The 64,569-nt window shown below is 37.9% G+C and overlaps 1 protein-coding gene and 1 pseudogene across 1 annotated transcript; one reads left to right on the top strand and one right to left on the bottom strand.

Moving 5' to 3' along the window:
* The first annotated feature begins 23,214 nt into the window (after positions 1-23,214).
* Positions 23,215-45,278, top strand: LOC107792841 (30-kDa cleavage and polyadenylation specificity factor 30). The gene is made up of 8 exons (XM_075234172.1): positions 23,215-23,900; positions 31,656-32,048; positions 40,218-40,380; positions 40,610-40,720; positions 41,463-41,531; positions 42,010-42,096; positions 43,969-44,826; positions 44,949-45,278. The coding sequence occupies exons 1-7, from the start codon at positions 23,506-23,508 to the stop codon at positions 44,824-44,826; spliced, it is 2,076 nt and encodes a 691-aa protein (XP_075090273.1). The 5' UTR covers positions 23,215-23,505; the 3' UTR covers positions 44,949-45,278.
* Positions 45,279-55,940: 10,662 nt separating this feature from the next.
* LOC142171765 (peroxidase 27-like) lies at positions 55,941-57,427 on the bottom strand (annotated as a pseudogene).
* Between the last annotated feature and the right edge of the window lie 7,142 nt (positions 57,428-64,569).

The raw sequence follows: 64,569 nt of genomic DNA, 5'->3' as shown, positions 1-64,569 counted from the left end.
ACATCAAATTCATGAGAATCTAAAGGAAAATTGTAAAATCTTTCAAAAATGAAAAATGATGATTTGAAAGACGAATTAGTATCGGAACTTGATAATTTTGGTATGGTTGAACTCGTATCGGAATGGGTGTTAGGGTTTTGTAAATATTATCGGGTTCCGAGGTGCGGGCTCGGGGAGTTGACTTTTGTTGACTTTTTACAAATTGTATAAGGATCATAGTTTTGTTAATTGAAATTGTTTTCTCTTGCATTGTTTGATGTATTTAGGTCGTCTTTGGCTAGATTGAGCCGAGCGGTGGTGAATTGGTAAAGGAAAAGATAAATTGAGTATTGAGTTGGCCGAATTGAGGTAAGTTTCTTGTTTAACTTTGTGGGGGGTCTTAGGAATTGAGTCGATTGTGCTATCTTGTTATGTGGAAGTCGTGTACGCAAGGTGACGAGTGGGTACACAGTCTATATGTGGCATTGACTGGTTTAGATTGTCTAGTCTCTTCCCATTCATTTGATTAATTTGTCATAACATGTGGTATCTCGTTGTTAGGCTACTCTGACATGCTCTATTTAACGTTGTTAGCACTTATTGTACCTCTTACTTGTTGTTTGGCCCTTATATGCCTTAGCTGAATTTATTGCCTTCCTTATTGCCTTGTTACCTCTTAATTGTTGAGTTCTTCTATGACTATGTGCATATCTGCTACATGTCTAAATAATGTTGTGATTTCCTGCTAGTTTTCATATGCCTTACTTGTCTTGTCATTTTGTAAAGGTTGTTGTATTCCTTTGATTTTATGTGGTTCCCTTGTTGTCGTGTACTCATACCCTTGATTGTAGAAATTCTGGTAAATTTAGTTATTGAATTGCTGTTGTTGATTTAAATTAGTGTACGGGGGATCGGATTGCACGCCGCAACAGGTGAAATAAGGGAGGTGATGGAAAAATAGAGGATATTTATATTATGATATTGTTATTGTACGGTGGGATCGGGCTGCACACCGCAACAGGTGAAATAAGGGTGTATTATTATGATGTAATAAGGGTGAATTATGATATTGATATTATATGGTGGGATCGGGTTACGCGCCGCAACATATTTTGTTTATTGTTATGATATTGATATTGATATTGTTCGGTGGGATCGAGTTGCACACCGCAACAGGTGAAACAAGGGTGAATTGATATGGTGGAATAAGGGTGAATTATGATATTGATATTATATGGTGGGATCGGGTTGCAGGCCACAACATATTTGTGTATGTTGTATCCCATGTTTTATTGTATTGGCTTCAGTTCCTTCGTACGAGATTCTGAGATTGTAAAACTTCTCCTAGAAAGGCTTATGACTTGTACTATCGGTTTTGGGATTGTAAATTTGTATAAAGATTTCTATTTCGAAATTGTTCGATGTTGTTTAAATATAATTGTTATTTCAATTAACGTTAGGCTTACCTAGTTATAGAGACTAGGTATCATCATGACTCCTTCGGAGGGATTTTAGGTCGTGACAAGTTGGTATCAGAGTTCTAGGTTCATAGGTGCTACGAGTCATAAGCAGGTTTAGTAGAGTCTTGCAGATCGGTACGGAGACGTCTGTACTTATTTTAGAGAGGCTACGGGAACTATTAGGAAATTCCACTTCTTTCATTCCTTATCGTGCGATATTGATTCAGCTCGAAACATATACCTTACGTTCCTTTGCATTCCCTCGTGTATGGTATTGCGCTCTTGGTATCAGTTATGCGCCAGCGGTTCGTGATGCTGCAGATGGACTACGAGGGAGCCAGGGATGCTCAAACATTGTCTCAATTATTCAGCTCGAAGCATATACCTTACGTTCCTTTGCATTCCATCGGTTCGGTTCGCTTGGCTAGATTGAGCCGAGCGATGGTGAATTGGTAAAGGAAAAGCTAAATTGAGTATTGAGTTGGCCGAATTGAGGTAAGTGTCTTGTCTAACTTTGTGGGGGGGAACCTACCCCTTAGGAATTGAGTCGATTGTGCTATCTTGTTATGTGAAAGTCGTGTACGCAAGGTGACGAGTGGGTACACAGTCTATATGTGGCATTGACCGGTTTAGATTGCCTAGTCTCTTCCCATACCTTTGATTAATTTGTCATAACATGTGGTATCTTGTTGTTAGTGTCACGACCCAAACCGATGGTCCACGACAACCCGGTACCTTACTTAACCGAGTACCAACGTAACGTATCTTTCTTATTACATCATCATATACACGTGACATACGGGCCTAATAGGCTAACATCTTCATTTATAAACTAAAAACATAGGCCGACAAGGCCGTACAATCTTTCACGTACACGACATATGTCTACAAGCCTCTAAGAGTACATAAATGTCATAAAGGTTGGGACAGAGCCCCGCCATACTAATCAGTACATGTTCTAATCATATTGACCACATAAGCAACTCCGGAACAAATGGAGAGCACCAACATCTTCCGCTGAGCTGATCGCCTACTTCAAGGACTCTCGACCTGTCTATCGAAACTTGCGGGCATGAAATGCAGTGTTCCCATGCAAAAGGGACGTCAGTACAAATAATGTACCGAGTATGTAAGGAATGACATTCAGTAAATAATAGACATGAGAGAAACATGGAGTAAAAGACTCGACATGTACATCTGCATACCTCTGTGAATCATTTTATTTTTATAATGTCATGCATATGCGTATAAATGTCATATTATGCATTGGTATATGCGTTCATAACATCATCAAGCCTCTGGGGGCATCCCATCATATCATTTCGGCCACTGTGGGCAAATCATCAACGTATACCAGCTGATCAGGTGGTGGTGCGTATATAACGCCGTAACCTTTTTCCATATCCCATATACATATATATATATATATATATACATATATACGCGTATATAACGCCATCTGGTCATGGGTCAATGTACATGTATAAATGCATGAAATGCATAAGAAATACGTTAATAAGATTTTCCCGGAATGTCATAAAAATAATATGCATGTCGGATAAATTTTATCAAATACGTATTTTTCTGAAACCCATGAACAGAAGATATAAAAAAAATTCACGTGGGGAATTAAGAATATAGACACCCCTAATATTTCTATGAATAGAGTCATTTATGGAAGTTGTGCATTTGCTCATTTCGTTCGTGTCGTATAGATCATGCCAAAAGAAAGAAGGGATAGACTTAATATACCTGGAGTAGGGAAAAATTCGTATAATATTCTTGAGAAGGATTGCACCGTACTCCGTTGGAATTGCAAAACCCTGTTGCTATAACATTACGTAGTATAACTTCGTTGCAAATCTCTTAGAATTGCAATCCGTATTGAAGCTTCCATCTGTTGCCTTCTAATACATATATGAATTACTCACGTTACTATTACATAAGTTCTTATATGAACTTGCTGAAGCATCCTTCATCACCTTGTAGAGATACAAAGTGAGTTTAAAAAAGTTTTTAAGCCTTTAGGTGTGGGCCCCACATGGCATGATGATTTGGCCGCTAAATTCTCTTAAAAAGTTCCACCTTGCTATGTGATTCAAGAGTCATTTAAGAGACCAAATCTTGCTGCCACATTTTTGGCTTAGTCTTTGTCCAAAGACTTTAATTAATCCTCCACTAATTATTAATTAACTTGTTAATTTCCCCATTATTCAATAATTATCCAATTATCCAAATAATTAGGAATTATCTCAAATTACTTAAAATACTACTCACTTTTAACACACTTTGCACACCTTACTATCATAGTCATGTGGTACCTTGTATGACACTAGTTCATAAATACTGACTATTTTAGCTCAAACTGTAATTTTATCCAAAAATGCCAAACTTTGACGAAAATTCATTTTCTTCGATTCGCTTAGCCTCTCACCTTCACGAATTTACTTATCATTTGTTTGAAGTAGCATAATGCTTATAATCTCCAAATAATCTCATTCCCGAACTTACGTCGATTAGCTTATGACGAAACTTTAACGTACAAAAATGTGAGATGCGACATCTCATTTCTTAGCTTATATCAATTTACTTATGGCGTACTTCCACGTATGAAAACATGGGATGTAACATCATTCCCCCCTTTTGGAACATTCGTCCTCAAATGTCAACTGATGCACTTATCATTTCCATAACCTATGTCTTCTGAATACTTTAGTACTCTCCTTGCAATCTAAGCAACTGTTCTGTGAATAATCCCAAAGGCCAGGGCATTCCCCTCTTTAGACCTCTTTCTCATACCACGACTTGTGGTCGGATTGTTGCTACCTTCTATCATGCAGCTTGTACGATTCTGACCTTGTAAGTGCGCCTATGTGACTCTTCTCTCCTTTTCCCTCTGGCTTTTAGCCAATCTCTAGGCCTCACTTTGTAAACATATACAGAATTATGACAAGTTTTCCCTCTGGGAGTCTATGGGTATACTGAAGTTCTTTACTCGGTACTTTGTTGAACTTACGAATATTGCTATATCTTATTTCATAGACCCGGTTATCCATTCGTATGACTTTACTGCATCTAGGTAGGTCATACTATACCATAACTCTTACTTCGATTTATCATTACTGAGGTTTGTTACTGAACTTCAGGTTACTTTTTCGCTGCTTATCTTATATGCATAAATCTAAGTCCTTTAATGCTTCTTCACTATTGTTCATCTTAATATAGACGGCCTAATCTCATCTCATACTTCATAACTTTTATCCATCCATTGTTGATTCACCTCAATATTGATCTATAATCTACCACTGATAACTTGACCTTCTATGTAATACTGCCGCTAGGGCTCACATCTCATCGGGGAATATTTGAAATGATTAGACTGATCCACCTGGGGCGATACCATGCTTTCATAACCGTATTTCATAGCATCCCGATGTGATTCACCTTATGTGGGTATTTTAATCCTGTACAATTCATGAAATCAGATCATTACTCAATCGAAGGCTCAAACGGCATCGTTTATCTATCACAATTATACCCTCATTCTACTACCAGGGCAGTATTCCATCTCTTCTAGATGCTATTATTCTTGACTCCTTTGAGTTCATTCAGGCTATACTGAGCTTTCCATAACTTAGAGAAATCATCAGCTCTCTTGTTTTCATGGGCTTAATCCTGAGGACTTATCCATTCTCGTCACCTTCTCCCTCTTCCTTTCTTATCCTTACTCATGTCTTCCTGAAACCTTGTCTCTTTACCATACTTTAGCTTGCAACCTACACATATCTATTTATACTACTCGCAACCTTCCTTCAACTTGCTTGCATCATAAGTTTCCTTATGTCATCCTGGAATATCAAGCGAGACATCACATCGTCTCTAACTCTTCTTTACTCTCTTAATTAGACTTCTCGATACTTAGAAACCATAGGTTGGAAGATATGCCACTAACGACGCCGCTACCATTCCTGGATACTAAATCCCAGCACTTCTAACCTTCTATCTGTAGTATGGATTATTCACAACCTTCTGCATTTGAGTATCTCGTACATTGTTTACCTTTACCTTACTTACCTTAAAAACTCGTATCACGTCTTCTATCTCTTTCATAACCTCGCTTTAACACATGTATAATTCAGGTACAGTACCCCGCCATACTAATGAGTACATGTTCTAATCATACTGACCACATAAGCAACTATATAACAAATGGAGTGCACCAACATCTTGCGTTGATCTAATCGCCTACTTGAAGAACTCTCGACCTGTCTATCGAGACTTGCGGGCATGAAACGCAGGGTCCCCAGGCAAAAGGGACGTCAGTACAAAAAATGTACTGAGCATGTAAGGAATGACATTCAGTAAATAATAGACATGAGAGAAACATGGAGTAAAAGACTCGACATGTACGTCTGCATAGCTCTGTGAATTATTTCATTTTTATAATGTCATGCATATGCATATAAATGTCATACCATGCATTGGTATATGCATTCACAACATCATCAAGCCTCTGAGGGCATACCATCATATCATTTCGGCCACTGTGGGTAAATCATCAACGTATACCAGCTGATCAGGTGGTAGTGCGTATATAACGCTGTAACCTTTTCCCATATCCCATATACATATATACGCGTATATAACGCCATCTGGTCATGGGTCAATATACATGTATAAATGCATGAAATTCATAAGAAATACGTTAATAATATTTTCTCGGAATGTCATAAAAATAATATACATGTCGGATAAATTTTATCAAATACATATTTTTCTGAGACCCATGAACAGAAGATATAATAATAATTCACGTGGGGAATCAAGAATATAGACACCCTTAATATTTTTATGAATAGAGTTATTTATGGAAGTTGTGCATTTGCTCATTTCGTTCGTGTCATATAGATCATGCCAAAAGAAAGAAGGGATAGCCTTAACATACACGGAGTAGAGAAAAATCTGTATAATATTCTTGAGAAGGATTGCACCGTACTCCCTTGGAATTGCAAAATCTCGTTGCTATAACATTACGTAGTATAACTTCGTTGAAAAATCCCGTTGCTATAACATTACGTAGTATAACTTCGTTGCAAATCTCTTAGAATTGCAATCCGTATTGAAGCTTCCATTCGTTGCCTTCTAATACATATATGAATTACTCACGTTACTATTACATAAGTTCTTATATGAACTTGCTGAAGCATCCTTCATCACCTTGTAGAGATACAAAGTGAGTTTAAAAAGGTTTTTAAGCCTTTAGGTGTGGGCCCCACATGGCATGATGATTTGGCCACTAAATTCTCTTAAAAAGTGCCACCTTGCTATGTGATTCAAGAGTCATTTAAGAGACCAAATCTTGCTGCCACGTTTTTGGCTTAGTCTTTGTCCAAAGACTTTAATTAATCCTTCACTAATTATTAATTAACTTGTCAATTTTCCCATTATCCAATAATTACCCAATTATCCACATAATTAGGAATTATCTCAAATTACTTAAAATACTACTCACTTTTAACACACTTTGCACACCTTACCATCATGGTCATGTGGTACCTTGTATACTTGGTTATTTTGCATTGCCATTCGTGTTCCCCTTAGCATTATTATTGTTTGTAATTTGATTTCCTTCTGCTATTGGTATTACTCAGATGTTCCTTCCTTGTTAGCTTTATGTCATATCCTGCATATGTTTATATTTTCGGTAGGTGTCTTGATTTGGCCTCGTCACTACTCTACCGAGGTTAGGCTTGATACTTACTGGGTGCCACCATGGTGTACTCATGCTACACTTCTGCACATTTTTTTTTTGTGCAGAACCAGGTACTTCGGATCGAGTTGGTGTGGAGACTCATTCTTGGTGTGGCTGGAGACTTCAAGGTACACCTGTCGGGCGTTCGCAGGCTCTGAAGTCACCCTCTAATGTATTTATTTCCATTGTTTCTCCTATTCCGAAACAGTGATGTATTCATTATGTAAAACTTCTCCTAGAAAGGCTTATGACTTGTACTACCGATTTTGAAATTGAAAATTTGTATAAAGATTTCTATTTCGAAATTGTTCGATGTTGTTTAAATATTGTTATTATTTCAGTTAACGTTAGGCTTACCTAGTTTTAGAGACTAAGTGCTATCACGACTCCTTCAGAGGGATTTTGGGTCATGACAGTCTGACTTCGAAGTGATCAAGAAAATCCAAGTATATCTAGTATAGTCATCTATAAGTGTAACAAAAAAAACTTTTACCGTCATAGATTGGTACACTATAGGGTCCATCACAATGTACCAACTCAAGGGCAAACTGTGAAATACTGGTGCTCAATTGAAATGGTTACTTTGTTTGCTTAGCCAAAGGGCAAACTGTACAATGAGAGTGATCACTAACTTTCAGCTTACTAAGTGATTCATGTGTCCTAGTTACATGAATAAGAGCATGACCTAACTTCATATGCCAGAGTTAACTGGAATTAGAACAACTACTAGTTATATAACAATACTTATTTACTAGTTGAACTACATTATCATTGAGTGAGCTTAATTATGTAGTAATGAACCCTTATGTACTGAGCTTCCTTGCAGTATATAGAGTCTCAGCTCCTCCTTAACAACCCCCTTTACATGACTGTCACGACCCCAAATTCCCATCTTAGGATGTCATGATGGAACCTAGTCTCTAATACAAGGTAAGCCTAACAACAAGATAATAAAGAAGAAATGTAACAACTAAACAACAAGATATAAACTGATAAGTCTCATAAGGATCTCAATATTGAATCACAATATAATATTTTCCAAAACCCGATGAGACTGAGTCATAAGCTCGACAGAAAATTACTAAAATCTCAATATACATCACTATCTAAGTAAAGGATAAATAGTAATAGGAGATAGCAGAAGGTAACTCTGAGACCTGTGGACATCGAGCATGTATACCTTCAAGTCTCCAAAAATAGTTGAATGATCACTAGCGTCTGGCACAGGCGGATGTACCTGGATCTGCACAAAAATACGCAGAAGCATAGTATGAGTACACCACAAGGATACCCAGTAAGTATCAAGTCTAACCTCGGTAGAGTAGTGACGAGACCAGGTCAAGACACCTACTAGGACAAGATAAATGGAACAAGATATAATAAAGACTAAGTAACTGAAAGCAGAGAAATGAATAATAACAAAGCAGTTTAATAACGTGAGTTAATGACAGAATATAAGGCAAAAAGGCAACAAGAAGGGAACACATAATGAGAACCACAAGTAATCAAATACGGATAAGGACAGGTAAGACAAGAAAGAAAACAACAAGAATTGTTCAACCAATAAACATTTTCCACATGGAATGTACAATAAGAATCACAACTGAGGTACCGCCCCGTATTCACATTTCACAATTTTAATCATAATCATTCCTTATATTACCGCGTGAGCCTTACATTTAGTTTTGAAAATTATTTTTTCCGAAATAGCTACACGTGTATTAGCCCACTTTATCTTACCACGTGGTTTCAAGTAATTCCCTTACTAGCAACATGCGTATCAAGCCCACCTTATCTCATCGCATGTGTATCAACCCCATCCGTATACTACCGCATGCGTATCAATATCACAACACAATAAAAACTCGCACCACAAGTGCCCACATGCAACAACTTGCCAAAATCAACAATACCAATGTTTCCATAATAATTAGCCCACAGCTCAATTACAATGTGTACAAGAATCTCAATAATGACAAAATTTATGAGAAATGCTCAACAAGAAAAGATATCTCAAAAATCAATAACTTCAACCTCAATGTGATAATAGCTTTCACAACTTCAACGTCAATAATCCAACAAGAAGATAATTCCCACGAAATAACAACTTTAAGTAAGAGTAGTGCAACAATAAAGAGGTAACAAGACAATAAGGGAGGTACCAACTTCAACTAAAGCATATGAGAGCAAATATAACAAGTAAGAGATGGAACAAGTGCTAACAACGTCAAAGAAAACATGTAAAAGTAGGTTAACACTTGTAAGAGTAGATTAACAATGAAGGATATAACATGTTATGACAATTCAATTAGAGTCATGGGAAGATTCTAAATAACCTAAACCGGTCAAATACCACATATAGTCCGTATACACACTCGTCACCTCACATACACATCTTTCACATAGTACAAATAGCACAATCAAATCAAATCCTAAGGGGTAGTTTTCCCATACAAAGTTAAGCAAGATACTTATCTCAACTAGGCCAAATCAACCCTTGAAAATAGCTTTTCCCCCAAAGTTCGCCTCCATACGAGTCAAATCTAACCAAATATGACTTAATATTATCAAATAATGCAAGAAAAACAATTACAATAGATAAAGCTATGATCTTTACACTTTTTCCAAAAAGTCAACAAAAGTCAACCCCGAGCTCGTCCGGTCAAAACCCGGGTCCAAGGGTAGATTCTGACTATCCATAACCCCACGAGTCCATATATATGATTAGTTTTCAAATTCGAGTCCATATCGATTCTCAAAACTCAGATCTTCACCTCTTTGATTCTCATACATTTGATGTTAAATCTAAGATATAGTCATAAAATATGGTTGGAAATTGATTGGAATCACTTACCCAAAGTTTGTAGATGAAATCCCCTCTCCAAATTGCCTCCTACCGAGTCAAGGGTTCTAAAATATGAGAAATGAGACTAAGTCCCGACTTTTCAGCCTTTATGTTCAGTTGCAGTGTCGCAATTGAGACATTGGGTTCACAATTGCGAAGAATGCCTCGCAAATGTGGCACTGCCAGTCTACATGGGAAGTCGCAAATGCAACATGGGCTTCGCAATTGCGAAGCCTGCTTCCCTCACAAAAACGACAAAAATGTCACAAATGTGAAACTACCCCAACCCAGGTCAACTTCGCAATTGCGGCCCAGGCATCGCAATTGCGATACCTGAGACCCCCTGCTAAGGTCGCAATTGCGATGCTGGTGTTTTCAACTGGGACACCAGAGGCATCAATATACCAGCAGTTTAGATTCAGTTCAAAACCATTCTGCGACACGCCTGATACTCATCCGAGCCCTCGGGGCACCAAACCAAACATCCACACACATCTAAAAATATCATACAAACTCGCTCGCGTGATCAAAACACAAAAATAATACCTAGAACTACGAATCAGACATCGAAACACAATAATGTCAAAGAAAAATTCAAGAACTCCTAGAATTGCAACCATGCATCTGAATCCTATCAAATCAACTCCAAATGACACCAAATTTTGCAGACAAGTTCTAAATAGCATAACGGACCTATTCCAAGTCCCAAAATCAAATTACGAGCCCAACAGACAAAAGTCAACATGCAGTCAAACTTCTAAACCTTAAATTGCTAGTTTTTGGCAAAATAACACAAATCAACCTACGAACCTCCGAATTAGATTTCGGGCATACGCCCAAGGCCAAAATCACGATACGAACCTATCAAAGTCATCAAAACACCATTATGGGATTGTTTTTACAAAAGTCAAACATTGGTTAACATTTCTAACTTAGCTTCTAAGTCAAGAACCTAAGGGTCCAAATCAACCCAAAATCTTTCCACAATGAAACTAACCAACCCTGCAAGTCATAAAATCACAAATGCACATGCGTGAAGCATAGAAAGGTAAAATGGTATGCAAATACATAAAACAACAGATCAGGTCGTTACAATGACCATTATAGAGATCCTGAAAGATACAAAAATCAGGAAAAATGCCACTAAGCAGTGCAACTCCTTAGTAAGTTTAGCTACTGACAATAAATTGTGTTTAAAAATCAGGTATGTATAGTACATCTTTGATACACTGATTGTTACGTTCAGATAATTTTGTGTGATTAATACTACATTCCCTGTAGGTAAGTAAACCTTGCTTCTTTCTTAATCTGGATATAACTGACAAATATTTAACAATTGTAGGGTACATGTTATGTGATTAAAAGCTCCAGTGTCTATTATCTAATTATAATTAAAATATTTGGATAACAATGCTATCAAAATACATGCCATTACAGCTCTTCTAGATGATCCTTCATCATTGCCTTTGTTGAGCAGTTGAATAATATACTGGTATTGTACTTGAGTAAAGAAAGGATCATGTTGCTGAGCAGATTGCTACGGCATATGTTGAGGCACAACTGGTGGCATCTACTGAGGTCCCACTGGTGGTCCTCCTCTTTTATGCTATTGAAATCCATAGTACGTCTCATGCCCATTACCAGTGAATTTGCAACCATCAACTAAAGTAGAGCCTAATGTTGTACTGACATAGTTTGTATACAAGCCAAGATTGCCTCCCTTTTTCTTTGACTTAAAGTCTAGGGGATATCCAATTAACCTGCAACGGTTCTCCTTTGTATGTTCTTTGTAGTAACAATACTCATACTGAATTAATTTCTTCTAAGACCTTAAATTTCCCCTGGATCTACTAAACCTCTATTACTATACAATAGAATTCATTCAACAACTTCTGTAACTTGAACTACCTGTGTAAGGTTTGAAAGGCTCCTTTGACTCTCAAGGTCTATGAGCAGAGAGTAAGCATTATTAATATTAGGAACTCGAGACATCATTATGATCTAACTTCTTACTTGAGAATAAAAGTCATTTAGGCCCATATAAAACTGCAGAAGTCTATGATATTCAAAGTGAGATGCATACTTCTTGGATTCTGGGCAAGGACACCCAGGGTAGGGCATGAGTACATTAAACTCATCCGAGAGATGTTTAAGTTTGGAAAAATAATCAGCCACAATCATAGTACCCTGAGTCACAGTATGAATCTCTTTATGAAGATGAAGTAACCTAGATCCATTCACCATGTCGAACCTTTTCTTCAAATCCTCTCAGACTTTGTGAGCATTAGATGTATACACAGCATTACTCAAAATGTGTGGTCACACAATATTCTGATCCAAGACATAACCACAACATTCATCTTCTCCCATTGATCATGCAGTTCAAGCTCAAACTTAAATTTAGGATATCAATCATCAACAAATCTAAACTTACTCTTACCTAGTAGATTAATTCTCATAGAACGAGTCTATGCATTTGAATTATTGCGTATTGGTGCACGGATTACATGGTTTGTGGCTCTGGGTTGAATTGGTGTGGATGTCTATAGGGCGACTGTATTTGATAAGATGAGGACGTCGGACCTAGAATGGGTGCTACGGATTTGATTGTGGTATATTTGGAAAGATAATGTCACTGATCGACTTAGAAATTGACTATAGTTCTTGTCGAAGGAGGGGGAGCTCCATGACTTGTTGATCTGATAAGTGGTTACGGGTTTTTATGTGTTTCTTTCATCATCGGCAGTGTACGAAGGTTTTAGAATAAGATGTTGTTCGATATGATGTTTATTACCGGTATTGGGTTATTTTGAGCAGCTACTGTGATCGGAAGTTATTGCTATGAGTATTGGAGTTATGTGATATATCATTTGATTGTGTCTTGGGTTATGGTTATAGCTTGATGCAGCTTATTCAGGCTTATACAGTGTGTAGATGCAAGATTCAGGTCTTATAGGAAATTCTGGATGTTGAAAATTGGATTCTAAGGTTTATGGGCTAATGTTGAATTAAGGATCTTCAGCTAGGTTGTGTCATCAGGCTTATATGGATTAGGGTAACGTGGGATCACCCCCGGGTATGTGTGTGGTAAGGTTACACAGTGATTTGACGGCTTAGGAACAACTCTTGGCACGTTTGAGGACGAACGTATGTTTAAGTGGGGGAGAATGTAACGACCCGACCGGTCATTTTGTGCATTTGCATTATGTTCAGCTATTTGAAGTCTTGATCAGTATCGTATGATGTATTATAACTTGTGTGAATCGTCGGTTTCTTGGTTTTTAGGTGATTCAGAAGTGATTTGGAAGAATGGATTTCATGATTGAAGCTTTAAGTTGGAAGAGTTGACCAAGTTTGACTTTTTAGTATTTTACCTCAGTTTGGAGTTTTGATGGTTTCGTTAAGTCCGGATGGTGATTTTGAACTCAAGCGTATTCCCGGATTTGTATTTGGATATTTCTAGAAAGTTTCGGCGCGACTTGTCGAAAGTTGGAAACTTGAAGGTTTGGAAAGTTCATAAATCTAACCGAGAGTTGACTTTGAGAATATCGGATTCGGATTGTGGTTCCAAGAATTGGAATATCTTCGTTATGTTATTTGGGACTAGTGTGCAAAATTTGAGTTCATTCCGAGTTGATTTGATATGTTTCGGCACGCGTTTTGGAAGTTGAAAGTTTAAAAGTTCATTAAGTTTGATTTGAGGTGCGATTCATCGTTTCGATGTTGTTATGCATGATTTGAGGCCTCAAGTAGGTCTGTGTTATGATATGGGACTTCTTGGTATATTCAGAAGGAGTCCCGAGAGGCTCGGGAGAGTTTCGGTCATGGTCCAGATCATTTTGGAAATTTTGGTTAAGGCTGGTTTGTGCCGGTTCTGGTGTTTCTGCATCTGTGGAAGGATGGACGCAGATGCGAACAATTGGTTGCAGAAGCGGGAGAAGACTGGGCTTGGAGTCTCCGTAGATGCAGAATTTAAGTCGCATCTGCGACTTCGCAGAAGTGAGGGTCATGGTTTCAAAAATGAGGTATTGCGCAGGAGCGAAAAGGAGCTCGCACATGCGATGGCGCAGAAGCAGAAATTGTTCCATAGGTGTGAGGGGTCCCTGGTTAGTCATGATCGCATAAGTGGGTTTATGGTCGCAAAAGCGATGCCGCAGAAGCGGCTCATTTGTTCGCAAAAGCGAAAATGGCTAGGCAGAAGCTTTAAATCGAGTGTTTGGTCATTTTATTCATATTTGGAGCTATAGACCTCGGATTGAGACGATATTTGGAGCAATATTCACCATATAGATTGAGTAAGTGTTCTCTACTCATTTTTAATTATATTTCATGAATCTATATTCGTTTTTGGTATTTGATTGAGGATTTCAAGAGAGAAAATTGGGGGTTATTGTCTAAAGTTTCATAGAGTGAATTTTCGAGTTTTGAACATCTATTTGGAGTCGGATTTGAGTGAAACTAGTATGGTTGGACTCGTAATTGAATGGGTTATCGTATTTGTAAGTTTCATCGGGTTCCGAGGTACGGTCCTGGGTTTGACGTTTTGGTTGACTTTGAGCTTTTGATTAAAGATTCGACCTTTATCATTTGGAATTGTTTCCTTAGGATTTATTTGGTGTATTTGTGTTTCTTTTGGCTATTTTCGAGCCGTTCGAAGGTTGGTATGCACGGGATGGCATTTTTGGAGTATCGTTTGGCTCGCTCGGTATTGGATTTAGCTTGTTCGAGGTAAGTAACACTTCTAAACTTGGTGTTGAGGGTATGAACCCCTGAATATATGTGATATGTGTTTGGTGTTGAGGTGACGCACATGCTAGGTGACGGGCGTGTGGACGTGTACCGTGTGAGTTGTGACTTGGTTATTTCTATGGTACTTTATAGTCACCTAATCTTATTTGTATCTATGAAATCTCTACGTGCTAGAGTAATTGAGCGGTGATCCATGTTAGAAATCATGTCTAGGCTATATGCTTATCATGTTGGGATCCACTGAGGTCATATCTGCTATTGAGTTATTTGCTTACATTGCAATTACATGCTCAGTCTTACGCATTCATTTGCATATCATATCTCAGTATCTGTTACCATTTATTGATACATCACATAATCATTTTGGGGTTGATTTTCATGACATTGTGAGTACGAGAGACTGAAAAGATTGATGACTGAGTGAGGCCGAGGGCCTGTTTGTGAGGATATTTATGGGATCGGGCACACGTCGCAATAGGTATTATTGATATATGTGGATCGGGTTGCACGCCGCAATAAGCCTTATAGATTTGTGTGTGATCGGGTTGCACGCTGCAACAAGCCTTATGGCTATATATATGTGGATCGGGTTGCACGCCAAAGCAGGTTATATTAGCGCTTGGGCTGGATCTTCCCCTCCGGAGTCTGCACACCCACAGTGAGCGTAGTTGCTATTGATTTTTGGGCTGAATGTGCCCTGGGCTGGATCTGTCCTATACAGTACTGAGTGACTGAGTATGAGGATTTATTTATGTTTGGCCTGGATCTGCCATGTACCGTACTGAGTGACTGAGTGTGCTGAGTATTGAGCATGATGAGTGAGAATGCGAGACAGTTAGATTGAGTACTTTGAGAGTATGAGTACAAGAGTTCACCACTAAGATGCATTGCATTTGACATGCATACTTGAGATATAGGCATAGAGATGCATTTCCTCATGCTACTTGGTTTTGGTGACATTCATGATTTCACTTGCATATTGACATGTAGGCATAGAGATGTACTTTCCTTATGCTATCTAAAAATGAAACATCTTATTTATTTTTAAAAGGTTTTTGGGAAAAATCACAGTTTGAGACTTACTCATATTTTTGGTGATTTGGTGAAAAGAATTGAGTTTTACTAACATCTTTGAAAAACATGCCTATTTTTCCGTAAATGTGAACGAGTTGAGCATCATACCTTTGAGTTATTTCGTGTACATTTTTATTATGTTGCTATGAACTTTTGATGGTTATTGGAGTTGGACACTGACCCTTGTCCCAGTTCGTCACTACTTTCAACATAAGATTATGTTTGTTACTTATTGAGTACATGGGGTCGGTTGTACTCATATTACACTTTTGCACCTTGCGTGCATATGTTGAATGTCGAGGTTGTTGTGTATGGCAGGAGCTGAATTTGAAGATGTACCTGCCTTCCGTTCATAGCTGCCTCTTGATCTTGGTAGCTTTAGAATTTTAAATCTGTTTATGTATATTTCAAACAGATGATGTATTTATTTCATACCAGCTTTGTAAACTCTAAATCTTAGAAGTTCATGATTTGTACTACCAGTCCTTGAGAATTTTTTGTATAATAGTTCAGTTGTATTATCATTTCTTCCCTTAATGAAACTCATTCGAATTGGTTTGTTGTTAACTGACTTACCTAGCGGGGTGGGTTATGTGCCATCTGTAAGGCCCCGTAAAATTTTGCCAAGGGATTCAAGTTTTGTGGTGTCGAGCGGTACTGACTTTTTGGGTTATAGAATGCACTAAAGACGTTGGTGGAATTTTTGGCAGAAAAAGGCAATTCTGCGATCAAGATCGCGACCGCAGAACCACTCTGCGGGCCGTATATCCATCGCGGAGTTGGGCATAAAGTTTGTTGAAATTTGAAGGACGTTTTGCGGTCATTTATGCGATCGCACATCCATTTCACGGTCCGCATTTTCCGTCACAGATTTGACATGAAGAATTTTTTTGGGCGATTCTGCGATACATTCTACGGACGCATAAGTGGTCCGTAGACCGCAGACCTGTCGCAGACCGATCCAGACCAGCCCAGTTCTTGGCATCGTTTTTGCGACCCATTTTGCGGGCCGCATATTTGTTATGCGGTCCATTATGCGACCGCTGACTTGAGTTCGGAGGGTCCATTTTCCTATTTTTATAACCCGACCCTATTTTGATAAATAACCTTAGGGGCTCATTTCTAAGTGGATGTCTGATGATTTTAGAGAGAGGTAAGAGTATTTTAGAGAGAGAAGGAGGAGACCTAGCATTCTAATCATCCATTATTGTGCAAATCTTCAAGAATCATTGAAGCCACTCACTAACCCATCATCTATCCGGGTAAGTCCTACTCCTAGGCTTTCATGCAAGAGGTTATGAGTTAAATTATATTGTGGGTTTGGAAATATGCCATGCATATGACAATAGGTTGTAGTATGTGGGGTTAATGAACCATTTTGGTTAGTTTCTTGCTGAAATTGGTTGAGGGAGGAAAGGATTACCATTGAAGAGCTTTGTAGTCTATTTTGCATACTAGGTGTTTGACAAAATTCCTAAGAGAGTTACACTATGGGAATCCTTCTAATTATTATCTGATTTTCGCTATCTTCTTATAGATTGTTATTGCTAGAAGTGTTGGGGCGTATTAGTAACCTAAGGAAAGCACAGACAAGGTATGTTGGCTAAACTTCTCTCTTGGAATCGAATTCTATGATGTTCCCGTAAGTTTCAAGTATGGTTGGCCCAAGTTCCTGATTTCCATGTTCCGAGTTATCCAGTACAAATGTTACTATTCCAAATAAACTTGTGTTGAAAGATATGTACTAGAAATGTGTACCAAATGCTCTTATCGTATTGTGCTCTCCTTCGGGAATGTATTCAAATGCGACCAATGTGTCAGAATATTATGATTTCAATCATGTTTTTAATTGCAAGTTGTTATGCCCAGTTATGAAAGAAAACCCAATGCGCCTAAGACCCCTATTGTTCATACTCATGGTTAAGGTCTTGATCCTAAATGTTCTTACTGTTGATGATCTATAAATATGCTTGAAAGTGAAAGAACTAAAGTGAGATATAAAATGTGGCCATGGTTGTTATAGCATTTGATTTGAAGTCGTATTTAAATCGTAAATCATCATGCCCTCCTTTATAAATATTTCCAATGTGATTTGAGTTCTTACGTACTCAAGAGTTGAAATTGTGTATGGCCTTTGGGAAGAAGTATTTTAAAAAGATACAGTGTGTTACTCGCTTATGATTTTTAACTTGTATTGTGATTACAAGTCATTGTGCTTCATACTTTGAAAAGGAATCCAATGTTTTTAAAGCCTTCATTACTAATGAACTTGAAGTTGTGATTTTCGGGATATTCTATATATTGATGTTTATGTTGATGATCCTTGAAAGTAAAGAAATGGAAGTGGGAAATGTGAAATACGGCCACCGTGCCATGAGAGAAGAATCATGTGTATGGCCAATAGAGCCAAGGAAATAAAGATGTTGTGAATGTGGTTGAAAGTATTAATAAAACTATATATGGTGTGAAAGGTGAGGAAGTGAATGTATTTGTATTTCTGTTTCCTTTGTGTGCATAACAAAACGTTTTTGGGAGTATCATTAGCAAACTGAGGAAGGGTGGGTCGTAAGGCCCATACCCCGAAACTACACGTGCCACTGTAGGAGCGGATTGTGACTATTCCCCTTATTTGGGATGAGATTGAAATATTGATGTGACTGTGATTATTCCCGTTAATTAGGATGAGATTGTTGATAGCCTTGGATTTAATGTCGACTCATACGACATATGTAGGGAGACGACCTAGCCGATCGGGTGGTGATCAGATGCCATGTTGCGCGCATGGTGGTTCCTACTCTTGGTAACACCTTTTTTTGCATCACATGTCAAACTACATTGTTCATGGGGAGATGGCCTAGCCGATCGGGCGTGATCGGACTCCGTGCAAAAAATACGATGGTATATCGGTGCTAATGATCTTCCAACCAAAAATAATATTATTTTCATAATTTGAAAAATAAATTGTTATGTTTTAACTCGGCATTTGGATATCATTGATCATTACTTGTTGCTTCCATGGTTTTCCCCTTTGTTAAATTGGCATTCTATTTCAAAAGAGGACATTTAGCTTTACATACTAGTACTATTCCATATGTACTAACGTCCCTTTTGTCGGGGGCGCTGCATCTTCAATGGATGCAGGTGGTTCGTCAGCGGGCGGTTTTGATACTTGTTAGCAATTACTCTCTATTCAGCTGGTTTTGGTGAACCTTACTCTGTTTCGGGCCTTATGTCACTTGACATTGTTTCTTGTGTTTTGAGGTATAGTCGGGGCCTTGTCGCAGACACTTTCATTCTACTCTTCTGTTGTACTTAGAGGCTCCGTAGACAGGTTGTGTGTGGTGTTTGATGTTGAAAATTAAGCTAGAAGTGTTGGTATTTGGCAAACATATTTTTCATCATATCTATAAACTTGTAATATTTTGGAAAATCATAAATGAATATCCTTTGAGTAATGGAAAAAGAATGTGGAACGCTTGACTCTTCTCACGTATATCTCTTATTATTGATTTTATATTATTCATGGGTAAGGTTGGATAGAAGGCATCAAGTAGGCTTGTTTGACCGGGGTATCTCGGTTGAGCGTCGGTAGCGCTGCCTGAGGTCGGGGCGTGACACCATCATGGCTAGTTGGATTTTTGGGTCGTGATAATAGTTTTGTTGTTAAATCTATGCTAGATAAATTTAAGAAATATTTCTATCCAGTTCCCCCTATTTACCTAATTGGTGTTATTTTAAACCCTTATATCAAAATGGCCACTTGTCGCTAATTAATCATTGTTTTATATGTTTATATGGATATTGGACCAACTGAAACCCCTGATGTTGAAACTTGTATTTCTGATCTACACAAACATTTACAAACTTTATATAATTATTATGCAAACATTGTTGATGCTTCTGCTGTTATAGATGCAAATATTCCTTCAAGTTCAGTTTTAATATCTGCATCTGGTGCTTTGGAGGATAATGATGGTGTTGAAGATTATTTGATTTAGTCTACACTAGGAGAGCATCAACAAACCAATAGCAGAAATATTGATGAACTCCAATTCTACTTGCAAAAGTCACCAGAGACCCGCATAAAGAATTTTTTACCGTTGGGTTAGTGGAGGAGCAACTCAAATCAATTTCTTGTTCTTTCGGCCATGGCTCGAGACGTGCTAAATGTGCCGATTTGGACAGCCGCATCAGAGAGCGCATTTAGCCAAGCAAGGCAGCAACTAGGAGATACACGTCATTCATTGGGTAGCAACGCTTTGGAAGTTCTAGTATGCTTCAGAGATTGGATAAGATCATAACGACGAAATTAAGGGCGTGAAGAAGTAGATGAAATGGAGGACCAAGAAATTGGAGATATAATCATTTATAGTTCTGATTCAAGCAATGCCGGAAACCAAGAACCTGATGTTGACATGGATGAACTTACAAAAATGATACAAAGCATGTGATGTACTCTTTCTTATTTTTTATAATTGTTGTAAACTTTTAATTTGCAAGTTCAAAAATTTTAAAAAAATCAAAATAGAACTTGCAAATTAATTTGAAGTATTATTTATTATTCAATGAAAATATAAAACGAAAGCCTTCGGAGTTTGATCCTTATATATTGGTCTTATTAAATAATATTTTGTAGCCACTTACTTTCAATTTTAAAATTCAAATTTCAAATTTAAACTTTCAACTTTAAAGTTTTAAAGTTTAATTCTAAGCCTTAAAATACTTATTTTCTTAATTAAAAGTTTGCAAACACTTAAGTATCAATAACATTGAATAAAAAAAAAATAATATACTAAAAAAAAAGTAGCGCGGCCCGGTCCGGACCCGCTAAGCCCGAACCCGAACGAGCCCTAATTAACCCGAAATTTCCCAACCCGTTACCAGCCCGGTTAGTCAGACCACTATCTAGCTCGGACCACTAACCGGACGAGCTATTTTTTCGTGTCCAGTCCGGACCAGCCCGTCCGGTTAACACCTTTAATTTAACTTCATAATTTCCTACTTCAACTTTTAATTTAATACTCCCTCCGTTCACTTTTACTTATCATGTTTCGCTTTTCGAGAGTCAAACTACATAAATTTTAACCAACGTTCTAACATGTATATTTTTACCATATTCAAATGAGACGAGTTACAAATTATAGTACTTTTCATATAGTTTCCGAATATCTAAGTTTTAATTTTAAAATATTAAGAAAATGTAATCCAATTTAACTTCAAAGATTGATCAAATTGACTCTCGAAAAATAAAACGTGATAAGTAAAAACGAACACGGAGTACTAGACTGAAAGTTTAACTAGGACAAAATTGCTCAATTTTGAGTAATGCAAAAGTAGTTTTGAAATTTCCCAACTAGAGTAGGAGAAGTTCTTTTCAATCAATTGAATCCCAAAAAATTGTATTAGGATCTCCACACTTATCTATATTATATTAAAAGCACGATGGCCCTTAGCGAAATGTCGTTCGTCTTCTTTACCCTTTATTTTAAAGTAGAGTTCATATTGTACAAAATAGTCATTTGATTATTTCTTTAAATATTTAAGAATAGTCATTTAATTAACTCCCTACTATTTAGGAATAGTCATTAATTATTTTTCTAAAATTTAAAATTTTGATTTTACTTTTTCCCTTTAGTTCTAGAATTTCAAACTAGGAAAGTCTCGTAGGAGTTTTTTTGGGTCATATGGTAGGACTACTAATCTGTCACCTTCTACTCCAATATAGTTAGGAGTATTAAATTTATCCTTTTATGTTTACGAAGAGTATTAAATTTTATACCATGAACAATTTACAGTAGGAAAGTTTCTATTTAAACTTTCCTTCTTTGACATATATATTAATTACTAATATATTGGATTTTAGAATTAATATATTGGACTTTTTGTTATTTGAACTATGTAACATGATTATTATTCTTTTTATGTTACTAAACTTCCTAAATCTTATTAGGTAAAAAAACAAAAGGGCATCTTTGAAAAACTCATGAGGCATCATGCTACAATAATGTGAATTTACGTGGATTTCATATTTAAAAACTCTTTAGTAAAAATGTCGTTCGTTCTATTTTTTAAAAATAGATTTTATATTAGACAAAATTATTATTTGATTTACTTTTCTAATATTTAGAACATGAAATAAATTAGAAATTTTACTCATTAAATCTTTTTCTTGTTTGAACCAAGTAGAAATCCTTATATTTAGAACTTTAAACAAAACAATTATACCTTCTATAAATAGTAAACTTAAATTATGACTAAATATACAAAACATTTATGCCGTGAGTTGTCTCTAATTGCACAATTTTTAATCTCAAAATAGATCGTTTCATTGTGCTAAATTTTAGGTGAACAATAATATTAAATTAAAAAGGCATTAAATATATTAGAGAAAGAGGGAAAATTTTACTTTGTTCTTTATCCCGATTCAACAATTCCCCTTTTAAATTCTATGAGTAGTCATGTGAGATTGCACTGGCTATTCATTTTATTCTTTGATTATTATTTTGCTTAAATATAAATATTAATATAGATTTAAAAATATAATTAAAAAAATAGTTACAAAGTTATTTAATAATAAAGAGAGAGAGAGAGAGAGAATAATTGGAATAATTTAATAACACAAACGCTTCGGCAAACATAAAGTGCAAAATTTTAATATTTTACCGCTTGAAAACAAAATTTGTTGTGGATAAAAGTATAATTAATATTAAATATCTAAATTTTGATTTGAGCTAATATTAAGAATTTGCATCCTCAAAAAATAAGTATTTTTTAATGCTGAGAATAAATGATTAAGTGTTTGGATTAACTAATTAAAAAAAAATATTTGAATGAATTAATTAGCAAAATAATCCAATTTCATTTTTTTTCCAAATTCGTCTTATAAGTAAAATAATTTTTCAAGTTGACACAAATATTAAAATACATAAATATGTTTTCATAAAATACTATCAGCGATGAAAGAAACCAAAAGATAGAGCAAAATCCGCTATAATATAATACTAAAAACTAAATTAGCTAAAATGTAAACTTAAATAAATAAGAATGAAATAATAGAAAATAAAATATATCATAAAGAGATGTCACGTGAGATACAACTTAACATACTTATATTTAATATTATAAATATATGTATAATTACAAATATTGTACATATAATTTAACTAATTCATCATCTTGCATATTCAGAAGATATTGAATTCAGTTATTGCAAAAATGTAACAATATTATTTTCATCATTTAAACAAACGTTACATTTATTTTAATATCAATATATATATATATATATATATATATATATATATATATATATATATATATATATATAATTGACACAATACACCCGTGTGCAATGCATGTAAACTTAAAGCTATTTAGTAAAAGAGGGAAAGCTATATATTTTCTCTCTTTTTCTTTCCTCATTTTCCTTCCCCGGCTAGAAAAACGGAGAGGACGAAAACCCCCTTATACATAGATCTTTGTTTTCTCCTAACCCCGCAACCAGACAGCAGAAAACTGGTAAAATTTGAAAAACCCCGGAGGATCATAAACCCCGAATTCCAATCAAAATCAGTAATCTAGTTATCTCTCTCTCTCTCTCTCATATACAAAAGTATCCATTTGAATATACAATTTCAGAGTAACTAATGGACGAAGGAGAAGGGGGTTTAAGCTTTGATTTCGAGGGCGGCTTAGACACTGGGCCGACACACCCAACTGCTTCCGTACCAGTAATGACACAATCTTCCGATCACAACACTGCCGCGGCCGCCGCCCCAAATGCTAACATTAACCAGCCGCCTACTGTCTCGGCCCATGTAGGCGGGGATGTAGGGTTTGTTGGCAATCGTCGGAGTTTCAGGCAGACTGTTTGCCGCCACTGGCTGCGGTCACTGTGTATGAAGGGTGAAGCCTGCGGCTTCCTTCATCAGTATGATAAATCTCGAATGCCAATCTGTCGGTTTTTTAGACTGTATGGGGAGTGCCGTGAACAGGACTGTGTTTATAAGCACACAATTGAGGATATCAAGGAATGCAACATGTATGACCTTTTTTCTTTAACTGATATTTTAACTTTCTGGTTATGCTCATCTATCTTTAATAACGCAACCAACCAAAACAATCTATATTTAGTGTAAACTGGTAATTGAGGAAAACAAATACTCCTATATGTTGCAATTGGCTGTGAGGTTTCCTACTAGAATAATGCTATAATCTCCGTCCAAACTTTAGCCTCTATGAGGCCCAGGGCTTTAGTCTCAGCCTTGCATGTCGTAGAGGTTAAAGTTTTTTTTATCTTAATAACTGAGAAATCCCCGAGGGCCAATGACACACGGTTCGAAACTCCGTGGATAATGGACTTTCCCATCTATCCTTCTCCACTTAAATACCAGATTTTGTCTGCAGCAGGGTTTGAACTCGTGACACAGGTGCTTTAGATGTTTATGATAATGACTCATGTTAATTTGCTTGCTTTTAATACGTGTATACGATCGAAATCGGACTCGACTATTGCACAACAGATCGGGCTCAGAACGCGAAGGGTTGAAGATCGACCCCGAATCTCATCGAACCAGAACACGAGGTCAGAATGTCCGTCCTCCGGAACATTGATCCCGTGATCCCGGAATCAACTTTGACCCCGAATAAGCTCGAGGAAATAGTGTCGATATAAAATAACAGAAGACTGGAATAACGGAAGGCTGAAATATCCGTAGCCGATCGGATATTTCGACGGGAATCTCGGCACGTATCAATAAAGAACCGGCAAATCAGCAAACTAGGAGATTTTTACCATTTATAGAATTGTACCTAAAATAGGACTCCCCTACTATATAAAGGGGGGTCTGATTACTTGTAAAACACATTATAACACGCATCCAAAGCAGTATATTAATATTCTCTTCAAGTTCTTATTATTCTCTTGTTGTTCTGTTATCAATAAAAGCATTTTTGGCTCGAGGGTGGCTAACTTTCAAAGGCTAAGACTGTTCAACTTAAGCGGTTTGCATTCACTTTTCCATTACTTATTTCAATTGCAATCTAATTTGTCATTTAGTATCAAATTAAATCACGTATCCTTAAAACCACTTATAAATTTAATTGTTATCCAATTTTGAGGGTAAACAGTTTGGCGCCCACTGTAGGGCTAAGGATAATAGTGGTTGTTTGGTACAAATCTCCATAACACACACTACTTTACACTTGCTCTTTGAAGTGTCTTTGATTCCAGGCTAAAACACAAAATGTCAAACTCTCAATCAGCACCCCTACATGTTGACAACGAGTCTGGTCATCAAGGTGAAAATAACAATATAGCACCCGGTAACGAGGTACCGCCTGCTGATCCCGTTGGAATTCCGATCGTAGATCCAATTGATGCTAATTCACATGTGGCTATCGACACGAACTTGCCTACCGACCCCGAAAATAACGTCCTTGGTGGAGCCCGATCGGCAACTCAAAACACACAAAACATTGAAGGGGACGGGATCAGTCTACGGGTGATCTTCGAAATGTTGCAGGCTCAACAGGCGGCGATAGCCCAGTTGCAGAACCAAAGCCGTGCACCGAGCAGGGTTGAGCCCGATCCTCCCCGTGAAGTCACCCGCAGGGATGAACCGGTCATAGAAAGGTCAAATGAACATGAATCGGGGCTAACCCCGAGATCATAAAGATGCTCGAGGAGCTGACAAAACAGATAGAATCAGGGGAGAAGAAAATCGAAGCTAACGACAAAAAGGTGGAAACCTACAATTCCAGGGTAGACCAAATCCCAGGAGCGCCTCCGATATTGAAAGGCCTGGATTCCAGGAAGTTCGTGCAAAAACCTTTTCCCCCGAGCGCGACTCCGAAACCGATCCCCAAGAAATTCTGTATGCCCGAAATACCTAAGTATAACGGAACAACCGACCCAAACGAGCATGTAACCTCTTATACATGTGCCATCAAAGGGAACGACTTGGAGGACGATGAGATCGAGTCTGTTCTGCTGAAAAAATTTGGGGAGACCCTGCCTGTCAAAGGGAGCTATGATATGGTATCACAACTTACCTCCTAATTCTATTGACTCATTTGTCATGCTTGCAGATTCTTTCGTGAAAGCACATGCTGGTGCCATCAAGGTCGAGACCAGGAAATCAGACCTTTTCAAAGTAAAACAGAAGGATAACGAGATGCTCAGAGAGCTCGTGTCCCGTTTTCAAATGGAACGAATGGATCTGCCACCGGTCGCGCTGATGATTGGGTTGTTCAAGCTTTCACTCAGGGACTCAATGTTCGAAGCTCGGTGGCTTCACAACAACTGAAGCAGAACCTGATAGAATACCCGGTCATTACCTGGGCCGACGTGCATAACATGTATCAATCGAAAATTAGAGTCGAAGATGATCAACTCGAGGCCCCTTCGGGGTCTGTTTATCCTGTCAGAACCCTTGACAGAATCAAGAGAGATATCGATCGTGAACCGAGATTAAACAGGGATCGGTATCAGCCATATAATGGAAATCGGAGAAGCAGTGGGTCCGGGCGGAACCCCATGAGAAACGAAAGGAGAAATGATCGAGGTCGGAGCAACCGGGGACTCATGACCAAAAACAGTTTCGACAGGTCCATCGGGCCTAAAGAAGCGCCGAGGCCATCGGAATACAACTTTAATATATGCTGCCGCCATTGTATAAGCTATCGGGCGCATCAAAGATACCAAATGGCATCGACCTCTACAATCCGATCCAACCCAAAGGGGTCCTAACCAGATGTGCAAATATCATGGCACTCACGATCACAGAACGGAAGATTGTCGACAACTGAGAGAAGAAGTATCCCGACTATTCAACAATTGGGACCTTCGAGAATTCTTGAGCGACCGAGCCAAGAATCATTTCAGGAACAGGGATTCTAACAAACAGACAGAACAACAAGAACCTCAACACGTCATTAATATGATCATCAGTGGGGTTGATATCCCACAGGGGCCGATGTTGAAATGCACCAAAGTATCCATCACTAGGGAGAAACGAACTCGAGATTACATACCGGAGGGAACTTTATCTTTCAACGACCAGGATGCGGAAAGGATCGTGCAGCCCCACAATGATGCTGGTAATATCTGTACTCGTAAATAAAATTCGAGTTAAACGTGTGTTAATCGATCCAGGTAGCTCGGCCAACATCATTCGATCGAAAGTCGTGGAGCAGCTCGGTCTACAAGACCAAATCGTGCCTGCGGTCCGAGTTCTAAACGGATTCAACATGGCATGTGAAACCACCAAGGGTGAGATAATGTTACCGGTAAACACCACTGGGACCATACAGGAAGCTAAGTTTTATGTAATCGAAGGAGACATAAGGTACAATGCTTTGTTCGCAAGGCCATGGATCCACAACATGAGGGTAGTACCCTCAACCCTGCACCAAGTGTTAAAATTCCCACCACCAGATGGAATTAAAACGATATACGGAGAACAGCCAGCCGCGAAGGAGATGTTTGCGGTTGAAGAGGCGATTCTGATATCCGCACTCACAACGCCAAAGGGGTCGAGTTCGATCACAAAGCCAGAAACCAAATAGCAATTACCAACACTGGCTCCGATCCAACCGGGAGAATAGGGGACTGATAAAGACGATGATTACGGAGTACCCAGGTCTTTTATAGCCCCCGATGATTCCGACGCCACCAATCGACGGTCGAGGAGCGGGAACGGGTCACATTGGTCGAGCATCTACCCGATCGACAGGTACACCTGGGCACGGGGCTAAACCCCAAGCTCAGGAAAAAACTCATTCAGTTTCTTATGGCTAACGTAGATTGTTTCGCTTGATCCTACCTTGATATGACAGGGATCCCACCGGAGATAACCACTCACAAGCTAAGCCTGGACCCGAAGTTCCATCCGGTCAAGCAAAAGAGGAGACCCCAGTCCGAGGTCAAACATGCTTTCATCAAGGACGAGGTATCTAAACTCCTTATAATAGGGTCCATTCGGGAGGTTAAATACCCGGATTGGTTAGTAAATGTGATAGTAGTCCCTAAGAAAGGGAACAAATTAAGAATGTGTGTAGACTATAAGGATTTAATTAAAGCATGCCCCAAGGATTCTTTTCCTTTGCCCAACATCGATCGAATGATCGATGCCACGACCGGCCACGAGATCCTCGGTTTTCTCGATGCCTACTCCGAGTACAACCAAATACGGATGGACCCGAGTGATCAGGAGAAAACCTCCTTCATCACAAAATACGGCACATACTGCTACAACGTGATGCCATTCGGTTTAAAGAATGTCGGTGCCACTTACCAACGCCTAGTAAATAGGATGTTCGAGGAATAAATAGGAAAATCAATGGAGGTTTACATTGACGACATGTTGGTTAAGTCCTTGCGAGCAGAGGACCATTTAAAACATTTGCAGGAAACCTTCAGCATATTGAAGAAATACAATATGAAGCTGAACCCGGAGAAATGCGCGTTTGGAGTTGGATCAGGTAAATTCCTCGGGTTCGTGGTATCCAACCGAGGAATCGAGATCAACCCAGACAAAATCAAAGCCATTGATGACATCACGGTTGTAGACAACGTGAAGGTCGTTCAAAGGTTAACTGGGCGCATAACTGCCCTGGGGCGATTCATTTCAAGGTCGTCCGACAAGAGCCACCGATTCTTCGCACTATTGAAGAAGAAGAATAACTTCTCATGGACCCCGGAATGCCAACGAGCTTTGGAGGAACTCAAACGGTACTTATCGAGCCCGCCGCTACTTTACACGCCGAAGGCAGACGAACAAATGTACTTGTACTTGGCGGTTTCGGAGATAGCGGTAAGTGGAGTCCTAGTCTGGGGAGATCAAGGTACGCAATTTCCAATTTACTATGTTAGCAGGACCTTAGGTGAGGCCGAAACTAGGTACCTTCACCTAGAAAAACTGGCGCTCGCTTTGCTAAGCGCCTCTAGGAAGCTAAAACCATACTTTCAGTGTCACCCCATATGTGTCGTAACTACTTACCCGTTGAGGAGCGTTATGCATAAGTCCGAGCTCTCGGGCCGGTTGGCCAAATGGGCCGTGGAAATAAGCGGGTACGATATTGAATATCGACCTCGAACCGCCATTCAGTCTCAAATCTTGGCAGACTTTGTGGTTGACTTTATGCCGACCTTAATATTCGAGGTCGAAAGAGAATTATTCATTAACTCAGGGACTTCCTCGGGAATCTGGACCCTCTTTACGGATGGCGCCTCAAACGCGAAAGGGTCCGGACTTGACATCGTATTGAAGCCACCAACATGCAATATAATTAGATAATCTATTAAGACTGTGAAATTGACTAACAACGAGGCCAAATATGTGGCCATGATTGCAGGCCTTGAACTAGCCAAAAGCTTGGGGGCAGAAGTGATCGAAGCTAAGTGCGATTCCCTTCTTGTTGTAAACCAAGTTAATGGAGCATTCGAGGTCAGAGAAGAACGAATGCAAAGATACTTAGACAAGTTGCAGGTAACATTACATCGGTTCAAAGAATGGACTTTGCAACACGTACCTCAGGATCAAAACAGTGAGGCCGATTCCCTCGCTAACTTAGGGTCATCGGTCGAAGATAACGAGTTCAATTCAGGGGCAGTCGTACAGCTTATGAGATCGGTGGTGGAAGAAGGCCATGCCGAGATCAACTCGACGAGCCTAACTTGCGACTGGAGGAATAAATATGTAGAATATTTTAGGACCGGAAAACTGCCCTCGGATCCAAAAGAATCGAGGGCCATGCGTACAAAGGCAGCCCGATTTAGCCTGTCAGAAGACGAAATCCTGTTCAGAAGAACATTTGATGGCCCACTTGCAATATGTCTAGGGCCAAGGGATACCAAGTACGTTTTGAAGGAAATCCACGAAGGTACTTGTGGAAATCATTCGGGCGCCGAATCGTTGGTTCGAAAAATAATCATAGCCGATTATTACTGGATCGACATGGAAAAAATCGCAAAGGAGTTCGTTCGAAAATGTGATGGATGCCAAAGACACGCCAAAGACACGCCAAAGATTTTGAGATGGGACGAGGTACCGCCTGCTGATCCCGTTGGAATTCCGATCGTAGATCCAATTGATGCTAATTCACATGTGGCTAAACACTTAAAAAATTCTCCACGTGGGTAGCAATCACTTCCTCGGGCGTGGTGACCACCACGTGCTTATTAACCCAGTTGCAATCCTCCTTGACCTTGGAAAGGAAACTATCGGTGACCGAGCATATATATCTCGAGACCGGTTCACACCGACCCGGTACCGAGGAGGTTTTCTCGACCTTGAAATCAGCACTAGTTGGGCACCCCGTAGGAACAAACATCTTCGGGGGAGGTTCCGGTGCCGGTTCCGGTTCCTCAGTAGCAGCAGACAAAACGTTTTCCTCTACAGCCGGTCACGAAGCAGAGGAGTTTCTTTTTGGGGAAAGGACTTTGAAGTCTTCGCCATTTCCTTGACAGATGAAGGAAAGAGAGGAAGTTTAAAGATTAAGTTTGATGGTTGGGGAACAAAGCTGAAGTTCTTGTGAAAGGATTTCAGAATAGCCAGAAATTTAATACTGGGAAGTGTTGAAATTTCTAAAAAACAAGAGTACAGAAGATTTGGATGTAAAAGTTTGAATGAATGAAGAAGGGGGTATTTATAGTTTCCAAACGACGGTTCAAAGCCACAAGTGGCCGACCAGCAACTGACGAACATTTAATGCCATGAAGACGTGACTAACGAGACGTTTCGTTCATTTTGTCGTTTCTGACGCGGAGTACCGAGGAGAGATATCGGAAGCTCATATTGTTTCTCGTCGTTTATTCTCCGAAAAACGTGGGGACTATCTGTATACGGTCGAAATCGGGCTGGACTATTGCATAACAGATCGGGCTCAGAACGCAAAGGATTGAAGATCGACCCTGAATCTTATCGAACCAGAACACGAGGTCAGAATGTCCGTCCTCAGGAACATTGAGCCCGTGATCCCGGAATCAACCCTGACCCCGAATAAGCTCGAGGAAACATTGACGGTTTAAAACACGAGGGTCCAAATCAGGGTCTCCATCTCGCCTTATTTATTAACTAAGTTCGGGAAAATCAAAATTTGCATAAGTTATAGGTACATCACACTAGATAGATATCATATTCATGGAATACGATTCACTTTCAAGATGCCTTGGTGGTGAAATGGTAGACACGCGAGACTATTTAAGTTCTTTTCTTTCTAAGAGGTGGAATAGAATAACCCGGTTGACCGGAATAACGGAAGGCCGAAATATCCGTAGCCGATCGGATATTTCGGCGGGAATCTCGGCACGTGTCAGTAAAGACCCGGCAAATCAACAAACCAGGATATTTTTACCTTTTATAGAATTGTATCTAAGGTAGGACTCCACCTACTATATAAAGGGGAGTCTGATTACTTATAAAACACTTTGTAACACGCATCCCAAAGCAGTATATTACTATTCTCTTCAAGTTCTTATTATTCTCTTGTTGTTCTGTTATCAATAAAAGTATTTTTGGGCTCGAGGGTGGCTAACCTTCAAAGGCTAAGACTGTTCAACTTAAGCGGTTTGCATTCACTTTTCCATTACTTATTTCAATTGCAATCTTATTTGTCGTTTAGTATCAAATTAAATCACGTATCCTTAAAACCACTTATAAATTTAATTGTTATCCGATTTTGAGGGTAAACATATATTAATAAGCAAAAAATGACAGTAGCGAGAATCTCAGAGAAATGCCATATGGTTAGGTAATGACATCTATTGCTGGTTATGATGGTTTTTATAATACAGGTACAAATTGGGGTTTTGTCCAAATGGTCCTGATTGTCGATATAGACATGCAAAGTTGCCTGGACCTCCACCACCAGTGGAAGAAGTTCTTCAGAAAATTCAGCATCTGGCGTCCAACAACTATGGTTACTCAAACAGGTTTTACCAAAACCGGAATGCTAATTATTCAACACAGGCTGAGAAATCTCAAGCTTCACAAGGACAGAATGGAATGGGTCTTGCTGTGAAATCTACAGCAGCTGAGACACCCATTATACAACAGATCCAGCCTCATCAACAACAAGTTTTACAGACTCAACAACAGGGTGGCCCAACTCAAACACAAATTCATCCCAATGGCCAGCAAAATCAAGCAGATAGAACTGCAGTAGTCCTGCCTCAAGGAACCTCTAGGTGTGTAGAGTTTCAAGGTCTTTAATTAGGTTATGTAATCAGTTCATGTACGTATATTATTTACAATAATTTAACAGTCCCCTATGTCAGCTGTAATGAGTTCGTCCAGAGCCTTGGGGTCGTAACTAGTTCAACTAGTTTCGTGATTGTTGTTTTCTATATCCACTTGTATACTGGTTTTCCCTTTGTTTTATTTTCTGCTCTACTTAGGCATAGTTTGCATGTCTGAGGAATTGATATTGAATATTGTGATCTTAGTTCATCAGAGTTCTGCAATAAAAGATACATACTTTTACGGATAATTTGAGTGCCCTGATGCATACGTAAATTTAGAGATCACTCTCCTCCAAAAGAGGACAGGGGAATCGGATTAGAAGATATGTAGCTACTTTGCTTTCTTCATTCCATTTTTCTTAGTTTTCCCAATGGTTTGTGTATCTATTAGCTGCTAGAAGTTTAGGCCTAATGATTGCTTACAACTAATGAAGCTAAAACAACTCTCTTTGAAAGAAAAGAGCTCATTTTTTTCTCACTAGCATTTCATTAGCTGTTGTGGTCGCTGCGTTTTGCTCTTCTAGCTAGTCTAACTTTGTCAGAGTGATCTAAATATCAAATACTAGGTTAAGACTAAAGGCATTGGATAATTTTTCGTCAAGGGAGGGGTGGGTGAGGTGATGCACCCATTGTAACTTCCTCCCTGCTTGTGAAAGTGAAGCGGTACTATATCTTGATTCTGAGATGTCCTTTGAATTGTTTTCTCATTTTTCGGCGTTCCTTTTGAAAAGTAAGATTTTGCTGTGGCGCCTGTCAGACAACAATTAGACCATCTTAGACCTAGGGAGCTCTAAGTGTGGTCCTCTTCCTCTCCATAACTCTAGGGCAAAGGAGCCTATGGCTCCATGTTGCAGACAAGCATGCTCTATGTACTAATCATGGTTCAGCGACCCGAGGTGGTTACTTTTCTCCTTAGACTTTAAGGAAATGGTGTCTCAGGCTTACTAAATAGATCCTATCATATTGAGTTATTCCTGTTGAGATAAGCGCATTCTTTTCATCAACATGCAAACTAGAATCTGTTTCTAGTCTCAAGTATTGCAGCTATGTTTCTGGTGCAACTTGGGAAATGTATAGCTTTTGTCGAATTGTTTTTTGTGTCTTTGAGGTATACAATCTAATAAAAATTTCTTTGCTTGATGGATTAGCAGTCAGCACTATCCTGGTGTTGTTTCTTGCAATAGAATGTTATTTACTTGTCAGAAAATGTGATGATTAACCTGTATAGTCTAGAAATGCATAATATGCATCTCCAACTGCTTTCCATGATCAAGGTCTTGACCCTTAAACCTGGTTTGCAAATTTTGAAGTATGTACTATGGTTAAGCTTTTGAGAGACTATCTGTGTTTGCCTTCATGATTCCATTCCCCTTCTTCCTCTCTAAAGCAGATTCATGTACCAGTGTGGCTTATTGAGATCTTTGAAATTTATGTAATGTCTTTGGATGAGTGTTAGTAGCTTGGTGAGCCACTTTAATACCTATTTTTCTCTATTTTGGATTTTGATTTCTGGTATTTTAGTGTGACTGCAGGACTATGCCTGGGCAGTCTCTTGCAAAAGTTAGGGTGTTTTTTGATATTTAGACTGCCCAGGTGGCTAGGGTTTTTAAGAAGCTACTGATGTTTCGATTTCAGAGTCTTGGCCTGCCTATATTCTTATTTTATTTATCTTACCTCCTTTGATAATTGTCTACATGCCATACAATTATGGAATTGTGCTTTTGGTCGATTTTCTTTTTGGAAGAACAAGGGGATATTAACTTTCAACTTGTTGTCCTGCTCCATCCACAATTGCATACTAGTCATTTGGTAAAGATTGGGTCATAGATGGGACAAAAACATTAACTTTTTGAGGATAAAATTCTGGATAGAAATGAAATCTGACAAGTCCTGCATTCAGGGTGCTTATTTTTTTTTTGATAAGGTAAATTGTATTAATCAAAAGGGAGAAAAAACTCCCGCATACAAGAAGTATACAAAAAGTAGAGAATTTACATTAGAATATGATTCCCTACAAATGACGCCCAATCTTCTACACTAGTAGGGGCTACATGTGTGCACCAAAAAGCGATCAGAGATAAAAGACTATTCTTAAGATGTGAAAACGAAGACTCAATCCCCTCAAAAACTCTCCTATTTCTCTCTCCCCAGACTAACCACATGAGAGCTAACGGGGCAAACTTCCACGCTTTTTGCTTGCTTCTTCTACGGAAACCGGCCCAGCTATATAGCATTTCCTTTACAGTGTTTGGCATCACCCATTGAACACCAAAAAGATTCAGGATTGCCCTCCATAGACCCTAGGACACAGGGCAATGCAGCATAAGATGATCAACTTCTTCCCCTGAGCTTTTACACATGTAGCACCAACTAACATGTGTAATTCCTCTCTTTCGCAGATTTTCAGATGTCAAGATCACTCCCCTCGCTGCTAGCCACGCGAAGAAGCACACCTTCGTCGGCGCCTTAGGAATCCAGATCGATGTGTATGGGAAAGTAGCCTCCTGTCTCACCAACATACTCTGGTAGAAGGACTTTACGGTGAACAAGCCGTCATCACGCAACCCCCATCTCCAAGAGTCATAAGATGGATGGGGCATATCTTGCCCGTATAGCAGTGCCAATAAGTTTTGGAGCTCCGCAATCTCCCAATCTTGCATATTCCTTCTAAAAGAGAGGTCCCATACTATCCTCCCTTCATGCTCCTTGCGTATTTGTTGGACCATCAATTCTTTCTGGTTTGAAGCTCTGTAGACGTGTGGGAAAGAGACCCTCAGAGTAGCCTCTCCACACCACTTGTGATTCCAAAAGCTGATTCTCCTTCCATCTCCCACCTTGTAAGTGATGCTGCCATTGAAGGCTTCCCAGTTCTTCATGATGTTCCTCCACATGCCACACCCGAACGGTGTTGTGATTGCCTTGGTCCTCCAACCCCCTCCCGTGGAATCATACTTTTCTGCTATGACCTCCCTCCATAGAGCATGCTCTTCTACCCCGAATCTCCACAGCCACTTCCCCAGCAAAGCTCTGTTGAATACCCTGAGATCTTTTACTCCAAGTCCACCCCACTTCTTTGGGGAAGTGACTGTCTGCCAATTCACTAGATGAAACTTTCTAGTTCCATCTGCCGCGTCCCAGAGAAAATTCCTTTGAAGTCGCTCCAGTTTTTCTGTGATGCTCACAGGTGCTTGCAACAGGGATAAGTAATAGGTAGGGATACTTGACAAAGTGCTTTTAATAAGCACTTCCTTACCGCCTTTTGACAAATACCGTTTCTGCCAGCCTGCTAATCGTTTTTCAACCCTTTCAATGACTGGGTTCCAAACAGTAGTATCCTTTTTCAAAGCACCCAACGGTAGACCCAGGTAAGTAGTGGGGAGAGAGCCCATCTTGCATCCGAGAACATGCGACAAAGCATCAATGTTAGCAACCTCACCCACCGGGAAAATCTCACACTTGCCGAGGTTGATTTTGAGTCCTGATATTATCTGAAACCACTGCAGTACTTGCTTCAGGCAGGTCAACTGATCCATATCGGCGTCACAGAAAACTAGGGTGTCATCCGCAAAAAGCAAATGAGAGACCCTTCGGGCACTGAGCACCCCGATCGGAGCTGAGAAACCTCTCAAGTAGCCTCCACTCGCCGCACGATCCATCATTTTACTCAGAGCATCCATCACTAAAATGAATAGCATGGGGGATAGGGGGTCACCTTGCCTGAGCCCCCTGGAGCTGCCAAAGAAACCACACGGGCTACCATTAACCAGGACAGAGAATCTGACTGTTGAAATGCAAAACTTGATCCATCCTCTCCATCTTTCCCCAAACCCCATCCGTTTCATAATGAAGTCCAGGAACTCCCAATTGACATGATCGAAAGCCTTCTCAAGGTCCAACTTGCACAGTAATCCGGATTCTCTATTTTTCCTTCTGGAATCTACAAGTTCGTTTGCCACAAGAGCAGCATCTAGAATCTGCCTACCTTCCACAAACGCATTCTGGGAGGACGAAACGGAAAAGTCAAGAACCTTCTTTAGTCTGTTGGAAAGCACTTTAGAAATAATCTTGTAAATGCTCCCCACTAGACTGATGGGCCTATAGTCTCTGATACATGATGCGCCTTCTTTCTTAGGCACAATGGTAATAAAAGAAGCATTGATGCTTCTCTCGAAAGCACCATTCACGTGGAAGTACTCAATGGTTTCCATCAACTCCCCCTTAACAGTGTCCCAACAGAGCTGGAAGAAAGCCAAGGAGAAACCATCAGGCCCAGGGGCCTTATCACCAGCACAACTCGATACAGCATCGTGCACCTCCTCCTCCTCGAAAGCTCTTTCTAGCCACTCATTGTCTCCCTCCCCTATGTGGTTGAACTCTATTCCCCCCAAAGTAGGCCTCCAGGTAACTTCCTCTTTGTATAAGTTCTCATAAAACCCCACTATCGCCCTTTTTACCTCTTCCTCTCCCTCAATCCTTACCCCATCTACAACTAAGGACTCTATGAAGTTTCTCCTTCGATTTGCAATCGCAACCCTGTGGAAAAACTTAGTATTCGAATCCCCCTCCTTTAACCAGAGCGCCCTTGATTTTTGTCGCCAACTAGTCTCCTGAGCTATTGCTAGCTCGACTATTTCACTTTTAACCTCCCTCCTTCTTTCAGGGTGCTTATATGCTCACTTGATTTGTCTTTTCTGATTCGAGAATATTGCGGGCATCATCTCGTGTATTGGTTTCAAGATATTGTACTCCCTTTTGTATTTACATGGGAGTCTTAGACTATAGATTTAGTGAGGCATTTTGGTTATTGTTGAGAGGACAAGCTATATGTGAACCAAAAGCTTAGCTCTCTAGTGCCTCCATGAATGAAATAACAATAAACCAATTTAAACCAAAAGGAAAGTAATAAAATTCACGTGGCTTCGCCATCGTGGACAGGTGAGATCTTAAAAGATAGCAGTTATATATAATGACCAATGCACCAAAAGGAACTAAAAATTCTCCAAATAGCTTTACCCTCTTTAGTACCTCTAAAGACCCATGCAACAAACTATATCATACAAAGTTAATGGAAGAACTCAGTGGTCTAATATATAGTCAGAGTTAATACATACCCCTAAATAATAAGCTGATATGTGTTTGGTATGATGAAATTCATTTTTCAAGATAATGTTCTGCGCGAGGAAGTTATTTTTTGGTGTTTAGTTACTAGAAAAATGTTTTTAATGAAAAACATTTCAATCAAAGAGGGAAAATGATTCTCACACTGATGAGGGAAGTTATTTCCCTGCAATTATTTTAAATTATTATTACTTGTCATAACACCTAGAAATTATTATTATTCTTTAATACTAAAAAATTTCATCAAATACTCTCTGATTTGGCTATAATTATTTTTAATCTTTTGATATATGTTTTTTCTGTAATATATTTTCCTTACCAACCAAACACAGGAAACATTTTCTATAAAAATATTTTCCATGAAATATAACTTCGTACCAATCTTACAGAAACATGATTTATTATTTTCAGTCTAAGTTGTGGATGACCTCTCAGGTTAGGCAATAAGGTAATTTGTTTTTTGGAAGTTATACTCTTGTGGCGGAATCATCTTCATTTGGTGAAAGTATAGTGAGATATCTTTTGTTGATGTTGAACCTCTTGTTAAAGACCATTTTGTGAATTTGGATATGCTATAGCTTGAAGATAGACTTTACTGCGTTGACTGCAGAACTGCATGTTGGAACTTTGTCTTTCTTTTTTTTCTTTTTTGATTGTTGCATATTGACTTTCAAGTGATCCTTTCACTGGCTTTCCAGTTCGATGTTGAGTTTTTGCTTGTATTATTTGGTTATTGCAACTTGGATTGTGACCCTTTGGACGATGAAGTGCACATATGTTGCTAGGTTTTCATAGCTACTGATATTAGTTAAGCAGTTTTACATTACTTGGACATAGGTGCTTGTTGGGTTTGTCAAGGTGTTTACTTTTATGATATGGGGTGTCAATACAATTTTGGATACAGGTGTGAGAATACATCTAATTAGGTTGATGTATCGGGATACTTGATTATCTAACACCGTCTTGATGTAATGAATGAATTTTCTCTAGACCAGTGTTGTGAAGAGCGTGAAGCGAGGAAAAGCGACAAGCCCCTTTTCGCTTAAAGCGAGAAGCGAAGCGCTCGCTTTTTTTATGTGAAGCGGAATTTTAAAAAAGAATATTGAAATAAATACTGCATAGACAATGGAGAAGAAAAGGAGAATGAGAATAAAATAAATACTGCATAGACAACTAAGACGGTTGCTTTTAACAACACTGCTCTAGACTTACCGAAAAAGAAAGATTTTAATATTTTAGATTTGAGGGAATGTAACATCTCCGGGGGGGGGGGGGATGAAAGATTCCAGGGTATCAAAACCCTATTAAGGAAATGGTTCTAGAGATTTTGGATTAAGGAGCACGAGCTAAAGAGGGAAGTAATAGAGGATAAGTATGGAATTGTGAAGCGGAGTAGAGGACTAATAATATCACACTTCTATTCGGATGCAGACTTTGGAGGGATATTATGAAAGGATGGAAAGATTTCATTGGTAACAAAACCTTCAAGTTTTGGATGAAGTAGAATTAGCTTTTGGAGTCACAAGTTCATGGAAGAGACGTTGAGAAGGACATTCTTGAACATCTATAATATCTCGAGAGTCGAGTCAGAGAGAGATGGCAGTATGATGGTTTTGGAGGTTACAATAGGGGGGAGCTCCTTGGGGCATAATGGTTAGAAGGAATCTTCTGGATTGGGAAGTAGTTAAATTCCAAGGTCTGGTTGAAAGGCTTTACAAGCAAAATAAATCACGCACTAGTCAGGACTCATGGAGGTGGATGTTGGGAAGAGATGAATTGTTGTCAGTACAATCATATTATCATAACTCTTGGTGAGGTTGGAATCAGATCTTTCACACTTACCGGCTTGGATTCATATGGCACCAAAAGTGTGTGCTTTTTTACTTGGCTAGCAATGAAGGAAGTAATCCTGAAAACTGAAATTTGAGAAAAAGGCGGATTACAAATGTCAGCTGGTCATATATGTGCAAATGGTCTGGTGAAGATGCGGACTATTTCCTCTGTTATTGTCAGGTGGCTACTTGCTCGTGCTGTGAGATTTTGAGATGGGACGGACTGCAATGGCGATGCCGGGCACAACGAAGGAGGCTTTCTCCAGTTTGACATGTTGAAGAAAGAAAAGTGAAAAGCATGGAATATTGAGCATTACACTCACGTAGGCCCTCTTGAACATGAGAGCTTTTGAAGGGAGAGAGAATCATATGATGTTGTAGCTTCTCTTTTTGCTACTGAATGGGAGATCTTACCATTGTAACTTAAAAAGATTTTTCTTGTGATTGTTTTATCGGTTCATATCGAGCAGTCCAAAAACTTTTTCTTCATGGAAGTACAACTTCTTTGCTACTACGAGTATAGCAAAAAGCAAATACCAGAAGTATCTAAATCAATTTGACTAGATATGATAGTACGATACATATTTGCTACCAGCACCCCTGTTTTGTTGTAATGAAACAGCTATAGCAAGAAAAAGGAAGAGCCCTGTTGATAGTTTAATTGACTAGTTTCACAAGTATGAGTTAGCAGTGGGATGCAACTTCATTATTCTTTTTTTTTTTTTTTTTTTTTTTGGTTAAGCAACTTCATTATTCTCTCATAGTGGTCTGTCACATATTTCCCGCAATGTCATATAAAGTATGAGTAAGCTATATGGATGAAAAACTGTCCAGGACTAAACACTACAGGTTTGCTGGTCAGAACTGGTATTCTGTCTTGTTTAGTGACACAAGGTCGTGATTCATTTTGTGATGCTGTTTTACTTGCAATATCTTCATTTGTTACTGGTGATGAATTTCCTTTAATTTTTGAACTTCTGATTTTGATCCTGGCATAGCAGTGACTTCCATTTTTTAATTCATTGATCTTTGTTCGTATAATACTACTGTCCCTCTTCTCTATCCATTCTTCTCCTTGTTGGGCTAATGAAAAAAGAAGGGACAGCTGCATTCCATATCTCTGTTTTTGCTAGCGTACTTATCCAGTGTCATTGCATGGAATTAGGTACTTTATAGTTAAAAGCTGCAACCGTGAGAATCTTGAATTGTCGGTACAACAAGGAGTTTGGGCAACTCAAAGAAGCAATGAGGCTAAACTAAATGAAGCTTTTGACTCTGTGGAAAATGTCATTCTGATATTTTCAGTTAATCGGACTAGACATTTTCAGGTAAGCTATTCTCTAATCTTTATGTGCTACAGATATAAAGTTTGTCCATTACCAAATAGCGGAGGAATTTGTTAAGTATTACTAGTATACAATTATTGTAAGAGTGTATAATTTGATTTTGACTTGTCATGAAAGGAATGTGCGAGTGTAAGGCTAGTTGATGGTTGTAAACAAAGCTTCCTTTGGCGCATGAGTTTTCACAGTGTGAAATTTGTTTGCTATTTCTTAGGGTTGTGCAAAGATGACATCTAGAATTGGTGGCGCTGCTAAAGGAGGAAATTGGAAGCATGAACATGGAACTGCCCATTATGGACGTAATTTTTCAGTAAAATGGTTAAAGGTCATTCAGATTTCCTTTCTGCCCCCCTCCCCCCCCTCCCTCCCACCTCTAATCTTGATTTCTCTGTTGTTTGCTTATGAACCTTTTTCATTTGGTTGGCCTTAAATGTGTATCTGCTTATATAATACCTTACTAACTTCTATTTAGGGGATGGGAGCAAACGCATCGTGGCATGAAATCAACTTGCCTTTTCTTTTTGGGATATTAATATTGCTTTTCTTGTCTCTTGGAAGTGGGAGAAACACAACAGTGATAAAAATTATCAGCCAGTCTAAAAAGGATTATCATGTGCGGGCATGTGTCTAGAAGATATGGAGCATTATTTTTGTGTTTTTAATTTTTTTATATTTATCTGGGAACTTAAATTGGTAATACTAGTAAGGGTATATTTGAATTTACGCTCAGTTATGATGGCAGGTGAGCATTCTATAGTTTTGGGTTCCAATATGGAGGTTAGTGCGAGTATTAAAACCTAAACAGGTGAAAGTACAATTCTCTCTTCACCAAAAGTGTCACACTAGAGAAATCCTATTGCTTTTAGCGCCCTTTCTATTTAGCTTTTGGACTATGATAATTTTTCTAACATGTACTTGATATAACTGACTGGCTGGGGTTTTGTTTTCTTTTTGTTGTATATTTCTTCTTTTTACCTTAACGATAAAAAATGAAAATCTCTTCTTTTAACCTCTCTTTTTGCATAATTGCTTGCACATCTGGACTAACTGTAAGGTTTAAAATGCAGCTGTGTGAATTGTCCTTCCAGAAAACTCACCACTTGAGGAATCCATACAATGAGAACTTACCAGTGAAGGTATAAGCCTAAGCCTTTAGCTGTTGATTCTTTGACCAATTTCAACTAGTTTAATTTCCAGTGTAACTGCTCTAAGAATGTTGATGTCCAATGATTGATTTAGACTGGGATTGACATATCTAATAGGCAAGAAATTGTGTTTGTATTGAAGATTGCTGTAATTTTCCAAAAGTCTTTCCTCATGGATGTGTAATACACATCCCCAACGGGCCTGGCCAACCATTGACTAGTTGAATTTCCCACCCCTCTATGGCTCTATCCCCATAAGTCTTTCGTTTTAACAAAAAACAACCTTGGTTTTTGCATTTTATGATCTTCCTTGTACTAAGATTTTAATTGGTTATTGATGCTTACGATATCCGAAATAGAAGCTCTTTAGTTGGTCTGTTTTGTTTTATTTGGATGCTAGAATTGGTCTGCATGCTGTTGTTCCTTTCAGTCACCTTTTTAATGTTGTATTTTGCTCCTGTTGTTGCAGATAAGCAGAGATTGTCAAGAATTAGAACCCTCTGTTGGTGAGCAGTTGGCTTCTTTGCTTTATCTTGAACCAGATAGCGAACTTATGGTACTTCTTTTACTTCTTTTGAATGTTGTCTTCAATAGAGTTTTCTTTTTCTAGATGGTAATGCTTCCGTTCCTGGAGCTTTCGGGGCACTTCAGCATGTCACTTGTCTCGGTATAATATGTATAAGACCAAATTGATAATATGTTCTTGGAAAGACTGCATTAGCTATGAATATTGACAATATGCATAAAACCACTGCTGATATATACAATGAAACACTTTGTTACTGCTTTCATGGCTATCTCCGTGAAAGCACTGTTTCTGCAGGTGCATGGTATAGTTTCTGCTTTTGGTATCAAAAAGAATTTCTGGTTTTGGTTGCAGGAGTTTCTGATTCCATAGTTTGTGCAAGTTATTTGCTTGTGCATTGAATTAGTCAATGCTGATTGACAATATTGAACCTTGATACTATATACAAATATTTTTAATTTCCCTGTGATAGTTATTATGCAAGTGACTTTAATGGGTGTTTAAATTATTTCTCTGGTGGGTTGTCAGTCCTGTTTGGCTATCTGCTTATTTTAGTTAAAATTCTTAAATTGTCCCATGTAGGAGTTCAGTAGTGTCATGAGTGGCTTTGATTGGACAGTCGCTAGCTTTAACGTCTTGAAGTTTTTAGCATTATTAATTTGGATGACAAACGAGAATACTTTGTGCCGTTTGTGAATATGGTTTGCTGCCTGATCTTAGTCAGATGTTCCTGACATTATAATGCTATTTATTGTAGCAAGTCTGATTTACTTTTTTGTTTGGTTGCAAAAATGACAGAATGTCTGAGGTTGGCTTCAATTGAACTAATTATTCCTGAAACTCAGTCAATTCCTTTTGTAAGACAATTAAAGAATCTATGCCATTTTCCGTCTCTAGGTTTAAAAAGATGATTGTATCAACTAGTGATTTGACCTATAATATCATATTTTAGGAAAAGTTGTTGAAGTATGAATGCCCAAGTACCAAAAAGAATTTCCACACACTTGGGCCAAGAAAAAAGGGCCAGTCTCACGCGTGTTGCAGACCTAATATGAATAAATAACGTGCTCCCTCTCTAATAGCTTAAACTCTCAATGTGGTTGTCACACAATTCAAAACTTACCTATTTTCTGCAAGTCATCCTTGGTAAGTGCTCTTCCCATGTTGCTCTCTGAACAAACTTTGCTATCTTTGGTGGAGTTTTTATTTTCACATTGCTTTTAGTGGAAAAGGTTCTGCTTTGGCCCGTTAATAATCAAAATGTCACATCAAGAGCACAACACGTGATGTGTGGATTAGGTGCACGACATAAGTTCGAACCTTGCCGTAGACAAAAGCCTGGTATCTAAGTGGAGAAGCATAGATGTAGAAGAGCGGAGCCATTATCTATCGACTAGTATTTAAGTGGAAAAGGTTAGGACCGTACTAGTACTGGAAATCTCTTTGTTCTATTGTCTGACTACCAAGGCTCTCCACTGTCCTCACATGGCTGTCCAAGATTTTGTTGGTGATCTGATTCTCTAGTTTCTTCAGTTCTCCCCTAATTTTCCACAAAGCGCCAATCTCTATTGGGACTGGGTTAATTTCATTTAAATCATGACATAGCTTGGTTTGGACATGTTACACACGGTTGTCTATTTTTATTTTGCTTGATTTGATAATGACTCGATTTTATCCAATCATGCTTCAAGTTCAACCCCCAGTGTTTCTGAGTCCTCAAACTCAAATTTGGCTTCAATCATTCCCTTTGGTTGTAATGTGCTGATTGTCATTAAGCATCTAATGCTTGAAGTATCCACGATGAAAAAGCACATGGTGGCTATAGGAACATTAGAAACTATGTCCTATTGCAGTTGGAATTCGGGTAGACTGTATTTTAATGGGATAATAACTGTATTTCAGGCAATCTCACTTGCAGCAGAATCCAAGCGACAGGAAGAAAAGGCGAAGGGAGTGAACCCTGACAATGGGAATGATAATCCAGATATTGTACCATTTGAAGACAATGAAGAAGAGGAAGATGAAGAAAGTGAGGACGAGGATGAAAGCTTTGATCAAGGTTTCGGACCAGCTGCTCTTGGCAGAGGAAGGGGGAGGGGAATTGTGTGGCCTCCAATAATGCCTTTAGGACATGGGCCCAGACCTCTTCCTGGGATGCGGGGCTTCCCTCCGGGCATGATGGGTGATGGATTTTCTTATGGAGCTATGACACCTGATGGTTTCCCAATGCCTGATCATTTTGGAATGGGTCCCAGACCTTTCGGTCCATACGGCCCGCGATTTTCAAATGATATGATGTTTCATGGCCGCCCTCCAGCTGGTGGATTTGGGATGATGATGGGTCCCGGAAGGCCCCCTTTCATGGGCGGGATGGGTCCCGGAGCGACAGGCCCACCCAGAGCTGGTCGAGCAGTTGGTATGCATCCATCATTTGTTCCACCCTCATCTCAGCCTTCTCAAAATCCTTATAGGCCTAAAAGAGAACAGAGAGCTCCAGTTCATGACAGGAATGATAGATTCAGCTCCGGTTCAGATCAAGGTAAGGGTCAGGAGATGGCGGGCTCAGTTGGCGGACCAGATGGAGTAAATTATCCCCAAAGAGGGAAACCCGAACAAGATGCCCAGTTTGGTGCTGGAAACAGCTTCAAAAATGATGAAAGTGAAAGTGAGGATGAAGCACCAAGAAGATCAAGACATGGGGATGGAAAGAAGAAAAGGCGGGATACTGATGATGATGCTGCAACTGCTTCAGAAAAATAGGTGTCATTCTAAACTAAATATAGAAGTCATCTTGTCTTTGCAGCTGTTTGTAACACATGCTTCCACAGGGGCAAATGTGACTAGTTTTAAATTATAAACCCATCTGCCAACTGTTTTTGCAGATTAAGAAAGAGAAGTCATCGTACATTCCGGCTGGGAGACATACTAAATGTCGCCCTCCTGCCAGAATATTCGGCCTGACTGAGAAATTAACAGAACTTTTAGTTAGCCCAGAACTGTTGAAGTCATTTGGTCGAGATTTTTTGAGTTATATTATATGTCCTTTGGTGTGTAAAACAATTACATATACAAGCTTAGATTAGATACAATTTGAGGAACATTCCTGTTGGCATAGTCCTGACATACTGAAGCATGAAAGTTGGTTGAAGGTCGTGTCATGAAACATTAGAAGTTGATGGACTTGATTTGTGTCTATAAATTAGTTTTGTTGCTGATCTTTGGAAAACAAGTTTAGCAGGTTTGTACTCAGCCCCCTTCCTTTTAGATTACAATCTATTTTGAAGGTGAAAATGGTTGCTCAGGTTTGCCATTTGACTATATTGCAGTGCATAACCTTCATGTAGTTGATGGATATACTCTGGTCATCTTTCATATTTTCTTAATTCATCACTCTTTAAACAATAAAATTTTCTAGAGAGTTTTGCTAAGTCCTATAAAAGTACGTATATTATTGCATTCTACTTCTACTAGTGACTTTTACATGACATTTAAAAACAATACCGAAAATTAACTGAACCGTATCGATACCGAAGAGAAATCGACATGATTGGACGGTTTTGAAAAGTCTAATTTTAGTTATACATAATAGAATAATTAAAAAATTGGTATGGTATAAATTTTATAAAATAACCGGCTGAACCAAACCATTCACGCCCCTAAATACTAGGATTATGTATATTCGTTTGAGACAAAAGTGCTTTGAAGGACCGGATCTATTGTCATTACCAGTATTGCACGAATTTGGGTTTCATTTTCTTATTTTGTAGTAGCTTTACAAATTGTAGAAAGTCTTCGAGATATAGTTCAACATAAACTTGGGATACTTATATTTTACATGCAGGAGATTAAGGTTGAACAATAGAATGTCTTCCAGCATATTTGAATTCCCTGTACACGTGAAGAGGTTTGAATTTGGGGAGGAAGAAGAGGGAGAGAATGGAAAAGATTGGAGTCTAATACATTACTTTTTTATATGAATGGTTAATATGTATATGAAATTTAATTAAGTGATAACCTCTCTAAGAGAGGTAAATAAGTTTATAATATAGTATTGATAGCTAAAAGTTTCCTCAATGAAATTATTATAGATAAAATATGTTTGATATTTAATTAGTCGTCATTTGGTATATAGAAGTATTTATAATATGTAGTTAAGCAGACGCCTCCTCTTCTTTCTTCTGACCTATGCGCTCCTTTCTTCCTCCTCTTCTTATCTATCAAATTAATTTTTCAACCACTACTTTAATATATTCACTAATAAAATGTGAAGTCAAATTAACAACTTAACCTACATTTGATCAAATACTGTCATAAAATAACAAAACAGAGTATTGTTATTGTTCTCTATTTGAATTCAGAAACCCTGTCAACAGAAGGTAAAACGTAGGCTTCTGCAAATTTTACAATCCTTTATTTTGCAAGCTCGAGATGCAAATCCAAATGCATCGAGAGCGCAACAGATACTCTCTAGTTCATCTTGTTATGTGTTTATCTCATACTGAATATATAGAAGTTCCAAATCTAGTATGAAGAACATGAAGAATTCCCCACGAGGTAAAGCCCGATGTGATGCCAAACAAGTTCTTAATTACACTAAAAAGTTAATTTGTCCTGAAGTTTGTACTACAAACTGAAGAACTTGAGACTAATTTGTCTGAAGTTTGCACTATGAAGTGAGGGGAAACTGAAGTTTGCCTTTTGCACTATGAACTGAAGTTTCTGAAGTTTGCACTACAAATTGAAGAACTTCAGACTAATTTGTCTGAAATTTGCACTATGAAGTGAGGGGAAACTGAAGTTTGCCCTTGCACTATGAACTGAAGTTCCTGAAGTTTGCACTATGAAGTGAGGGGAAAATGAAGTTTTTCCTTTGCACTATGAACTGAAGTTCCTGAAGTTTGCACTACAAATTGAAGAACTTCATACTAATTTGTCTGAAGTTTGCACTATGAAGTGAGGAAAAACTGAAGTTTGCCCTTGCACTATGAACTGAAGTTCCTAAAGTTTGCATTACAAATTGAAGAACTTCAGACTAATTTGTCTGAAGTTTGCACTATGAAGTGAGGGGAAACTGAAGTTTTCCCTTGCACTATGAACTAAAGTTTGCGTGATTGCTTTTGCAAGTCAGGCCAAACTTCAGGCAAAAATATCTGAAGTTTTGCTTTGATAAGGCTACACTTCAGGCAAAAAATTCTGAAGTTCAAACTTCAGACATAAATTTTTACTACTTCAGGCCCGTATGCCTGAAGTTACCCGAAAAGTGGGTACGCTTGCAATTCTTTTTGCAAAGTGGGTATAGGTTAAAATGTGAGCCAAAAACTGGGTATAGATGCAAATCCCCCTTGATATTCTCATTACTCAACTTTCGGTGAGTTGAACGAATTTCAGTAATATAAATATTAAATTTCAGATATAGAGCTAAATTAAAGAACCATAATGGGATTCGTTAATATGGATGAGAAAAGGTTGCAAGTAAAGTTACCAATTTTTTGTCCTTCCATTAACAAAAATCATTTCAACTCTCTTAAATTAATTGACGATTACTAATCTTTTTTTTAACAGGTAACTAAAATCAACAAAGGTGGACGATTCAAATTTAAAAAGAAACCGTTCAATTTAGTAAAACTTGTCGCATTCTTAAAATTCATTTCTTTTTTCCTTTATTTCAAAACCACTTGCTTACTTTTCCAGAAAATGGGTACGATAGAAAAAATGTAATTTCAAAGAAAACTTCGAATTAGAACTTATAACTCTAACTTCAGATAATAAAATAAGCCGGCCACTTGACGAGATTAGATCTTGTTCCCAAAAAAATTGAACATTATTTCAAAAAATCATTTGCACTAATAATAAGTAAATCCTTCTCTGCGATTAGTTGTATTAATAAACTAGTTTATGGGCACGCGCGTTGCGCGTGTGTCATATATTAATTAGTATAATATTCTTTTTTAAAACCACATTAATATTATTTAAAAATATATTTGAGTTATAAAATAAAATTAAAGGAAAAAAACTCAGGTTCATGAAAATAATAAAATTTTATATAGTTAACTTGGTGAAGAAGACATCATAATACTCCACAGAAAGATGCCAAATTGAATTACTTCAAATATTATTGAAGTTCACTAAATAACTATATCCTACCCGTTTGTTAGGCGACATAGATGCATGAGTTTAACCGCGCGAAAAACATATTTAATTCAAAAACAATCTTTTTATAAATTTAATCAACATAAAAGAGAGAAAATTTTAATGTACATACATAAAAAAAACTAAATTGTATATATATATATATTGATTAATCACAAACTTAAATATTTTTATTAGAGTTAGACGTTAGATGGACATCATTTTTCATAATATGATTTCTTTATGAAATGTTGGGGAAAAAAAGGAATTCATAAGAAAAAAAATTCACTTTCATAAATATGTGTGTTTGTGTATGCGCACCTTATTCCCTTTCACTTCTTTATTTGATTCTTTCATGAAATAGTTAAAAAAAAATCTTCTATTCAAATAAGAACTTGAAATGAAATGCAAGGCAACTAAAAACATAAAGAAAGAAGAGAATAAATAACATCTAAAAAAGTTGTGGTGTCTGTCCATTGAACTGTATTTCCAATATCTGAATTTTTCCTATTCTTTTTCCTTTTCCAATATTTTTCTTTCATTGTTCTTCTTTTCTTTTCCTACTATTTTTAAAATTCCCTCTCAATGAAAGTCCATCTAAAATCTGTTACAAAATCCATTTAAAGGAATAGTAATTTCTTTGGGAACTAAAGAGACAACTTGTGGATCTTCTAGCATATATCACATCAATGAAAAGAATAGGGAAAAAGTAAAAAGGGAAAGAATGGCCAAAAAATGAGAGAAAGAATAATTGTCGGTTTAATCGTTGTTTACAAATTTACCCTTATGCTTCAATAGTTTTTCTAAAATAAAAGTTGTTGTGCAACAATCACCTGAATACATTTACATATGCACCAGCGGTAAAGCCCGTGAATGAAACTGTACCTGTCTTGTTTCTTACCAAACGCCTTTTAGTGGCCATTGATTCTAAGATAAGCAATAACATGTTGAGAAGCCGGCCACTTCCCTTCTGTAACGACCCGATCGGTCGTTTTGAGCCCTAGCACGTAACTCAGCAGTTTGGGGTCATGAATAGCTTCACTTCAGGTATTAGGACTTGTACGCGTGGTCGGATTTAATTTCAGGAAGTTCGGAGTTAATTTGGAAAGAAAATTCTAATTTCGGAAGCTTTGAGTTGGAGAAATTGACTAAAGTGTGATTTTTGAGTAGACGACCTTGAAATCGGGTTTTGAAGGTTCTAACAGGTTCGTATGATGATTTTGGACTTAGGCGTATGTCCGGATCGGGTTTTGGATAACCCAGGAGCGTTTTAGCGCTTATTGTGGAAGGTTGGCATTTTGGAAGAATTTCATAAATTTAAGTTGAAGTGCATTTCAATGCTATAGATGTCTGTTTGGGATTCCGAGTCTGGGAATATCTCCGTATAGTGATTCTGGTATTGGGAGCGCGTCCAGATGTGGATTTGGAGGTTTGTAGGTCATTGTGGGCTCATTTGGCGAAAGTTAGAAAATTTGAAGGCTTTTGAGAAGTTTGACCGGGAGTGGAATTTTTGATATCGGGGTCGGATTTCAATTCCGGAAGTTGGAATAGGTCCGTAATGTTGAATGTGACTTGTGTGCAAAATTTAAGGTCAATCGGACGTGATTTGATGGGTTTCGGCATCGAATGTATAAGTTTGAAGTTCTAAGGTCCATTAAGCTTGGATTGGGGTTCGATTCATGATTTCGATATTGTTTGATATGATTTGAGGCCTCGAGCAGGTCCGTGCTATGTTGTGGGACTAGTTTGTGTGATTGGACGAGGTCCCGGAGGCCTCGAGTGTGTTTCAGGATGATTTAGGATTATTTCGGGTTATTTCGGATTGCTGTTGCTTGTATCTGGTTTCCTTCATCGCGAACGCGAAGAAGAAAAGCAGAGTGGGGGCGTGGAGTAGTTTGACCTTCGCGTACGGGGAGCTTTAGCGGCGAACGCGAAGCAGTGGTGTCTGCAGCCTTCGTGAACGCGAAGCTTCGATCGCGAACGCGAAGAAGGGCCTGGTCTGGGCAGATTGTTTTAAAGACGGGATTTGGCCATTTTTCCTTCATTTTTCATGCTACACTTGCTGCACGTTTTTGTGCAGGTGCATATATGTCTAGTGGCCTTATGGGTGCAGAGGCGCGGTTATGGCGGGGACTTAAGTGAGTTGCATTCTATACTACGATCCGCAGCCGGGAGAGTCTCCTTCAGAGTACTTATATTTTTCCTGTCCAATTTATATCCCGGACAACTGTTGTATTTTATTTTATATTTCTAGTAAATGCTCATGCACTTGTGACACCGAGTTTTGGGATGATTATGGATTATTATGTATTGTAATTATTAAAAATATTATTATTTATTTTGTAAATCTCATCTTTCACCATTTAATTGAAGGGAATATGATTTTAAAAAATATTAAAATGAGAATCAAGTTAGTATTTATTTTTTGGCTTGTCTGACAGCAGTGTACAGTGCTATCACGACCTTTAATAAATTTTGGATTGTGACACCTTCTCTCAAAATTTCACTGTAGCTCTTATATTTCCCAGCTCAAGAGTCAAGAGTACTTCAACGAGCCTAGCTCCTTTGTATGTAAAGACATGCCAGTTCCATATGGTATATTTCCACCTACATATGTCACGCACAAAAATAAATTCAAATCAAAGCACAAACTCTATTAATTTTTGAATAATCTGTACAATTATACAATTATCCATCCAGAAAAGTACCAAAACTCTGTTCTATTAATGTTACAACTACAAAAGTCATGTCCCTTCGAGGACATCCAAACATAAAAAAGAATTTAAAAATTCATTAACAATCGTTTCTTGCCTGAGATAATCCAGTAGCGACATTTTAATGTATGCGAACACTCAATTAATCATTAGCTATTGTTGAAGGAAGTGGGTAAATTCTGAGAAAATTATTTTTATTTCCATCTCTTCTTGCAATTTAGTGATCCCACTTCAACCTTACTCCTTCGGGTATTGATATTGATATTGTAAGCATATCAATACCCCCTCAACATATTTTGTTTATTGTTATGATATTGATATTGATATTGTACGGTGGGATCGGGTTGCACGCCGCAACAGGTAATATAAGGATGAATTATTATGGTGAAATAAGGATGAATTATGAAGTTGATCTTATATGGTGGAATCGGGTTGCGCGCCGCAACATATTTTGTATTTTGTATTCCTTGTTTTATCGTATTGGCTTCAGTTCCTTCGTACGAGACTCTGAGAATTCGTAATTCCGGTTGTCACTGTTTTTCTGAGGGTTGAATTATTGTCATTGACTTATTGCCTTGCCGTCATTTCCTAAGCTCTTTTCCTAATACTATCATTCTGGTGAATTGATTTTCAAGGTGAATTTACTACGTTGAGTCAGTAGCTCCCACTCTGCTGAGTTGTTAGTAATATAGTGATTTAAAATAAAAGAATTAATATCATGCTACTTTGTGTGACTTTTGAGTTAGAACTCGCCGTATATTTCAGTATTTACTATTTCTAATAATTGTTATATTTTATTTCAATTGATTTTTCAACTTAATCTCCTTAATCTGTCTGAGGTTTTTATTTTACTTAAAAAGGAATTGTTATTATGTTTTAATTTAATAAATTTATATTAAATGCAATAGCTTATTCAATGTTATATTTTATTTGAAAATGTTATTTTTTTCACTCAAATGATTTATAAAATAAACTCATCTTTCTCGTTAATTTTCTACTTGGTCTAGAAACTGTAAATTTACTTTATGATATATAAATGGAATCTCGTGAACATCTTAATTAGCATTTGACACGGATATTATGTACCGAGTAGCACGTGAATTTTGCCGTGCAAAGTGAGATAGAAAGATGTGGGTATAAGGTGTTGTGTGTGTTAAAGGTTTGGAAGATGTGATTTATGGTATGAGATTACGAGAATTGGGATTATTGAAATCGTGTATTAGAAACTATTTGATTGGTTGAGTTGACATCGTTTTCCCTACTTGAGCACATTTACACTTATATGTATCCCAACTATGTTGTTGTTTAATTACTTGGCTATTTCTTGTTGCTAGTCGTGTTTTCCTTGTCGCTACTACTGTTTGTAATCGTTTAGAGATTCTTGAAAGGATTGGTGAGGTGGCCTACAAGCTGGCATTGCCACCTAGTCTAGCTGCAGTTCATCCAGTATTCCATGTTTTTATGCTCCGTAAGTATCACGATGATCCGTCTCATTATTTTGGATTTCAGTTCAGTCCAGTTGGATAAGGATTTGTCTCATGGTGAGAAGCCGGTGGCCATTTTGGACAGGCAGGTCCAAAAATTGAGGTCGAAGAGAATTGCTTTAGTAAAGGTTCAGTGGAGGGGTCAACCAGTCGAGGAGGTGACTTGGGAGACCAAGAATGATATGCGTAGCCGTTGTCCTCATCTTTTCACCACTTCAGGTATGTCTCTATACTCGTTCGACGACGAACGTTTGTTTTAAAAGGGGAGGATGTAACAACCAGGCCGGTCGTTTTGAGTATTTTAGCCCCGATCCTTTATTTATTGCTTCATCTCTGTCGTATTATGGTTATATGACTTGTCGGGGGTGTTTTATTTTGGTTCGGGTGAGTTTCAGAGTGAAAGGGGACACAGTCCCTAAGTTGGAGGCTTAAGTTGAAAGAGTTGACCGTAGTTTGACTTTTGAGTAGACGACTCATTTTGACAGTTCCAATATCTCCGTATGATGATTTTGAACTTAGGAGCATGTTCGGATGTTGATTTGGAGGTTCGTAGGTCGTTACGGGTTGAATTGGAAAAAGTTAGAAAGTTGAAGGTTTTGAAGGTTGAGAAGTTTGACTGGGAGTTAACTTTATTTATATCGGGGTCGGATTTCAATTCCGAAAGTTGTAATAGGTCCCTCATGTCATTTATGACTTGTGTGCAAAATTTGAGGTCAATCGGAGTTGTTTTGGTATGGTTCAACATTAGTTTCGGAAGTCAGATGTTCATAGTTTCAATAGGCTTGAATTGGGTTGCGATTCGTTGATCGATGTTGTTTGGTGTGATTTTTAGCCTCGAGTAGGTCCTTTATGTGTTTTGGAAGTTGTTGATATATTCAGACGGGGTCACGAGGGCCCCGAGTGTGATTCAGATTGAATCCGAAACCAATTTGGACTTAATCATTTTTGCTGAAGCTTCAGCCATTCTGGTGTCATCACCCATGCGGTGGGAATGGCCGCAGGCGCGGACTCACTAGTGCGAGTGAGGAAGCACAAAAGTGGAGAAGGCTAGCCAGGCCTGGGGTCGCAAAAGCGAAGGCCCTTCCACAGGTGCGAGAGCGCAGATGCGCCCAGGTTCAGCAAGAGCGAACGCGCATGTGCGCGATTTGGTCCACAGAAGCGAAATTCTCAGAGCATTAGTTGGAACCACACCTGCGATGGATTTTCCGCAGGTGTTGTCTTCGAGGGTTTATTTTCATTTTCATCTTTTGGACCTAGAGAGCTCAGTTTGTGGCAATGTTTCGAGGAATTTTCAAGGAAATCATTGGGGTAAGTGATTGTAACCCGGATTTGACTATATTACTTGAATCCATTATTATTTTCATCATTTAATTAGTGATTTGAGATGTAAATTTGGGGAAATATTTGTGAAACTTCTCAGACTATATTTTGGGGATTTGAAGTTGAATTTGAGTAATTCTTGTATGGTTGGACTCGTTATCGAATGGGTGTTCGAATTTTATAATTTTTGTCGGGTTCCGAGACGCGGGCCCGGAATTGACTTTTTGAGTAGACCTTTTTGTTTCTCTTTAAATATTGCAACTTTATTGTTCAGAATAGCTTCTTATAATTTATATTTATGGTATGTAGTTGTTTTGGCTAGATTCGAGCTGTTCAGAGTTGGATAATCGAGGGAAAGGTTTACTAGTGGATTGAGTTAGCGTGTTTTGAGGTAAGCGTCTTACCTAACTTTGTGTGGGGAATTACCCCTTAGGGTTGGTGTTGTTTGTGTTAATTGTGATATGTGGAAGCAGTGTACGCAAGGTGACGATGGTGTCACGGGCTAAATATGGTAATTGACCGGTTCTAGCTATGTAGATTTCTTTCATGCCTTTAATTGAGTTACCATGATATGTTATATTCATCACCATTAGTCTACCTTCATATGCTTTACTTGTCTTATCTCTTACTTGTTAATTGCCTTTACATGTTTAGCTAAAGTTATTGCTTTCTCTATTCATTATTCATTATTTAACCGTTGAGTTCCTTACGTGAAGCTGTTATTTCTTGGAATATCTTATTGTTGAAATCGGTATTGAGTTATAAAGGCTGTGATTCACATTGAGGCAAAGTTGTAAAGTTGTGAAATACCATTCTTGTTGAGTTATTCACTTTCGGTGGTTATTATTGAGACTCTTGTGTATATTGTGGTTGAGCCATGGGTTGTTTATTATGGAAACACTATTATTGTTGACTTCCTTGGCAAATTGTGATATTGAGCACTTGAGGTGCACTTTGTGATACGTTGTGATATTGATACACATGCGGTGGTATATATATTTGGGGTTGAAACACATGCAATGAGATAAGGTAGGCTTGATATGCGTATTGCTAGTAGAGAAACTACTTGAAGCCACACAATGTTATAGGGTGGGATAAAATACGGGAAGCTATTTTGGAAAAAAAAATAATTTTTAAAACTAAATATAAGGCTCCCGCGATGATATAATGAAAAATTATGAATTGTTTTGTGATATGAGACTATGAGACGGTACCTCAGTAGTGATTCTTGTTGATACTTTTCTATTACATTACTTGTGTTTTAGTTACTTTGTTTCCTTGGCATATCATTCCTTATTTTTTTTCCGTGATACCTTATTTACCTTAGTTTAGTGTAGCTATTCTTGGTATATTTCTCCATTGTTTTATTTCAATTGTTTATCATTATTACACTGTTATATACCTTTTTAGTTTCTTATTTATTCCAGTAGGGCCTTGACCTGACCTTGTCACTACTCTACCGAGGTTAGGCTTAACACTTACTGGGTACCGTTGTGGTGTACTCATGCTACGCTTCTGCGCATGTTTTTGTGCAGATCCAGGTACTTCTTACCATTCCAGGCACCAGTGAGTCGATTTCAGATTTGGATATTTCAAGGTATACCCGTCGGCGCCCGCAGGCCTCTGAGTCACCTTCTATCTAGTTTTATTCCATTTTCTTTCTTATAGATACTGTTGTATAGGGATGTTTAGTATACCCTTGTAGAGCTTGTGACTTGATATCACCGAATTTTGAGAAGTTTGTTTCTGTTGCATTGCGAAGTTCTTTTATAATAATTGCTGAGTTATTTGAGAGTTTTATCATTATATTCTGCATGTATGTTAGGTTTACCTAGTCTTAGAGACTATGTGCCATCACGACATCCTACAGAGGAAAAATTGGGTTGTGACACCGCTGGAGATCTTCCTAGTTAGTTAAAGTGAAAGCATATTATCGGGAATCTTATGAATAAAATTTAATTTGTGATAAAGCTAATCTCCCTTAATATCTTAAAACAGTTAAAAAAGGGAAATTCTAATCATGCATGCTATAGTAAAAACAACACAATAATTTTCTTACCTTCATGCTTGATCAACTGAATTACAAACTTACAAATATATAATAAAGATTTACCACCAAAAGATGCATTTTTCACAAACTATTCAAAAGTGAGTACTCACAAAAGAGATTTCGTTAGACATAACAATATGAAATGATTAGAATTGTGATAGCTTATCAAAATTCCTTTTAGTTTCTGAAGGCACAATATTTTCTAATTTCGCCCGTTTTCCCAGTAAGGACATAATTTTTTCCATCTTTAATTTATGATTGATTCTCCAAAATCCTTGAAGAAAGTGGATCCATGGATATTTACTTAGGACAAGATATAAACTTTTGTTTGATTATCTGTGAGAAGAGCAGTATCAGCTGTGAACAACCCTCTTCTTTTGCTAACCACACTGTAATAGTTAGGTGTCAAAACTCTTAAAGTTTTCGGGGTCCATTTCAATAATATGGTCACATCCCCTTGCTTACACTTGATCTTCAAATCACTTATGTAGTTTTAATATATGTTTGAGTCCATATCAGCTTTACCAGTAAAATTGTACAAACGATTTGAGAAGGAAAATCAATAGTGTGTCCTCCTATGAATAAATAGGGAGAAAACAATAAATATGATAGATTTTGGGATTCCTGAATTAACTTGTTACACTATGCAAACCATATTTTTTATCTGATAAAACAACAAGGTCTTTTTACAGTTAGGCCCAAGGAGACAAATGTTGTTTTCAAAGTAGTGAAGTTATCAAAAGGAGTTGGTAGATTTTTTGAGGCCTCTCAGAGAATTGAGACTCCCACATCTCTTTCAAGGGAATTGCCCAAGTTGGTCCGTTAGTCTCAAATAAAGAACGAATGATATATATAACATGCAAGAATGTTATTGACATGCTAATTAATAAAAGCATTGCCCTAATCAACTAGATTATATTTGTTACCAGTTTAACAACATAACAAGCTGCTGAGTCCAAACTATAAGAACAAGAGACAATGCCAGGACACTCTATCTAGCATCATCAATTACTTGGAACCCTCTCAAGCTTTGATTTGAAATTGCATCTTTATCTGCTTTATTACCTTTTGTTGAATTAAGCAGCACTTAACCATCATATCCCCTGCATGCAACATAAAGAGGAAAAAAAATCATATATTCAGAGATAATAAATATATTACTCCCTCCATTTTAATTTTACGTTATTTAGTTTGACTCGATACAAAGTTAAAAAGGAAGACTTTTGAAACTTGTAATCATAAAAGTTTTTTCGTGGCTTTTAATTTATGTGGGTATAAGAATTTCTCATTAAGGGTAAAGTGAGTAAAATGAAAAATTTAAAGTTAAATTAGTTTCAAACATAAAAATATTTCATTTTTTTTTGAACGAGCTAATAAGGAAAGTGTATCACATAAATTAAAACAAATGGAGTAACTTATAAAATATTAAATAGAGCGTGGTGCTTAATTACCCTAACAAAACAATCATGAAAGTGCATTCTCAACAAAGGAGCAGCCATGGTAGGAGCAAGAAAACCATACTGAGTTGTTGTTTCTTTCACAATTGCCTCCACATTTGGACATGTTTTCTTGTAGAAACCTACTTTTACACCTTGAAAATTAGCAACCTCCAAGATAAAAATTTGAAGAATTAGAAACGAAAAAAACTTTAATGTAATTGTCATTACTTTTTTGGACATATAGGATGGAAAAAATCTCACTGACTTGCTTTATTTAAGTGATGATTGGAGGGCACAAATGCATGCCCTTTAAATATGAAACACAGATGGTGATTTATCAATCCCTTGATTTGTATAAGTTGAATTTAATATTATCAAAATGGACTCACCAAAAAACAAAAATAATAAGAAGACAAAAAGGAAAAAGACAAAGAATTCAGTGCTTTAATAATTTGTCATGCTACTGTGGCACAATTGAATTAATTTTTGTTTTTGGAAAAAGAAAATTCAGTAGACTATAATCAATCTTATCAAATGCCAAACATGCAGGAATTAATACTTTTAGTACGCAAGACAGATTGATATTTGGCTATAATTTTTATATTTTATGGTATTATTTGTCTTATATTTTGATATAATAATAATTTATGTGACATTTGAACTTAACTGAGTTGATTTATATATAAAGTGAAGAAAAAGTTGTAGAAAGTCGTACTTAGAAGAGACAAAATAGAACATGAAAGAAAGACACTGTAAGACAGCGAAAGAATAGCACCTGAAGTAGTGGAAGGCCATGAAAAACCTCAACCTTGGACAACACAAGTCCAAACCCAACGCTCCATTAATGCCGCCTCTAATAGCGCGAGGCAAAGAAATATTAGCGCCTCTAATGGCGCCTCACGCTGATGGGAGCTTGTCCGAGCCAATTTTGCTCCCCTCTCAGTGTTGGACTTAGTTACTTCGGTCTAGACTCTACCTTACCCTATAAATACCCCCTAAACTCGTCTTGTACGGGATTGGATATTTTTTGGAGGCAACGAAGTCTACGGAATACCTTTGGATCATGGAATCATTGTGTTCTTCTCTTTCACTAGTATTTGTAGTTTTATGCAGTCATACACCATTTGATTGTTCATATGACTATGAGTGGCTAAATTTCCCGTTTTCCCACCAAGAAGAAGCCAAAGAAAAGTTCGCACCAAACTGGCAAGGTCCTTACGTGGTTCACCGAGCACTGTGGGGTGGAGTTCTAATCTTGGCAGAAATGGATGGAAGAATCAACACGAAGCCCATCAACTCGGACGTAATCAAGAGATACTATGTTTAAATACAAATAGAGTTAGGTTTTGATGTAGTAGAACTACATTCAACATCACTTCCCACAGAGGTATACGTAGGAAACCCACGTAGGGTTCGGTTTCTCTCCCCTTTTCTCTTGTAATAGAAAAACCAAATGTCATTTTGTATGTTGCTCTGGAACTATGCTGGCTTGATTTCCTCAAAAAGGAATACGTAGACAATCCTCATCGGATTCAGTCGTCTTTTGTAATTGAACTACGTTTTGGCGTGATTCCATTTGGATACGTAAGCAGTCTGAGTCAGACTCGGCCATTTTCATTCTTAATCTCATCATTCGCATCTGTTATAATTGAACTACGCTTTGACCTGATTGCATTTGGATACGTAGGCTGCCTAAGTCAGGCTCGATGATCACCTTCATCATATTTTATCATAATCCACGAACTACGTTCAGACCTGATTCCGTTTTGGATACGTAGGCAACCTGAAAGGGTTCGGTCATAACCTTAGGAAAAGCCTTATAATGCATAAGTTCGAATTAGGATGCAGACGCAACAGCAAGCAGCCGCATTGTCAGAAGCACACGGAAGATCGACATCAACAAGACTATGTTCTCAAGAGAATACGCTCGCGTGTGGATAATTTTTCGTAACATGTCATAATCCGGAACGATGGCATTTGCCTTAAAAACAAAGTATTTTCAAAATGTTTTCTAAACATAATCCGGAACGATGGCATTTGTTCCATCTACCGAACTTCGCGGTGCAATCATGTCAAAGGAAGAGGCAAACCAATATTGCGGTCGACACAAACCAACTTCCCCACCCCTACTAAGAATTTTTCTTTGAGTGCAGGGTCACTAGGGAATAAGGAAGCACTAAGACCACACTGGGGAAAATGACGGATCCGCCACTTGCCTAATATTATCTCTCTTCATCCTTTACTTAAATTTTTCGGATACAGCTAAAGCTAACCTTTGAACCCTTTGCAGGTATCTCGGAATCAGATAGCTGACATAGAAAAACCTGTACATAGCAAATCGCATGCTCAAACAATTGGAGCACCTTATACAAAACAGATCGTTGGCTTCACCAATTGAAGTCTTGTACATAGAAAACCGCCTGCTCAAACAATCAGATCACCTTGTACAAAATGGATCGTTGGCTTCACCAATTGAAGTCCTGTATATAGCAAATCTCCTGCTTAACTAATCGGAGCACCCTGTACAAATGAGCCGTCGACTTCATCAATTGAAGTCCTGTATATAGAAAACCGTCAGCTCAATCGACCAGAGCGCCATGTACAAATCTAACGTTGGCTTCGCCAACCGGAGCCTTGTATATAGCAAACTGCAAAATTCACCAACTGAGCAATTCGCATCGCCACTCCGTCGCAATGGATGCCAAAATAGAAAGTTGCAAACCTCGTCACCGATGTTCTGCCAATCGATGGCCGCAACTTAGCTTTGCAATCAAGAGTATCTCTTAGGCATGCTTTTATTTCATTTGCTATTGCTTTGAATATTTTGACGTTTTGCTCATGCAGCTTCAGGCATGATTACGGTTTTAGTCAATCACTCCCAAGCGAAGATTACTTTACATTTCAGTGCAAAGCTCTCCCAACAAGCGGAGACGCACTCTACAAATTAAGCTCTGCCAACAAGCAGAGACATTTCTCAGTGCAAAGCTCTCCCAACAAGCGGAGACGCACTCTGCAAGTCAAGCTCTCCCAATAAGTGGAGATAATTTTCAAATGCTCCAACAGCTACGGAACGGTACACATCCCGGCTAACAAATTGAGTCAAGATCAAGTATCTCATCATCCTAATCCCAAATAACGACTCTTCGGCAGTCAGGCATCATCATCCCTACATCATTCACATCGCATCTTAGTATATTCTGCAGTGCAATATATTGGTATCCGTGTATTTCATTTGTTTTGCAGGAACAAACATTGCACCGTGAAACTTTTCTAAGCAGCAGACCAAACTATAACGCTTTGAGGGACAACAAACCCATTAGCGGGCCAAGTATCCAAGTTCAAGCACAGAACGACCAGTGAAACTCAAAATTTTCAAATTCTTCAAATCAAGCCGCAAAATTCAAGCTATCATGAGCCCCAATCCTACGTCTCACTGTATTGTCATAATACGATACTGGGGCAATTCCTGCGAATATCGCTTCCTCAAAATCATCATTCCAGAACTACATGAGGCCTGATCCTCGTTAAGCCTGAGGTATGTAAGCAATTCAAGGCCAGAATTCGGCCCTAATCTCTCCAACTTCCTTAAGTCAATCAACTCATAATCTTTATGCCACTCCTGCAATGCATGCCTAAAGTCAAGACAAAATTGGCTTTGGTTCAATTTCTTTGCTCGAAAACTCTTTCATCATCTCCGGTCAAAGAGGGGCAGCTGTTGACAACCAATTTTGACCCTCCTTTTTAAATTAATATATTTATACTTAATAATTTACAATGAATATTTTAAAAGTATTTTCTAGTAATAAAACTTATTTTTACAAATTAATTAAGAATTAGTTTTAAATTTAATCATGTAGTATTAATATAATGTAATTACAAATATACTTACTATTTTAAGATTACTTATATAACTTTTAAATACATCACATAGGACTATATAGTTAATTTAATGAATTACTCTTTAATTTCTAGTTAATTAGACTACTATGTTAATAATTCGAAATTAGTGTTACAATTAAGAAAATGAAGTATTTTTTACAAATAATTAATTGCAATAATTAGTAGTATATTTGATAATTATAATTTTACCATATTTTATTGAAAATTGTTAAGTTTATTTAAATTAATTTCAAAAAGCGTATTAAAAGGCAAAAGGCTACAATTGTAATTCTTAATTAAAAGCAAAGTGGCTATTCTTTACATTAATTTTAGCCCAATTACCAAGCCCAAATGGATCTGACCCAATCCAAACACCCCATCTTTTTCCACTTTGGCAATCCTTGCCATCACCTTTGCACCAATCACCACTTGCCATGTCACCCGTCTCCAGCACACACAAAACAAACACAATTCATCTCGGTCATCCATCTCTTAAATCAACGGCCCATGTTTTAACTCTGTTTTCTCTTTAATTCTTAAGCATCCAGAGATTTATTTTCAACCGTCTGATCCAAGTAATCCAACGGCCACCGATTTTTTCCATTTAAATCATTTCTAAATTCCTAATTATCAAACTGATCGGAGTCGTTGATCAATAGATCCAAAGGCTCCCGTTTCATCTCCCAACTTAAACTTAGAGACGACCCCTAAACTTACCCAAACCCTAATCACTTCTCACCTCCCCTGTCGCCTCTCTTTCCCTCTCCTCTCTCCTTTATCTAACCCCTTCAAACCCATCAGTCATGAAACCTTGCACGAATCAGTGCAAGGTCACAAAACTTTTACCAAATCGTCCTTCCCTACATCTCCATCCCCTGAATCCCGTTGATTTTTCCTTTTTTGCTCTTCAAATCTGAGAGATCAGATGCGGCCAGTAAAGTCGAAACCCTATTTCTTCTTCGTTCTTTCAAATCCAACTTACAGATTTGTCTCCTTTGTCCCTGGGTGATCAAGCCAGTGATTTCAGTTTCCATTTTCATTGATTAAATTCGAAACCCCTAATTTGAAACCCTAGACCTAAATGATAAAATCATTCATCTAGTTTCTTCACTCGTTCTTCCAAATCAGAGCATGCTTGAGCTCCTCTTGATGATTATTCTTAACCAGAGGTCAAATGCAATGACCTCTGGCCTTTACCCGATGGTTTCATCACTTGTAACTGATGTCGTGCACTAAGGAAAAAGCTTCATTCATTTTCCTCTCCGATTCACTCTGATTTCACTTTGTCTCTTTAGATTTTACCCAATCCTGCTATCATCATTAATCTTTCGTCACTTTTCACTATCATTTTGAATATGCTAAAACCCTAATAGCCTTAATGGAACTATAAATAGGGCATTTAATAATCTCATCCACCACCACCTAACACTGAAGAAAAAACATACCAAGAACACCTGTAAAAGGCAGAAAATCAATATAGTAGTTTTAGAATTTCTTCGGTTAAGGCTAAGCTCTTATTCGAATTCTGATTTTGCTCTGAGGTGCTCATTTGGTTGAAGTATTTGAGTTCTTGGATCCTAATGGTTAAACGAGTCATATTTCGTCTGCTGCCCTAAGAAAGGTCAGTGCACTTTCACCCTCTTCTCTTCTAATTATTTTACTTGAATACTATGTACATGATGTTGTTTTTCCATTAACTATATTAGCTTATAATATTTGTCACTAGCATAAAAAATGTTATCCCCAGTTCATGTTAGAATGTTGTTGATCTGTAGTCATTCATCATGTTTTCTGCATCTCAAATTGATATCGACTAACATGTTATAGGACTTTAATGACTCTCATTTCTGAATCCTAATAGTCTACATGATTAAGTTCCCTTAATGTGCTTCAAATGACTTCTCATGTCTACTTAGATTTCATAGTTTTTCATTGATGAGTCTGTTGTGATCTCTACCTCTACAAATTATTTTCTTGCATCTTCGTTTGCCTTGTGGTCGAGATTATTATTTGATGATCCTAGCTAGGATGAACCTGAAAGTTGATAAGTTTATATCCTTCACCATTTAACGAAAGTATGAAAAGTTATGTGTTTAAGTGCTTTGCTTCTATATACCTATGTCTAGTAATTCTGAGAATAGCTTCTGAGTTGTCGTTGTGACAATCTTGTATTTATATCTAACTGCTGGTTGTATCTATATGAAACAGTGTTGTTAGGGTAAACTCTTATGAACTTCAGTGACCCTTTTGCCTATATTCTGTTGTTATCAAGTTGTCTTTCATAGAACAAACATAGTTATGACTATTTTCAAGCTTGACATCACTATCTCATGTTTAGATAAAGCCTTCAGTTACATGTTTGAGTCAAACCTGTTTGGTATAATCTTTCCTTTGTCTATAATTCCCCTCTCTTTATGACATTGCTGACTTGATTCTATAACATATAAAACTTACCTTGTCTGTATAAGATCACCACCCCATTTGAAGTTGTCTATAACATATAAAATTGATTAAATATCTCATGTATCCCTGCTTGTCTGCATGAATTCATGATTCCATACTTTTATTTTGAAGTTGTACTCAGTCCTCTCTCTCCTGCTAAACTGAAACTGAATCTGATTTTTATAATCTTATGAGAAGTTCTTTATTGATGTTGCCTGGACATAAAGATTTGCTTGAGATTAATATTATTATGAGAATGATCTGGTTAAGCATCTTTAGGAACTCCATTTTTGAATTTATAACCTATAGCCATACACATTTTGACCTTGTTGATTTAGGATCATATATGTGGCTATTGTTGTTTTACCGATATGTCTGTCCCCAATAATTAATTCTAAGAGTCCTGATATCTTTGATAATACCTATAGTGTTTGATAATTATGACCATCTATCTGAATCCTTGTAGACTTTTAAGTAATATTGTCAATATGTTAGTTGCAAAGACTAAGTTAACTAATCTATTGATATAGACATTTGTGTTGCTGCATATCTGAACTCTGTATTCTTTACCTTTCCTTTGAATGTGTTTTCCCAGTGTTTAGACCTTTAACAGTATATTATAATATTTCTGTTTCTCTCACGTATGTGTTCGAAGTCTGACCTTCAGATTTACTTAATATGCGGATTATTCATTTGATATCAGAAATGTAGTTGTAGAATGAAGTTGTTCTTGTATCCTTATATTACTCTGATAGGAGGGAAAGTATACTTTTTGTGGTAGGGAATTTTATAGTATTTAATTTACATTAAAAGGGCCTCATTGACACTTAAACCCATAGGAAAAATGAGTCGTTAGTGGTTAGGGGTATTTGGGAGTGGAGTTTAACTTTAGGTTGGGATGCTCTCCCCGACACAGGCATTGACCTGGGCCTTGAGACCCTTAGGAACTTTGAAGTGTCAGGGGATTCAAAGGGAGCATCGACCTTGAGTAGAACTCTCTCCTTAGCCCTTAATTCATTGACACTTGTTGTTCTTTAGGGGTTTAG

This window comes from Nicotiana tabacum, chromosome 17 (genome assembly GCF_000715075.1).
Source record: "Nicotiana tabacum cultivar K326 chromosome 17, ASM71507v2, whole genome shotgun sequence".
Lineage (NCBI taxonomy): Eukaryota > Viridiplantae > Streptophyta > Magnoliopsida > Solanales > Solanaceae > Nicotiana > Nicotiana tabacum.
The sequence above is the reverse complement of the archived record's forward strand: the minus strand, read 5'-3'. Positions and strand labels throughout refer to the sequence as shown.

Bases quoted from the DNA above. Each gene is read 5' to 3' on its own strand.
- LOC107792841 (XM_075234172.1), top strand. From the start codon at position 23,506: ATGGACGAAGGAGAAGGGGGTTTAAGCTTTGATTTCGAGGGCGGCTTA. The intron at 32,049-40,217 runs GTGTGTAGAGTT...GCATGGAATTAG, and splicing joins CTGCCTCAAGGAACCTCTAG to GTACTTTATAGTTAAAAGCT. The intron at 41,532-42,009 runs GTATAAGCCTAA...CTGTTGTTGCAG, and splicing joins ATGAGAACTTACCAGTGAAG to ATAAGCAGAGATTGTCAAGA.